Source organism: Sorex araneus, chromosome X, assembly GCF_027595985.1.
Source record: "Sorex araneus isolate mSorAra2 chromosome X, mSorAra2.pri, whole genome shotgun sequence".
NCBI lineage: Eukaryota > Metazoa > Chordata > Mammalia > Eulipotyphla > Soricidae > Sorex > Sorex araneus.
The window spans coordinates 334,321,176-334,390,116 of NC_073313.1; the positions used below are offsets into that span (position 1 = coordinate 334,321,176).

At 50.9% G+C, this 68,941-nt stretch overlaps 1 protein-coding gene across 2 annotated transcripts; it reads right to left on the bottom strand.

Moving 5' to 3' along the window:
* Positions 1 to 32,015: 32,015 nt before the first annotated feature.
* Positions 32,016 to 49,929, bottom strand: LOC101538803 (cytochrome P450 26B1). Of its 2 annotated transcripts, none has more exons than XM_004609117.2 (6): positions 49,724 to 49,929; positions 45,914 to 46,138; positions 37,767 to 38,042; positions 37,448 to 37,603; positions 35,969 to 36,253; positions 32,016 to 35,574 (listed from the first exon to the last, which is right to left on the bottom strand). In XM_004609117.2, the coding sequence occupies exons 1-6, from the start codon at positions 49,925 to 49,927 to the stop codon at positions 35,182 to 35,184; spliced, it is 1,539 nt and encodes a 512-aa protein (XP_004609174.1). In that variant the 5' UTR covers positions 49,928 to 49,929; the 3' UTR covers positions 32,016 to 35,181. The 2 variants fall into 2 exon arrangements, with proteins under 2 accessions (XP_004609174.1, XP_054978588.1); XM_055122613.1 differs by lacking the exon at positions 49,724 to 49,929 and adding an exon at positions 47,264 to 47,288.
* Positions 49,930 to 68,941: the final 19,012 nt, after the last annotated feature.

Below are 68,941 nucleotides of genomic sequence, written 5' to 3' on the forward strand. Positions count from 1 at the left end.
CAGACATTGAAGGTGGAGGGTGATGGGAGGGAAACTGGGGACACTGGTACTGGGAAATATACACTGGTGGAGGGATGGGTGTTAGAACACTACACTGTTTGAAACCTAATCATGAACAGCTTCATAAAGGTCTATAACACTTATCACTGTATAACTGTATCACTGTGTATCACAGTCATCGATGTTGCTCATCAATTTGCTTGAGCGGGCACCAGAAACGTCTCCATTGTGAGACTTGTTACTGTTTTGGGCATATCAAATACATCATGGGTAGCTTGCCAAGCTCTGCCTTGTGGGCGAAATACCCTAGGTAGCTTGCTGGGCTCTCCAAGAGGGATGGAAGAATCGAACCCCGGGTTGGCCGTATGCAAGGCAAACCCCCTACCCACTGTGCTATCGATCAGTCCCTATAACACAGTAATCAATAAAAAATATTTTTTAAAAAATGACATTTATTATCTTCAACAATGTTTGATATCGCTCATCCTTAAAATTAAGTTTTAATGGATAGTAGTGGTTATTTCACTGTGTCTGACTTGTATTTCACTGAAAATTAGTGATACCCAGCATCCCATCATGTCTTTATTGGCTGAAGTACATTTTTTAGATGTACTTTGAGTTGGGTTGTTTGTCTTATTATTAAATTATAATGTTTTTCAAATGTTCCATATAAAAATTGATGACACATATTTAGACTATATATCTTTCATTCTGTCACTTGAATTTTTGACTTTTATGTGATTTTTGAAACAGATTTTTGTTGACAAAAGTTCATTTTTATCCATTTTCTTCTGAATATTTTATTTATTTGGGGATTTCCAGGACTACACTAGTAGTGCTCAGGGCTTACTTCTGGCTGTGTGCTCAGGAATCACTCCTGGAGGTACTCCAGGGACCATATGTAGTGGTAAGAGTTCAAACCAGGGTCAGCCATGAGTAAGGCAATAATTTAACCCCTGTACTATATCTCTTTGGTACCAGTTTTCTTCTTTTGTGGTTCATTTTTAATGTGTCCAAATTCACTGAACTGTAGCGCTGTCATCCCACTGGGGGCATGGTCAGCTTTGCTGGGCTCTCCAAGAGGAGTGAAGGAATCAACCCCAAGTCAGCCTCGTGCAAGGCAAACGCCCCACCCGCTGTGCTGTCACTCCAACCCATGTGTCCAAATATTCAGAAATATTTGCCTAAGTCAATGTTTCAAATATTTTCTGCTGCGCTTTTTCTAGGAACATTAATGGTTTGCATCAGACACTGAATACACGCATATAAAAAAATTTTTTTTAATTGGGGAAGAGAAATTTCCCAAGCAGTGTGCAAGCCTGGTGACCCACCTTGATGATACTCAGCCAACCAAGTATCATGTCCTGAACTGGAGGAGGGGCAGAAGGAATAAGAGCTCCTCCTCTGCAAGCAAATGGTCTCAGGCAGGAGGTTCAGTGTGAGGGCCCAAGGATGTAGCACTTATTTATAATGAAAAAAATTAATAAAAAGGAATTTATTAAATTCATTAAAGATAAAATGAGATGTTATTTTTGATGAGAGGTTAGTGATAAGAGGGCAGTGATGAGAGGTCGATGTCCCGATTTATTCTTTTAATATAGGGAACCAGTTGTTGCAGTACCTCGATTTGCTTTAAAGAACTATCTAGAAAATCATCTGAATTAATATATTCTTTGTGTAGAAAACTTCTTAATTTATACCAAAGAGTGGAGCCAGAGCAATGGCACCGTGGGTAAGGTGTTTGCCTTACACGCAACTGACCCATGTTCTATCCCTGGTGTCCTATTTGACCCCCAGAGCCCCACCAGGATCCCTGAGTGCAGAGCCAGTAAGACATGAGCATCACTGTGTGTGGCCACAAAAAATTTACACCAAAGAAGAGCAAAGTTATCCTAATTCTCATTATCTAGAACATATTATGCTAACCTGGTGTTTACAAGACCTCATTTCTGACAGCCCCTCCCCCAAACTCCCAACCCCCACCAAAATCAAGTCTTCTCATTGTTTTAGTTTTTATCAATCTAATAAGAGAAATTTATCCTTCTTTAACTTGAATTTATTTGTTTGGTATTAAGGTTTTCATGTCCACTGGTCATTGTATTTCTCTTTTGTATAACTCTGACTTCATGGTTTTTCCAAGTTTTTTTTCAGCTTGTCCATATTTTATTTATATTAAGAAATTATTTTTATATATAACATAAATATTTTTCTAGTTTATCTGTTTTGTACTCTTATAGTTATGATTAACTGATTACTGACTTTGTGCCAAAAATCCTGTGAGATACAGAAAAGTCATCACTGAAAAAAATAAGATACAAATAATTACCTGGAACCTCAAAGAATAGTGCAGGGCCTTAGAGCACCTGCTCTAATATGGCCATTAATGCAAATGCCCAGTGTCCCTCATGCACTGAGCAGATCCTAGCAGCTCTGCTATTTGAGCCTGGCAGTTAAGCTGACCATAATCCCCAGAGTCATAAGTGATAGGTAATGTGTAAACACCACAAAAAGAGGGTTAAAACTCTAGCAATGCAACTAAAAAATAAATAAAATAACAAAAAGCATGCTCCCCTAAAGTAACACTATTAAACACATTTCTTAATCCATAATCACATTCTTATGATAAAGAACCAGAGGGGCAGAGAGACGGTCAGGGATTTAGGTTCTTGTCCTATATGCAGTTGACCCAGGTTTGATATCCTGGAATGGTAAATGGTCCCCCAAGCACCTCTAGGAGTAACTTCTGAGCACTGAACCAGGAGTAAGCCCTGAGTACTGCCAGGTATGACTACATGCCCTGCTAAAAGCAGAAAAAGTCCATGGATGACTCAAACAGAAAAGATATGATTAGCGTGTGCAAGACCTTGAGTTCAATCCCTGGCCCCATGTGGCTCTCAGCACTGTCAGGTGTAGCCCTGATAACCCCCGAGCACCACCAGATGAGTATAGCTCTGTAGGCCCAATCACCACCAAAGCATCAGTCTCACAAGCAGGTCCAGAACTGCTGGGTATGGACTCAATAAACTGAGAAAGTATAACAATCAGGCAATAAATGACTTAGACCAATAGGCATATTTGAAGTCAATTCTTATATAACAAAAGAGAAAATTCGAGCTATTTTCTACTTCACCAGAATTTCTGGGTCAGGGAGCATGATCAGTGTTTGTGGTTGGTCACTGCAAACTTACCTGGGAAAAAGAGCGACCATCCTAAGAAAGGATGTGATGGGAAGACAGACCCCACGATACTTGTAAGTTGCACTGTCTGCCTCCATGATTATCAAAAGCCTTCTGCACTTTGATCTTCCGAGAGTTCCTGGGCATCCCACCTGGAGCAGGTGGTTAGAGGGGAGGACACTTACTGAACCATGGTGGGGACAGGGAAATGAGAGGAAATGATGTACTGTGAGTAACCAAGTTGGGAGAGAAATGTCTGGGATTCATAGTAGGCAGTTAAGGGAAGTGTTGAGTAGGAAGTTGAACACACAAGTCTGGGGTCCAAAAGGAAAGGTCCAGGGTTCACCAGAATAGGAAGCGTCCTTAAATCCATTGAATGAGATCACTAAGGGGGAAGAGTATGAAGAGAGAAGAGAAGAAATCTAAGGAATGGGCCTTGGGAACTCTCAACATTTTGTTCATGATAATGTCCTAGATATATTCCTAATTTCAAATATAGCTAAATACATTTTGGGTTTTACCTTTGATATGTTAAAAAGCGCTTCCTCAGACACGGATTATAAAACTATTCATCTTAGGGTCTTTTATGATTTAAGTTTTTATATTTAATTATTCCCAGACCTTCATTTCTTCATAACATTTCCTAATCAAAGGAGTCAGAGTCCCTTAGAGAAATAACTGCTTCCAAATCTGGGGCAGAGAAAGTACAATATGAGCCCAGAACATCTCGTTAAGCCAGAAAGCAAAGAAGTGCTTTAAAATGATGGGAACAGATCAATAGAGCACAAGACCCACTGGCAAAATCTAGGACAATTTGAAGATCAAAATAAATAATGACAGTAGAAGATAATGATCCACTAAACAACTTAAGAACCCCTAAGTCCGTATAGGCAGGTAAGAAAGAGAAAGGAATGGAGTGGGGAAAAGGAATAGAGGAAGGGATATGGGTGGACAAGAAATTTCCAACTTAAAAGAAATGCCAACTGTCATAGTAGGAATGATCAGGTTAGAAAATCATCACCAAACAGCAATTCTAGTTACAATGAAGCTCAGGCAAAACCATAACATATCACAAAGCCTCCACGTATCTCCCCAGATATATTTTATTAATCACAATGTGAAATATAATAACTTCATAGTGAAAAATCTATTCAACACTACTAAGCCAAGTGATTATTCAAAATCAACACTACCAATAATGAAACTAACAAAACTGCATCACTTGTCCCCAAAAGGGAAGCCTTGACAATGCCATGTCTGATGAAATATTCCTGCAGGAATACACACCCCAACAACACATGAGAAAATACCCATGCACACAAATAAATGAATATCCTTCCAAATTACCCACTCACCAGAGTCAAAACATACCAGGAGTATGAAAGATAAGAAAGGGCTCAGGAATCATTTCAGATTAAATTATACCAAACTGAAGATTTGGCAGCTAAAGACAGGGAAAGACCCTAAACTGGACCTTGAAGGAAGGAAGGGAGATGCATATAAAGGACAGTATGAGGAAATTAGCAAAAGACTAAGACTGATAATCGCTCTATATTAGCATTTTATCAATTTTAGATACTTTAAATGCACCACTGTATTAGGATTACATAAGAGATTAATAATCTTGTTCTTTGGAGAATCTCATTGAAGTATTTAAAGATAAAGGGTACATGTTGCCTGAAACTTCTAATTGCTGAATAAAATAGAGAAACTCGTTAGGTAATTATATACTCACATGCTTTCACAGATGGGAGAAAGTCACATTTTAATTTGTTTATATTAAGCAACTGGTAAATCTTTATGAAGGATGTAATGAAATTGATTGTACTATTCTTCCATCTTCTTCGAAAAAAATCAAAATCTTTCCAAAACAAAGTAAATAATTTACATAATGAAAAGCTGAGATTCATGTTTAGATGCCGCATTGTGAGGAAAGAATTTTTTTAGCTGGTCTATTAAATACATCCATAAATAATAATAAATTCTCATACACTTGGATCTCTTCCTGCCTTCCTGGTATGTCCTGTGAATCCATCTGTCTGTTTTTATGCTTCACAAGCCTGCTTAAACTGTTGAAATAGTTCATTATACTTGATATCTGGTAGCCAAGTCCATCACATGGTCATCTTCAACACTGTTCTCCCCATGGGTCCTCCACGGAAAAAAATCACAATTTTATTAAGGTTTAATTGGAGTGTATTTGCTAGTAGATTAATTGGGACTACTAAAAATGTATTATTGCTTCTTGTGTCCAAACCTCATTTTGAGTTTTCTGTAGTTTTTTTATGCACTTTACAAAAAACATTGCCTATTTTTTGTGAATTCCTATAAATTCTGTTGCTGCTGTAAACACAATATATTTTCATGATTAGTTCCTACAGCTTGCTCATTAACATAGGAAAAGTATTGATTTTTAGATCTATATTTTGTGAGTGCTGCCCTACAAAACTCATTAATTAGCTCTCTGACTTTTGTCAACTGATTATTTTGAAATGTCCAGATTACGAAAACCAGACCCTCTGAAAATAATGACAATATTTCTGTCTTGGGAATATTTATGATGCTTATTTTATCTTTTTGTTTAGTTCCTTTGCTTGAACTTCCATAGCATTAATAAGTAAGAGTGAAGGAACAGAAGCATCCTTATCTTGTTCCAGAGCTTAATTGGGATGTCACTAATATTTTCACAGTTAATTATGATGATATTGCTTTGGTTTTAAACAGATTATGTTTGTATATTAAAGGAACATCCTTCAATTTTTTTGTATTTTAGGTACAAAAAAATCACTAGGGATGAATCAATATCTTTTAGAGTTTTCTAAAGTTATCAATTACTGAGTTCTGATTATGTGCCCCACTCAGTTACAAGAAATTTTTTTGATTTAATCTATACATGATCCTGGTTTAGACATTATTTTCCAATTTGGAGATAGGGAAACAGCCCGAGGGCCCACAGTCAGGAAGTTAAAAGAGAAAAATGAAAGCAGAATTTGACTCGGGTTTTCTGACTTCAAAATCTAAACTCTTAATACAAAGATAATGTGGGGTTTTCACCCTGACCTATTAACATAACTCATTGCCTGAAGACTTCTAATATTGAATATCATTTGCGTTGTTGGCATCAGCTGTGCTTGTATATATCGTATCATTCTTTTGCACATATGGCTACATTCACTCTCCCAACATTTTGCATCTGTATTTGAGAAATTGAGCTGCAGTTTCTCTTTGGTCCATCTGGCTGGTTGGCTTTTGTTTGGGGGCAATTCTGGCATATGAAGACAACTTGGGAAATGGGCAAATCTTTCCCCCATGTGCTGCCTTTGCAAAAAGCAGGCAGACTGGCTGAAAAGTTTGACACAGCTCACCTCTGTCATAGCAATAGGTCCCATTATATTCCTTTTTTCTCTTTCTTTCTTTCTTTCTTTCTTTCTTTCTTTCTTTCTTTCTTTCTTTCTTTCTTTCTTCCTTCCTTCCTTCCTTCTTCCTTTCTTTCCTTCTTCCTTTCCTTTCTTTCTTTTTTTCTTTCCTTCCTTTCTTTCCTTCTGTCTTTCTTTCTTTCTCTCTTTCTTTCTCTCTTTGTTTCTTTCTTTCTTCCTTTCATTCTTTCATCTCTATTTCTTTTGTCTGTATTTCTTTCATCTGTCTTTCTTTCTTTCTCTCTTTCTTTCTCTCTCTTTCTTTCCTTCTTTCTGTCTGTATGTCTTTCTTCCTTCCTTTCTTTTTCTTCCTTCCTTCTTTTCTTTTTCTTTCTTTCCTTTCTCCCTTTCTTCCTTCCTCTTTTTTCACAACTTTTTTAGCTTTGTCTTAGATTATTTATATATTTTTCCGTCAAATTTGGTAATTTATATTGTCCCAGAGAATTCTCTACTTCATTTAGATTTTTGAATTTATTATTATAGGATTATAAAACCTCTTTCTATTTTTCATTTACTCTCTCTCATTTCTCATGCCCGCATGCTTGTATTTTTTTTTCTTGATTAGGCTTGCCAGTGGTCTCTCTAAATCATTGGTCTTTTGAAAGAGCCAGACTCCAGATTCATTTATCAATTTATGTTTCCCATTTTCTAATCCATTAATTTCTGAGGGTTTTCATTATGAACTTCTTATTTTCTTGGGTTGTTGGTGGTGGTCATAGTGGTTTGGTTTTCTCTTTTGGAGGGGGAATAGGGAAATAAATGTTTGGCTCATTTCCTTTTCTGTGTTGTCATCATTATCATTGTGTTCTGTGCAGCCCGTTACTGACATTCATCTTCCCTTTCAGACCCAAGAGTTACTTAAGAAAGTCATTTTTAATTTCCCAAGGGCTTCAGAGGTTTTGCTTCTTTTATTTCCTGCTCTTCCTTTAGTTTATAAAACTTCTTTTCCCTTGGGGCCAGGAAGGGGCTTGGGGAACACACCCAGCTTTGCTCAGGGCTTACTCCTGGTTCTGTGATCAGGGATCACTGGGGCTCTGGGGATTCCACGGGAGTCAGGACTGAACTGGGGTTGACCCTGTACAAGGCAAGTAGTGCCTTAGCCCCTGTGTTATCTCTCAGGCCACCCAAGCTTATTTCTCCTTTTCTTGAATTCAGCCCAGAGAAAATGATTGGTACAATTTGTACTGTCGAAGTATTATTGAAGTCTTTGTAAGCTGTTATAAGAAATACTTCATAAATGGTCTCAATGGTGACAGAGAAGAATATATATCGTTGTATGTAGTTTTCTCAGCTAACCCTTATGTGGTTGAAAGGATGAAAGACAATTGGACTTCAAGAACAAAAACAACCCCACAGATGCATCAGCCCCAGTTTTCTCAACATCACCCAGGGAGAAGAGGTCAACAGGCATGCATCAGAATACCCCACACATACACACGCTCACACCACAGCCCTGTTCTCCTGCACCATCTTGAGGCAGGACCCAACGATGGCCAGAAGCTCTTACTTGGGAAACTGAGGACAAGCAGGCAGTGGGTGGGATCTGAGAACATCTTTAAGAACATAATGGGTTGTGTTGGATTCCAATTTTTACAGGACAAAGAAAAGAGGTCAATGGGGCTGGAGAGATAGCACAGCGGGTAGGGCGTTTGCCTTGCACGTAGCCAACCCGGGTTCGATTCCCAGCATCCCATATGGTCCCCCGAGCACCGCCAGGAGTGATTCCTGAGTGCATGAGCCAGGAGTAATCCCTGTGCATCGCTGGGTGTGACCCAGAAACAAAAAAAAAAGAAAAAAAATGGAAAAGAGGTCAAGTGAGGCTTCAGAGTGTCACCAGACCCTACCAAGCAGCTCCTCTGCGGAAATTCCACCTGAAAGTAACATTAGCATTGGGAATGGGGGAGTTATTTCATGCTGGCACAGAAACACAGACAAGAAGACATCGACTCAATTGCTCTTCCTCACTTAGAAAGAAGACAAACAGAAACAGCTCAGAAACTTAAGTGCACGCATGTGGCCAATACAGAATTCTCCTACTTAGTCTCAGAGCAGCATAGCGGTCCTTTCCCCCAAAAGTTGCCCAGCTCCCTGGGACCAGACTCCTGCCCTCTCCTCGCCCACTATCTTCAACGGGAAGAGCATCTTGAATGCCTGCTGCGCAGAGGCCTCCCTTTCCAGACTGCCCTGGGCCCTTGTCAGCTGGCCGCACTCCAGCTCACTCCCCCATCATCCCTCCGAACTTTATTCAGTGAGAGATGTTTGTCCTCAAGCCTCAGGGTTAAAATGGAAATACTGCTTTTTTTTTTTTTGTCACATTCAGATAATAAAATTTACTCGAAGTCCTAAGCACAGATCCAATTCAGTCACTGAAAGAGTTCAGGCCTAAATTTTTTTACTGTCCAGGCCTGATTTTTTATTGTCCTTTGCAACCTCAGCCAAGGCCACTGCTCCGCCACCAGCCATGATGGTGGGAAAAAGATGCAGAACTGGGCAGGGAAGTAGGGGTGAAGGGCACTGGTCCATTTCTCCCTGTCATGCACAGGCATTTCTCTACCTTCCACAGACCAGGAACTGTGGAGACTGCCTCCTTCACGGCTGAGGTTCTTGTGAGAGGACAGAGGGAGAAGATGGAGGACAGCAGTGCTCACCTGACAGACTCTGCTACCAGAGGGGCTCCTTGGACCCCACCGGAACCTCTGGCTGCACTTGCTGTGAAGAGGAACTGCATTTGCTGATGTTTTCTCACTTTCATGCTGGCCTGAGCTGCAAGATCCCGAGCACTTTCAGGAGGTTCTTTGGGCAGGTTTTGTCTTGAAGTCAGGGGTGGGGTGGAGGGAGGCTTCCCCAGCAGTGCTTGGAACCAGTGTTGGGGAGGGGTGGCTGGGCATATTGCAAAATGGGACTCATGCCAATACCTTGCCCAGGTGAGCCATACTTAATGGTTAAGTGCTTTTGCCCTGGACCACACCTGGAAGTGCTCCAGGGGCTTAGTGCCACCAGGAACAACACTCAGGGCCTCACACAGGTCAAGCATGTGCTCCCTACCCTTGGAGCTATGGCTTCAGCACTGGACAGGAATTCTAATAGTTTGAGACAGTTTGCTCTCTTCTCATTCCGTATGATTCAGTCTAGTCCACAAGCGAAGGGTCCCTAACCCCACTCCCAGATTCTCCTTCCAGGGTCTGCGCTGGGACCCAGGGTGCTTTCTTTAGTTTATGTTAGTTTGGGGTGTTTTTTTTTTAATTCTTCTGGTGATTTCAATGAGAAGTCAAGAAGGAGAAGCCATGGAGCTGGAGAGATAGTACTGCAGGTAGGGTGCTTGCCTTCACATACAGTTGACCTGGTTTTGATGCCCATCACCCCATCTGGCCCCCCAAGCCCGACATGACCCCTGAGCTCAGATCTAGGAGTAAGCCTGGGCACAGAAGGGTTGGATTCCAAAACAAGAACAATCCATAGACAACTTTTCATTACAGTTCAGAGCAAAAGTGGGTGCAAGATTCAGAGGTTTTGCCAAGTGGCCCAATTTCCCCCATTATCAACTTCTTGCACAATCAGTTTTCTCACAATCACCCCCAAGTTCAAGATTTACAGACTTTGAAGTTCACACTTGCCATTGCACACTCTGTGGGTTGACAAATGCATAACAACATCTATTCATTGTGTAGCTATATACTGAATATTTCACTCTCTCCAAATCCTCTGTGCTTCACCTGTTCACCACTGTCTATTGTCCCATGCCCCTGAAACCACTGAAAACTTTGATTTCTTACTTCTCAGTACAAATTTTAAAATCCTGATAAGGCATCTTCCTAAATAAGATGGCACCATTTCCCGCCTGCTCTGATTTGGAATCAATAATCATTATGAGAGCCTCTGCTACACAGTCAGGGGGTGGTTAGCAGCATTCCTAGCGTGTCTACCCACTAGCTGATGGCAGTTATTCACACTCCACAAGCCTAAATGTTGTGACAATCAAAAAAAACTCCCCAGGCATCGTCAACTGTCCTGAAAGGGATCAAATCACGCTTCTGTCAAGAAGAACTAATCTTGGTTAAAGAAAGTTAGATGATGGAAGGCATCACCCTCCCCAACCTAAAACTTTACTACAAAGCGGTAGCAATTAAAACAGCATGGTACTGGAACAAAGGCAGAGCTGCAGACCAATGGAACAGGGTGGAATATCCCTACAAACAACCCCAAATGTATGATCATCTAATCTTTGATAAGGGAGCAAGAAATGTGAAGTGGAGCAAAGAAAGCCTCTTTAACAAATGGTGCTGGCACAACTGGACAACCACACGCAAAAGAATGGACTTAAACCTCAACCTGACACCATGCACAAAAGTCAGGTCAAAATGGATTAAAGACCTCAATATCAGACCAGAAACCATAAGGTATATTGAAGACAAAGTCAGCAAAACCCTCCATGATATTGAAGATAAAGGTATCTTCAAAGATGACATGCAAATGGCCAATCAAGTGGAAACAGAGATAAACAAATGGGACTACATTAAACTAAAAAGTTTGCACCGCAAAAGATACAGTGACCAGAATAAAAAGACAATCTACAGAATGGGAAAGGATATTTACCCAATACCCATCAGATAAGGGGTTGATATCAAGGGTATATAAAGCACTGGTTGAACTCTACAAGAAGAAAACATCCAGCCCCATCAGAAAATGGGGCAAAGAAATGAACAGAAACTTTCCCAAGGAAGAGATACGAATGGCCAAAAGGCACATGAAAAAGTGCTCTACATCACTAATCATAAGGGAGATGCATATCAAAACAACCATGAGATACCACCTCACACCACAGAGACTAGCACACATCCAACAGAACAAAAGCAACCACTGTTGGACAGGATGTGGGGAGAAAGGGACCCTTCTACACTGCTGGTGGGAATGCCAACTGGTTCAGCCCTTTTGGAAAACAATATGGACAATTCTCAAAAAATTAGAAATTGAGCTCCCATTTGACCCAGCAATACCACTGCTGGGAATATCTCCCACAGAAGCAAAAAAGTATAATCAAAACAACATCTGCACTTATATGTTCATAACAGCACTATTTACAATAGCCAGAATCTGGAAAAAACCCAAGTGCCCTAGAACAGATGACTGGTTGAAGAAACTTTGGTACATCTACACAATGGAATACTATGCAGCTGTTAGAAAAAATGAGGTCATGAACTTTGCATATAAGTGGATCAGCATGGAAAGTATCATACTAAGTGAAATGAGTCAGAAAGAGAGAGACAGACATAGAAAGATTGCACTCATCTGTGGAATATAGAATAACAGAGTAGGAGACTAACACCCAAGAATAGTAGAAATAAGTACCAGGAGCTTGACTCCATGACTTGGAAGCTGGCCTCACATTCTGGGGAGAGGGAAGCTCAGATAGAGAAGGGAACACCAAGTAAAATGTGGTTGAAGGCCACACGGGGGAAGGGTGATGCGTGCTGAATGTAGACTAGAGACTGAACATAATGGACACTCAATACCCCTATTGCAAACCACAACACCTGATTAGAGAGAGAGAACAAAAGGGAATACCCTGCCACAGTGGCAGGGTGGGGTGGGGGGAGATGGAATTGGGGGATGGGAGGGATGCTGGGTTTATTGGTGGTGGAGAATGGGCACTGGTGAAGGGATGGGTTCTCGAACATTGTATGAGGGAAACATGAGCACAAAAATGTATAAATCTGTAACTGTACCCTCACGGTGATTCACTAATTAAAAAATAAATAAATTTTTTTTTAAAAAAAGAAAGTTTGGTACATCTACACAATGAAATACTATGCAGCTGTTATGAGAGATGAAGTCATGAAATTTGCTTATAAGTGGATAGACATAAAGAGTACCAAGCTATGTGAAATGAGTCAGAAACAGAGGGACAGATATGGAAGGACCACACTCATTTGTGAAGTATAAAATTACATAAAACGAGACCGACACCCAAGGACAGTAGATAGAAGGGTCAGTAAGATTGTTCCACAGTTGGAAGCCTGCCTCATGAGCGGGTGGGGAGAGGACAGCTGGAATAGAGAAGGGATCACTAAGAAAATGATGGTTGGAGGAATCGGTCGGGATGGGAAATGTGTGCCGAAAGTAGATAAAGGACCAAACATGATAACCTCTCAGTATCTGCATACCAAACCATAATGCCCAAAAGCAAAGAGAGAGTATGGGGAATATTGTCTGCCATAGAGGCAGTGGGAGGGTGGGAAAGGAGTCTGGCATGGAGGCACTGGGGATACTGGTGGTGAGGAATGTGCACTAGTGGAGGGATGGGTGTTTGATCATTATTTTTTAATGTGATTGTAACTCAGACATGAAAGCTTGTAACTATATCTCAGGGTGAATCAATAAAATTTTAAAAAAATAACAACCAATCTTTAGCAATCCAAACAATTTGCAGAAGCCTACCATTGTTTAATATTCAAAATTTCATTCATTTATGAATTATACCATGTGTATAATTTTTCCAAGCAAAATTCTGTTACTAGGGATGCAAAGATGAACAAACCAAATGTGGATGTAATCCTATAATATCCAATCTGGATAATTGTGTGAGCAAAACACATAAATACAGCAGGAGAAGGCAATAGTAGTGGCCTGGGGCCAGCAAGGAAACTCGGATTAGGAAGAAGATGGAAGCTCTCTTGGAGGAGGTAACTTTTAGGGCCAGGAAGTTGAGTGGGCTGAAGACAGAAGCCAGGTGGATCCGTGCTGAAACAGAGCTGTGCAAAGGCCCTGAGGTGAAAGGATGATTTAATCCCTGAGCAAAATCCTAGTTTGCTCCTAGAAAGAAATTTGTGTGTCCCTTATCCTACAATGAACTCTGAAAGGAACAAGTGAGGCCCTCTTCATGTGAGGCCTCAGGGAATCCACTTTTCTCATTTTCTGTTCTAATTCTGTTAGTCAAGTTCCCAATATCTTTTTTTTTTTTTGGTTTCCTCAGTCTGTTAAATACAGTGAGTCACACATCTAAAATCCTCATTAATTTGTAAACTTCTGTTTTCAGCAGTAATTGCTTTCTGTCTTTTCATGAAATATTATTTGATTCATAAGTTTATATTGTTTCTTTACTGATGCTTGTCATTTAGGTCAAGGTAAAATAATGGTTTTTTCCCCTTGAGTCCCACCTCTTATACTTCTTAAGAGCTAATTATAGTTTCTTAGAGTTTATATATTCGGGTATAATTTCCCATTCCTTTGTTTTCTCACTTCTCATAGCATTGTGTCTAGACAGAATATATTTTGATATTTTCTACACAATCTTAAAGTTTTTTACCTTTAATAACAATATTCATAATTCCTCCTTGTGAAACATATGTTTGACATTGCCTGAGAATATTGTTTTGTGCTTCATTATGTTTCCTGGGTTTTAGTTTCCTGCATTTTGATTGGTTTATTCATTTTTCTTGACCTTTTTTTGTAATTTCCTCAAACTTATGGACCTGTAGAACAAAACAAAATGTTTCAATTTTTAAAAAATAGGTATTTGTTCTAAAATTTTAATATTATAATTACAATAAAGTAATCAGAAATTCAGGGCAGTTAAATTTCTGTCTCTGCTCTTCCTTAATTTCTTTCTTGAGAATGATCATATATTTGGGATCTACATTACTTTTCCTTCAAGAATTATTTTGACATATGTATCGGGTTTCACAACCATCTTCCAAACAATGATTTAGACATTAGTTATTCTTTACTGGCTTAGTTACTCATGGTTGTTCCTTTTGTATCTCTCTTCCATTCTTAGGTTCTTTATTTTGACTCATTTCTCGCTTGATTGGTGGACCTTTTGGGGCATTGTTTTTTCAGTCAGAGTCCATTAGTCCTTACATGTCTGAGAATGTCTTTCTCTTGACCCATATATGAATGACATTGTAGCTATGTACAGAATTCAATTCCAGTGCTGTTCCTCAAGGCCTAGCAGACATTGCTTCATTGTCTTCCAGAGGATAGAGTTACATAAGTGAAGTCTCAAACAAACCCATTTTTTTCTTCTCTCTCATAATCTGTTTCTTTCCTGCTTAGACACTGAAAATGATTTTTCTTTTCCTTTGAAACTTAAGAATCTGACTCTTGACCATGATGACTCATTTTCCTTCACATCAGGAAAAAAAAATTACTTCTACTAGTTCATTGATTATTGACATAGTATATATTACAGGAAATAATTCAATAAAAACTTTAAGTAGAAATTTTTAATTAGAAAATTAAAATTTCTATTAGTGGTTGGCTCATAAATATATATTCACTCAATAAGCATGTTGACTGAATAACAATAAAGGAATGAATAAATCTTCTATCTCCTGTTCCATTTTTTTTTACATCTTCCTATTATAAATGTTGTGTCACCCGTATTCTCTATGATCTTACATTTTCCCACATCCTTTTATTTGTTTTTTAATTACTGTGAAAGCTACATCCAGCGATACTGTAAGTGGGGCCTTGATACCAGGCATCTAGCCCTTTGCACATCCAAGGCGTGTGCTCTACCACTTGAGCCAGTGCTTGGTCCTTACATCTCTTTAGCCTTCCTTCTAACATCTCATACAAATTTTCAAAATAATTTTTTAACTTTATCTGGTTTGATGCTACTTGTGCCTTATGTCTGTTTATAAGTTGTATAACAGTGATCTTTCATTTAAGAGCAAGTTTGGCCACTGAGATTATTCTGTTCTCATAGGCAATGAAAACTATAGAAACTGGGTGGTGATTTTTTTATGAGTAATGTTCTATTTCATTTCACTTTGTTTTATTTTCTCTTGTTTCTTCCAAGAACCCAATCCCAAAGGGGGATATTATCTCCAGGTCTCTGGGGATGTCACCACAGAAGCTAGATGTCTTCTCCCAGATGCCTCAGCAAAAGCCCACTTGAGACCTCCTGGGTGTCTCTTCTGGGTGACCCATTGCAGCAACCCTGTGAGATCAGTGGACTCTGACCATGACGGATGGGATGGTGTGTGGCTTGTCCTACAAGGCATTGCAGCTCTTTCCTCGTGGCCCGGGACCTTTCACTGGAGAGAAGCCCACCATTATACCAGCAACCCTGAAGCAAGGTCCCCAAAGGGAGGAAATAAAGGCTCCTGGTAATTACCAAAGACAACTTCCCAGAACTAGAGAGATAGGTAAGACATCTGCCTTGCACACAGCCAAGCTGGGTTTGATTTCCAACACCACATATGGACTCCTGAGCTCCACCAAGAGTGATTCCTGGGTACAGAGCCAGGAATAAGCCCTGAGTACTGCTGGGTGTCACACACACACACACACACACACACACACACACACACACACACAACCCTGAAGCAAAGTAAAACAAAGACAACTTCCCAACACTGTTAGCATGCTATTTAGGAATCGATCTTCCTAGCCTGTCAGACCTTTCGAAGTCTCAGGGAGCCTTTCACTCCCAGGGAGCTGGAGCAATAGTACAGTGGGTCGGGCATTTGATTTGCACAAGGCCGACCCAGGCTTGATCTCCAACAGCCCTTAATGTCCTCAGAGATTTCCAGGAATGATCCCTGAGCTCAGAGCCAGGAGTAAACCCTGAGCACCACTGGGGGTGGCCCAACTAAAGAAACAAAGGGTCACTCTCAGAAGGGTCTCTAATTAGCCATGCCTGACACCTTCCTCCGAAATTGCTGAGGTGCAGAAAAGGCAAGAGATCACACAGATTTTATTTATCCACTGAGTTTTAGTGAGCTCACAACAGTTAATGGATCCAGTTCCCTTCTTGTGAACTCCTGGTTCTTTTCAATAAATGTTATTTTCCTCCATTGGCCTGGTATTTTGATTTGAGTTTGGTTTTGCTAGGGACTGTGTAGGTCTCTATACACCTCTCTCACTTGTAGGAGAGAGATGAAAAAGGCTGAGCTGGGCTGGAGCTTTATTTTTCTCATCCTGAGGTCTATTTGTTGAGGAGCACAAAGGTTTCTATGGTATAGCAAGCCTCTGCCTGCTCCCACTCATTACAGTTAGCAAGCTCCCCAGCCTTCCTTTTTGTCATAAATGACAGCCGTGGGCCACATTGTTGGTGTTGCTTACTTGCCTCTGTCTCTCTGGCACCTATATCAAGTCTCCCCACTTCCCTAGGGGTTACCACCCTCACCCAGTGATTACTAGTTATGGGGCATTCGAGAGCCAAATACCCCCACTCCTGCCATGAATCCCACTGATCTCCATCAAATTAATTCTCCAATCCACAATATACATACACCATTCTCTATCATATAATTAAGAAAATAAACAGGAATGAAGAACCATATGGGAAGAACAAATTTAGGAAATGGTCTGCCATGGGTTTGTAAAGTGGAACATTCACAGTCAAGAGCTCTCCAGCTTGCCAAGGACCCTGGAACTTGGTTGAAGACACATGAGAACGTGCACAGCAGCATTTGGGAGAGAAAGCTGAAAATAATCAAGTGTCCATCCACCATCAGGTGAATGAATTAGAGGCATGATATAAGTGGAAAGAAGAAACTGCTACTCAATTCCAATTGATTGTGTGGGATTTCAAATTTTATGCTGAGAGGAATCAGGACAATAGTACATTGTGTAGGGCACTTTCCTTGCTGTGGTCAACTGGGTTTTATCCCCAAAACCCCATATGGTCCCAGAAGCCCTGCTAGGAGTGATCCCTGAACACAGAGCCAGGACAAACAAAACCAAAAAAAATTAATACCATGGAGTCAAAGAGACAAGTGAAAGAAGAAGGACTCCATTTGCTGTTCTTGATGGTGGCCATCAGGAGCTATTCTGTGATTGAGAGTTTCCCCCCAAAGTGAGAAACAGTGAGACACTCAAAACTGAAAAGGATGCCTCTAAATGAACTCTCCTGGGCTGGTGCCTGACCCGGAAGAGTTCATTTTCTCCTGCTGACTGGGAGTTCCAGGGTATTTGTCTTGTTATTCTTTAACTTGTCCCCTACTTCTTCCCTACTGCTCAATACGGAGAAAAAATCTTTCACCAGTAACCAGGTGAAGGAATCAAACAAGTTCATGACTCAGGTACTTACCAGCAAGCGTTTCAATTCCCCAACTCCCTTTTTTCTCCATTCTCAGGGGCCCATCCCTTCCAAGCCGGGGTCCTCCCAACCCAGGAGGTCTGGGTTCACTGATCTCTGCCAGACCCCCAGGTTCAAGAAGCTAGATTGGCACCGGATTAATACCTCTTAGACCAAGGTCATGTCCTCCCAGGCTCGAACATGAGACAATGAATTCCTTCTCTGCATAACTAGTTAGAGTTGGTGGGGTTTCTACCGCTTGCAATGAAAGGAATCCTGAATAACATCTAGGGTTGGTTTGTTGAGTGATTCTCAAAAAGCATGAGACCCATTCCAACTGTGGAAGGAGGGCTGAGAATCTCCAGATCCTTTGAGTGGTTCATGTGCAGGGGACTCATTTACTGACTCAGGACTCGGGCCTGAGGACCCAGTGGGCAGACAGTGACCTGAGAAACAGAGCCCTGGAGTTCATGAGGAGTTCTGGTCTTGAGGCGCTTGCCAACACGGGCCATTCAGTGTTCCTCCAGGGCCTCCGCGGCGTCATCTGTCAAGTGGAAAGTTCAGGCCAAATGAAGCTCCCATCCATCTTGCCGTCACGCCTGCTACTTGCTAAGCGTTCAGAGCACAAAGGTCACTCAGATGTGGTCTGGAGCCTGTGGTCCCCTTGAGAAAACAGAGAGATGCAGTCCACGGTCAGGGATCAGTAGTGGGGACGCCGACCGGCTGGAGGAGTGAGAGTCCCCACGCTCCCCAACCATGAATGTTTGCTTTGTGGGAAAGCTTCGGGCTGTTGGAACAACTGGCGTCCAGCAGCTGTGGCTGCAGCAGCCCGTGGACAGGAACGCGGACTGCTCTGCACCAACCAATCCTTTTCATCTGGCCACTGACCGGGCATTGGTGAGCTGGTCAGTCCAGAAGCTGGTGGTTTAGGGCTGGGCCAGGGAAGAGGGTGGGAGCGTCAGAGTCGAAACTCCGATTTATTCAAAACAGGTTCTCCATGGACTGGCCTCCTTGTGAGGACACTGGCTTCCTGCAGGGCACCCCTAAAACTGACATCAGTGCTCAGAGAACCTGGTTCCAGAGCAGGAGAGCTACGTGGTCAGGTGGAGGTGGACAGGTACCTGTGACCAGGTCCCTTAGAACCCCCATGACAACAAACCCCTCTTTCTGAAGTCCCTCTGGCATCCCTGTGTTGGACCCCTATGGAGCAAATAACAAGGGCCCACATGCGGCTTTTGGCCCCAGGGCTGGACTTTCCCTACAATCAGCTGCCCCAGAAGACCCTGCAGTGGGTGTGGCCCATCCCTCCTCCTAGCCTGCTGGACACACAGCACGCAGTCCTCTGCCCTGCACTGGAATTCCCCTTGCCCTGCGGTTCTGCAGCACTCACCTGCTCCCTCTCCCATAGAGTCCCCAAAGCTCTCACCTTCCAGAACCAGAGTCTCTCAGGTGTGGGGGGCAAGGGAAGGTGGGGTGGGGAAGGGGGCAGGACTGCCTGCAGGGCTGCCTGCCTGTAATCCAACCAACGCTTCAGCCTTGCGGAAGGGGCCCAGGAGACGCTCCCTCCACCCACCACTCATTTGAGAAGCTCCTCTCTCACCTGAGGCTCTCCCTGTGTCCCTACCATTGCCTCACAGAGCAGACACACATGTGTGTCCCCTGCTGCAATCACCACCTTCCTTGAGATGGTCGTATGAACCATGACAGACGACTCATCTTTCATTGGGCGGCCAGAGGCCAGCAACCCTGTCTCTCCCTCAGTCCGGAGGACACCATCAAGGACCAAGGCCAGGCAGGGTTCCTGGCTTCAGGGGGACGGAGCTTGGGTGGGCTGGGGGCTCCCAGTGGCACACCATCAGTGCCTGGAACAAGAGCACCTCTGAACTGGGCTGCTCTGAGAGCCAACAGATGCTGTTTTCTGACCCTCATAAATGAAAGTCTGTCCTAAAACAGGCCACTGTGTGGCACTTGGCGCTCTGCTCCCCTAGCTGGGTCTGTCATCTTCAGTCCCGCACACTGACCCAACAAGTCCACCATGTGACACCCATAGCCCTGTGACCCTGGCCTCAGCCTCACAAGGACACCTGTCCTCGACATGTCTAAAGCAGGGGTGCAGTCAGTCCCTCCATTCCTGGGTATCAGAGTATTAAAGGATTCCCGTTCCATTTCAGGAATGAAACTCTCTCTGTCCACACAGACGTCTGGGCTTGCTCTCTGCCCCACTGTCTCACCAGATGAAACGACCAAACCCCCTCCCCAGACTCCTTCCAGGGGTCTGTGTCTCTCACACGGGAAAGCGTGCAATGTTCTCTACAGAGTGAAACACAGAAACTAGAGTACGGGCCTTGGTCGGGTTTGGGGAATGCCCGGAGTGAACCCCGACACAAGGAAGAACAAGAGCAGCATTTGCCCTCCTGCGGCACGGTGGAGGGAGGAGGTCTACCGAGCTCCAGAGGGCCAGGAGAGAGGAGGGAAGAAACTCGTTCTCACTGTCAGAGGCTGTGCCAAGCACATGCTCTGTTCTGTCAAGGTCCAGAGAATTCCCGCCCCCGGGTTCGACAGTCTGGGTAGGCCTCTTAGCAAGGAGAATCACATCCAGGACAGAAGCCCTTGCTGCAGGACGACCCCCCAGAAGAGAGGTTCCCGCCAGCTTCCCAGCCCTCAGCCCTCAGCGTGTCGTGACAGGGATGCGAAGGCGGCAGGGAAACCAGTCAGCAGCTCTGTGAGTCAGGTCCTTGGCAGACGGCCCCCGGCCCCAGGGCCTCTCTGACTCAGCTGACTGACAGACAGCCCACGAACAGACAGGAGGCAGTGAAAGTGCTCAGAAAGGGCAGCATCCCGAGCAGACGCGGCACCCAGCTTCCCCAGAAACCCTCAGACGCCCAGCCCCATGAGACCCGCCTTGCTCCCTCTTCTCACTGGCCTCCTCAGTATGTCCAAGGCTGCTCATATGAATGACCCCTGCAGGATGCAGAAGGCTCCCTTTCCTGTGACACAGGGACAAAAGTGGGGGGAGGGGTGGGCCAGGGCCTCCCTACTCAACCCCAGGGCAGAAGTCACAGGAGTCCTTCAGAGGACAGGGCCCTGCACAGAAGGGTGGGGCCGCTGAGGAAAGCTCACTTCCTGGCCTTCAACCCGTCCGCACCCTGTCGTGGGCCCCACCCTCAGCCACTTCTGTCCCAGAGCTGCTTGCTGCCGGCTTGGGGCCAGCCCTGACCCCCGGTCATTTTCTTAAGCCTGTGTGTGTGTGTGTGTATGCCTCATCGACGGCCCCCACCCTGCTTGGCCCCTCAGGACACACCTTATGCTCATCTGCCCTGGGAGCCCACACATGTCCGGACGCTTCCTTATGCTCACGTCACTCCTGAGGTACAGCTCCAGCCCACTGCGGCCTGGGAGCCCCCCAGGCTCACCCCCAGCTCCTCAAGCCCAGAGAAAGGGCGGCTTAGGGCAGATCTTTGTCCACCACCTGATCCCAAGGGGTGTGTGTGGGGGGGAGGCAAGGGGACAGACTCTATCCCTTAGAGAGCCTCTTTTCTGCCATGCTGGAGGACAGAGGGAAGGAGACCACACCTGTGGCTTCTGTTCAGGTGCCCCAGGTCTGTGAAGTAGCCCTCCTCCCTCACCCACTCAACCGCAGGGGCCTGTGCAGGAGGCAGCAGAGGACCAGGCCTTCCCTCGAGCTGCACAGGGGCCTTCCCCTGCTCCTTCTTGGGGCTGGAGAGACCTCTGAGACAAACAGACAAGAAACAGCCTCCGTGTGAGGACCGGGATGCTCTCACTGGGGGAAGCAGGACGTCTTGCTTAGCTCTCAGGCTCCTTCTCCGTACCAAGCCTTTGCGGGGCCTGGAAGGCAGCAAAGATGAGTAAATCATGTCTTCTCCTCTCGCTGGCCTAAATGCAGATCACCAACTCCTGACCTTGAAGGAGCCTTGAAGTGTTATGAACTGAAGATGCCTGCAGCCAACCCCACACCTGGAGTTTGCAGTCCAGTCCCCAAGTGCAGGCTGTGTTGGACTTGGGGCTGGAACGAGGTCTACCTTCGTGAGCCCTCCCTGCCTGCAGCCAAGCTCGGTCCCAACTCCACTCCCTGTGCACTGCAGAGCTGGCCAGGGCACAGAAGAACTGTAGCTCTGGTCTCAGCTAACTGGAGATGGGAGATGACAATAGCTCCCCTGGGAGAGTTCGGGGAGGCCTGTAGGATGCACCAGCTCCCTCTTACTCCCCTGCAGGAAGAGGCCTCCCAAGATGCCTGGTACACCCCATAGCTCCTGACCCAGGCACCAACAAGTAGTGTGAAGTGACTTCAGAGCATCCTGGTTCCAGGCTCAGCTTCTCACTGACCTGGCATTTTTTGCAGGGAACGAATGTCATATTCTTAAGTCATGGTAAATTTTCTGTGTATGTGAACTACAACAGACAAACGGAAACACATTAAAATAAAAGTAGACATAGAATGCATCCAACCTAATTGTGAAAATAAATGCGGAACATAAGTGCATGCAATCATCTGTCAGCTGAACACAGTGGTAATGGGGTCACCTCTCTTCAAACAGGTGATGCTGTGAGTCGTGAGGTGAGATGCCCACACAGCAGCTTCAGGCTTCTCCGTGGGGTGCAAGGCTCAGAGAATATGGCATTGGTGGTCGAATTCCCCTCCCTTCTTTCTAGACCCCATAGCCCCCACGCCTGACAACCACCACTCCAGTGGGCCCAGCTCCACAGCCCCTGAATCATACACGGCATATGCAACCTCTCCACAGCACCTCCAAATTTCACACTGGTCTCAGCATAGCAGAGGTACAACGAAACACATAGGGATAACACAGGAAAACCCAACAAGCTCAGTGAGCAAAAATAATCACCTCTGGATGCTGGAGAGGTGCCTGGGCAATACCCAGCCCTAGGATTATGGAGAGTGTGGGGAGAGCTGGGAATGATGTTTGGCAGGAATGGAGGGGGTGGGGAAGGGTGTTGGGTCAACCCAAGGCTTATCTTCCACACAAAGATGTCCCAAAGGGAAAAGAAAGGGGAGGGGTACATGCTGCCTGTCACACAAGGTCTCCTGAACCCCCAACATGGTCTCTGTGAGGCTATCATGGTCACTGTGAGGCCCCTGCCTGTGACCTCAGCACTTTCCAGCAGGAAATTTCAGGTGAAACTGGAGGATGGGGGCAGGAGGCCCAACCACAGAGTCTGCCGCCCATAAAGATGCTGCGAGAAAAGGAGGCAGAGCTTGCATCTTCCGCCCAGCCCAGTGCCTGGAGGTTGGGTTGGAAGGAGCAGGACTGAGTGTCCAAGGTCAAGGCAAGGCTCTGTTTCCTGTTTTGGAGGCGGTGATGGGACTGTCAACCACACATGATCCCCCTTCATTCTCGTGATGTTTCTCTCACCAACGTGGGAGCTCCAGAGTGGGTGTTCAGGGCTGTCCCTCCAGTGGATCATAAGCAACATTCAGGGCCACCTAGAAATCCATTACCACTGTCCCCATTGGCCAAGGATAGCAGGGTTCCTGGAACGCAGGACTTGCACTGCTGAATTCAGGAACCTTCTGGGAAGGTGAGCACCTCACATAGCAGCCAGGTCTAAGTGGGTCTCAGCAGAGAGCAGGCCTCCTCCTTGTGCTTCTGGAGCCATCCCAGCAAGGAATACCTTCCTCCCTGTGCTGGTCTGCCCAGCACACTGTGGCACAGACTGGTGGGAAGGGGGGAGTAGAGGGGGGAGGAGCACAGGGACAGAGCCTTCAGAAAAGAAATGTGTAATGCCTTTGCGGCCCCGCGCGAGATCGACCCCAGAGGCAACTGAACCACTTTGGACACGAGCGGCGCCCCCAAAATGCCTCCAAACTGTGTGCTGGGAGCTTCTGGCCCAGGCGCTGCCGGCAGGGTATGCTCTTTTCTCTCTCAACTCTTTCTGTTTGAACGCAGCGAGGCTATAGCCGGTTTTTAGACTCTACAGGAAGTCCGGGATGGCCGATGGGCGGGACTCCCGGATCCGCCCTGTGCCGGCCGACATTTAAGCAGAGAGCCATGTGGGGACGCTCCTTTGCGGCCCCGCGCGAGATCGACCCCGGAGGCAACTGAACCACTTTGGACACGAGCGGCGCCCCCAAAATGCCTCCAAACTGTGTGCTGGGAGCTTCTGGCCCAGGCGCTGCCGGCAGGGTATGCTCTTTTCTCTCTCAACTCTTTCTGTTTGAACGCAGCGAGGCTATAGCCGGTTTTTAGACTCTACAGGAAGTCCGGGATAGCCGATGGGCGGGACTCCCGGATCCGCCCTGTGCCGGCCGACATTTAAGCAGAGAGCCATGTGGGGACGCTCCTTTGCGGCCCCGCGCGAGATCGACCCCAGAGGCAACTGAACCACTTTGGACACGAGCGGCGCCCCCAAAATGCCTCCAAACTGTGTGCTGGGAGCTTCTGGCCCAGGCGCTGCCGGCAGGGTATGCTCTTTTCTCTCTCAACTCTTTCTGTTTGAACGCAGCGAGGCTATAGCCGGTTTTTAGACTCTACAGGAAGTCCGGGATAGCCGATGGGCGGGACTCCCGGATCCGCCCTGTGCCGGCCGACATTTAAGCAGAGAGCCATGTGGGGACGCTCCTTTGCGGCCCCGCGCGAGATCGACCCCGGAGGCAACTGAACCACTTTGGACACGAGCGGCGCCCCCAAAATGCCTCCAAACTGTGTGCTGGGAGCTTCTGGCCCAGGCGCTGCCGGCAGGGTATGCTCTTTTCTCTCTCAACTCTTTCTGTTTGAACGCAGCGAGGCTATAGCCGGTTTTTAGACTCTACAGGAAGTCCGGGATAGCCGATGGGCGGGACTCCCGGATCCGCCCTGTGCCGGCCGACATTTAAGCAGAGAGCCATGTGGGGACGCTCCTTTGCGGCCCCGCGCGAGATCGACCCCGGAGGCAACTGAACCACTTTGGACACGAGCGGCGCCCCCAAAATGCCTCCAAACTGTGTGCTGGGAACTTCTGGCCCAGGCGTTGCCAGCGAGTGATGCAATTACCAAAAGAATCTTCCTTGGACTTCATATAGAAATCCAAAACCGCGCGGCTGCGATAGCAGCCGCGCGACCTAATATCTTTTGATTGTTTCATTGTCAGCAACGTGTAAATGTTCCTTTTTGGCAGGGCTTAACGTGGGGGGAAACTCCAAACAATAGTACTAAGTTTTTTGTTAAAGGGTAAAAGATTGTAGCGATAGAATTTTAGGCAGAATTTTCCCTGGACTTTAACGGGTCGGACTTTGGTGGGAAATCCTAACAAGAATAGTAAGTCTTTTGCTGAAATATTGAAGGCCACCAAAGTGGTAGCCATCTCTATAGACTGAACTAAGCCATATCCCCACGCCGGCTGAGAAGAAATATCCTTCTTTCGCGGGAAAAAACGCGGCGTGGCGTTAACCATAGTATGATGTCCATTAAGCTGACATGGACCTGGTGGCGTGGGAATGGGATGCAAGGGAATAAATTATTATGTACATGGAACAGCGGGACGCTGGTGGAACCTTGAGCCGGGGCCGATACCAGCGTATTACTTTTGGTTCCAGAAACTGCTTGCAGACATTGTACCAGACTATCAACTAAGCTAGAGCCCCACGCCGGCTGATGACGAGAAATAACCATCTCTTTTGGTTTGTTTCCCTTTGTCAGGCAGCGTGGTGATTACTAAACAGGCGTGATCTCGGTGGCGCGGGACGAGGGGGGAAAAAATAGAATAGTTATGTAACCAACAGCGGGACTTAATATCTCTACATTCTCAGCAATGGAGAGCCATCAAATGCTTCCTTGACAGTGGGACTGTCTTCTCTTTTTTGGGGGGAAGCCCTAGCAACAATAGTGAATTATGTGTTGAAACATGGACTGTAACCAAGATAAAGCGTAAACGAAGTGAAACTTATCACTTACAAGGGCGGGGACTGGGGGGGTGGGAGGGGGCGGGAGGTATAATGGGGTGGTTGGTGATGGAATATGGGCACGGGTGAAAGGAAGGGTGTTTGAGTACTGTATAACTGACATAATCATGAGAACTTTGTAACCCTCCACATGGTGATTCAATAAAATTTAAATTAAAAAAAAAAAAAAAAAAAAAAAAAAAAAAGAAATGTGTAATGGGACATACCATAAAGACATGCTCTGTGTCAATCTATGAGGCTACTACCCCAATACCAAAATCAGGTTCAGCAGAAACAAAGAACACTACCTGGAGGCAGAAATCCCTGACAAGATACCATCAAAGACAGCTCAGGTGTTCCATCTCTAGTACTACTATTTCTTGTGGCCCTGATGGGCCCCCTACCAGCAGGCCCCACCTGGCCAAGCCTTGCTGGGAGTGGCCCTGGGCTGGGGGAGGCCCCTATGCATGCATATACACAAACATGTATGCTGATAGATAACCCTCCACAAAGGATGCCCAAGACCACTTGACTTTCTTGCTAAATGATGCCATATATTTAAAGAAGAGTTAGCACCAATTCTCTTCCACTCTTTTCCCCAAAACACTGAAGAGGAGGGAATACCTCCAAACTCCCTGATTATCACTACTCTGACCAAAGTCAGACAGACACTAGGAGAACAAAGGCAGATTAGTCTCCCTGATGAATAACGAAGCAAAGAACTGCAACAAAATCCAAGCAAACAGAATTCACTGGCATATTGAAAAGGTTCTGTGGTCAATAATGAAATGAACCTAAAACTGTGTGACAAATGACCCCTTAATGCATAGAAAAGGCAACCCAGGGAATGGGAAGTAATGTTTGAAAATCACATAAGAGTTTGTTATCCAGAATACAAAAGAACCTACAACTCAACAATAAAAATATGATTTTAGAAAATGGACCCAGGTGGGGTCAGAGACATAGCCTGAAGGGCTGCTTTACACCTGCTAGTCTCCAGGTTCAATTCTTGGTGGCCCTGAGCACCAGCCCTGAGCACCCTTAGGTTTGGGCTAAGCAAAGAAAAGCAATGAAGAGAGAGTATTGCTGGCAGTGGTCCCAGGCCCCCTCAACACTATTTGAGAGGCACAAAAAATAAATTAATAAATGGGCAAAGAATAAGTTCTTCAGAGAAGATAGACAAATGCCAACAAGCACATGAAAAGAAACTATGAGACATCGTTGTTTGTTTATCCTTGGGCCATATTCAGAAGTGCTCAGGGCTTACTCCTGGCTCTACACCCGGGGGTCATTTATGGCAGGACTCAGGGTACCGGGACGAGTGCCAGGGATCCAACTAGGGTCAGCTGCATGCCAGGTCAGTCTTACCCTGTGTTCTAGCTGGGCCAATAAGCACACGAAAAGGTTATCCTTGGCACTGGTTTTTAGAGAAACACAAATTCAACCCCATTGATATGCTGCTTCACAGTTCCATACACTTCCACGCATAAATACCATATTGTTTTTTAGTTAAAAAGGAAAAGGAAACAAAATAGGTGTGAATGAGGGTGTAGGGAAATCAAGCCCCTAGGCACTACAGAGGCACTGGGGAAGCTGCTGTGGCAAGCAGTCTGGGGGTGCCTCCACAATTAAATATACACTTAGCATATGATGCAGTGCCTTCACTTCTTGGTACATGCCCAGAAGATTTGGAAACAGAGACTCAAAGAGATATTTGCATGCACAGATTCAGAGATTTTCATTACAGCTGAAAGGTGAAAGCAATGCAAATGTCCATCAACAGATAGATGGATAAACATAAAAATGTGGTATATGAATGGCATGGGATCTCATTCTGCCTTAAAAAAGAATTTCTGAACCAACCTACTACATGCTAGATCTAAGCTAACCACAGAAGAACAAATACTATACAATTCCACCTAGATGGGGTACCCAGAACTGTCAAATTCTTAGGAACAGAAGGAAATGGAATGGTTCTTTCCAGAAGCTTAGGGAGAGAAGGTGAATAGATAGTTATATTTAGTAGGATAGTTGGATTTAGTAGATACAAAGGGATGACAGTGACACAGTGAAAGAAGTTTTATTTTGGAAGATGAAAGAGTTAGAGTTGGGTATCTGTGATGGTGGCCATGCAACAATGTGCATAATTCCGGCCACTGGTGGTCAATTTTATGCGATATATTATTTCACCAAAGTTTGTATATATGTACTAGAATATGTACATATGTGTATGTACTAGAGGTTGGATAGTTCAGTGGAGAAGAGTCTTGTCTCATAGACTCCATTGGGCCCAGCCAAGAGTGATCCCAGAGCACAGAGCCAGGAGTAAGCCCTGAACACAGACAAGTATGGCTGTAAAACAGAAAAGAAAAAGAAATTAAAACTAGCAATGTATTTTTTTAATATTACAAATCATGACCAAGTGAAATTTATTCTTTAAAACCGAAGGCTGACTTAACATTCAAAAATAAATCAGTGAACTATACCAGTTCAAAGAACACAAACCATTTGATCATATCACTTCACAGAAAGTATTTTATAAAATCCAGCACTGATTTTTTGATTTGTAAAAGATCTCAGCAACTAAAGGATAAGAAGAGCTCTGTCCATCTTATAACGAGCCTCTCCAATCTTAAGAGCAAAAGACTCAATGCTTCTTCGCTGGGAATTGGAAATAGGGTAAGGATGGCCACTCTCCACACTCCTGATGGTAGGAGTCTGGAATGTCTGAGCGTTTGGTAGTGATGGGATAAGGCTGAATATCAGTTGTAGTGGTGCTTATGTGAGTCTATTGGCATAATAAAGTGGCAATATACTAGACATAGAGCCAGGAACATGACTTGGGATTGGAGCACATGATTTTCCTGCAGGAACCCTAAGTCTCATCCCCTGGACTACATAGCCACCCAGCACAGCAGGGAGCAACTTTTGCTGAGCACCTCTTTCTTGGAGTAGTATCCAAGGTCCTAAGGTATGGCCCAAGAAACAAACCAAACACACACACACACACACACACACACACCACACACACACACACACACACACACACACACACTACACCAATTTCTTGGTCTTGATATTATACAAAATTATGTAGGAAGCTATTTGGGAGGCAAACTGGTGAGAGAGCAAGTGACCTTCCTTTCACTATCTTTGCAACTTCAGTGAATCTGTTGCAGTTCCAAAGCAAACAATAGATAGCGCAGTCACACAGAACCCCTGTAGCAGGTCTGACAAGGAAGCAAATGAGGCTAGAGGCAGCCAGAGCCTCCCACTCCAGTGAGACAGGGTCTTCTTCCTGCACAAATCATAACTCTGGTCTCCCCCCACCTTACTAAGCTTTCCCCATCTCTCCCATGCCTTTTTGGTATACCTTATACTTCTGCTGGACATGGCCGACCTGGGTTCGATTCCTCCATCCCTCTTGGAGGACCCAGCAAGCTACTGAGAGTATCCCGCCAGCACGGCAGAGCCTGGCAAGCTACCCATGGTGTATTTGATATGCCAAAAACGGTAACAACAAGTCTCACAATGGAGACATTACTGGTGCTCGTTTGACAAATCAATGAACAACAGGATGACAGTGTTACAGTGCTATACTTTTGCCTGCCAACACGTCCTACCCACCTCTACCTTGGGCCATCAATCAAAGGTCTCCCCAGGCCCTTCCCTGGGGCATGTGACTCAAATGGGGTCAATCAGAATTCTTGCAGGGAGGGTGTTCTTGTTGCAATCCCCAGAGGGCACTGCTATTCTAGTGTTTGTCTCAAAAGAAATCTCCACCAGGTCACGAGGGAAAAAATGTGTGAAGGACTTGCCAGTATGTGCAATCCATACCAAGCAAGGCCAAAAGGGCTCGGAAAGGCGCAGGCAAGCCAGGAAGAAGGAGAAAGATGTGAGAAGGTGGACATTGCCCAGACACTGCCTCCTAGGACATCAGCACTCCCTGCCACGAAGCTCCAGGTGATCAGCAACCTGGCCTGATGGGCACCACAGCCAAGGAGCCCCACTATACCCCCAGACTGTCACCAGAGCAGAACTACGCTCCCATGGGAACAGTAGCAGGCTTGGCTACCCCCACCTTCTGTCTAGGATGAGAGTCAGGTGGAGGGGGCCGGGCTGTATGCAGTATGCCAGGGCTTCGACTGGGCGGGAGAGTGGTTCTCTGTGCAGGAAGAAGACAAGGCTGGAGGGGCTGGACTCAGCGTCTCCCAGGAGACCAGGGTCTCTGGTGGCAGAGGAGGCTCCGTGAAGGAAATCCGTCCACTCGTGGAGAGGCAGCTGAGCGGAGATGAGGAGCAGCCTCTGCACTGGCTCGGCTGTCCTGCGCCCAGAGCTGGAGCCCGGCTGGCTGGGCCCCGGGACTCCCAGGCAGGTCGGTTTGTTTTTCCTTTAGCCCCCAACACAGACACACACAGTCCCTCTCCCTCGCGCTCTCTTTCTCCTCCAAGTCACGTCAGAGTGGAGCCCGCTGGCTGGCCCAGAGCTGCCTCTGCCCTCACCTGGTTGCCTCACCCCGCTGGCCCCCCGGGCCCTGCTTTCCCAGCCCTGTTCCTGGCTCCCAGCCCCCAGCCACCCCGGGCAGGGCAGCCGGGCCCCGGCCCCAGCCAGGCTGTTTTGGAAAAGTGCTGGGAGGTGGCAGAATGTGCGGTCTGCGAGTTCCTCCAAACTGGCGCCCCGGTCCCTGGACAAACAGCGGCGTGTTTGCCTGTCCACAACGGCCTGTGTTCTCCTTCCAGGCCAGGAGATCCCGGGGGAGCAGTCGACCGTGGGGGGACGTCACTGACCCAGCGGGTTTGCAGAGGGGCTGGGAGGGTGGCAAGGACAGACTGGGTGATGACGAGGGACCCCGCCCCCGTGCGGGGCCGCCAGACTGTGGGCAGTGCAGTCCCACATGTCCTCCAGGGGAAAGGGGGCTCCCTCAGGAAAGCCAACTTTAGCAGCAAGTTTTCCTGCTGACAGCTGAGAGCAGGGGTGGGGTGGGGTGGGGTGGGGCTCCTCTTTTGCCTCTTACTGACCAGAGGCATCTGTCTGAAGAAGCCCCTCAGAGGTGCGGAGTCCTGGGGAACAGGCAGCCCTCGTTCCAGAACTCGGGCCACGCTCTGCCTCCGTGTGGTCCCAGAAAGTCCCTCTACCCCCCCCCCCACACACACACGCTGGCAGATCTTGTGGAACGGAGGGGCCCCTCCTCCCTGCACCCCCACTCTCCCCACACCACTAAGCAGGTGGGTTGGGACTAGGCGGCATGGAGCGCAGAGCGGGGGAGGGGCAGATCACCCAGAAAGAGGACCCAGGGCAGAGCCTGGTTCTGCAGCTTCCCGAGTAGTGCGCACCCCTGGCAACCCTCTTCTGGGTGGTCAGACTGAGCGGCCAGCGGGGAGCAGCTCAGTGTCCCAGGGAGTGTCTGGGCCAGCGGCCGGGCTGGGCCGAGCCGAGGTTGGGGTTCACCGACTCTGGTAGAAACAGGACAGCCACCACAGGACCTTTCCCTGGGCAGCTCCCCAGGGTTTCCCCTCCCCAGGCAGAGGGGAGAAAGGGCCGGAAGGGTTCTTCCCCTTGTCTGCCTTGGCTGGCCCCCAGGGTTCTGAGCACAGTTTGGGGGGCCTCTCAGTGCCCTCTCTCCACCCAGTAGCCTCAGCCCTCCCGTCCTGGGAACTGGCCTGGACATTTCCCTAACACTGGCGTTCAGGCTCCTTGCCGCCTCCCTCCCAGGCTCAATACAGTCAGACTTTGGAGCTGCTGGTCAGAGTCAGCTAGGAGGGAGGACGGGATTTCAGGCCTCAGGAGCTCAGGGCATCTGCTCTCTGAGCAACGTCTGCAGGCACCCAGCAGGTCTTTGCCTCGTTCCTATCACCATGGAACCTGCCTCACCCGCATTACATTAATGAAGGAATCCGTTGGCTCCTGTGACACTCAAGAAACTAACTGGCTTTGAGAAGCACCCCAAGCGGCCCGGGGTGCAGTCAGGAAGACGGGTTTTTTTTTTAGCTTTTTTTGGGGGTCACACCTGGTGATGCACAGGGGTTACTCCTGGCTCTGCACTCAGGAATCACCCCTGGCGGTGCTGAGGGGACCATATGGGATGCTGGGATTCGAACCTGGGTCAGGCAAACACCCTACCCGCTGTGCTATTCCTCCAGCCACGTCAGGAAGACGGGTTCTTGTCAGCATTCTGGACACGAGAAAAGATGCACTCTGAAGACGGGCCCTCAGGACTCCGGGTGACCATGCCCAGTCACTCAGTCACACAGCCGAAGGGCGGGGGGGCTGGCTCCCAGCTGCCTCATGAGCCAAGGTGGTGGCCATCATTGAGGTACATCAACCCCCAGTCCCCAGGGGAACCTGCTCCCAGGGGCACCAGCCCAAGGAAAGGCAAACAGATGTTTCAGGACAGACTTCTCCACAGAAGTGACAGAGAAGTGAGTGAGCTTTGCCGAAGGCCAGGTGGCAGCCAACCGGGCCTTTCAGGGCGGTGGGAAGGCAGAGATGAGCCACAGGAGGTGAGTCCCCACGGTTTATTATGGAAGTCTATAAAAGAGCCACATCGAGTATTTCCATAATCACAAAATGCACAACATTCATTTTTTAATATGCAACATGGAATATTATATACAGATTAAAACCACATGACAGCAAAAACACTCACACGGCACCAGTTTTCATATCAAAACCAAACACATAAGTGCTTTCTCAATATTAAAACAACTGTGATAAAAACATATTAATATTTTGAACCATGTTTACAATAGAGAAAAATTCATATTTTACTAAATAACAAATATTTAACAGCAAAAACTTTATACTAAATATCTATTTTGAATTATAACAAAAATAGTACTTATAATAGTTTATAAAGACAGACACACAAAATTATAACATTTATTGAAAAAAAAAGTTTGTGTATAAAATAATATTAGAGCGATCCGGGCAGGGTCGGGATGGCGCCCGGAACACAATCACCAGCGCCCAACATCGAAAGTGCTTCAATCTGCAAGCCCATGGCAGGAAGAGTTTTGCAGGGAAGGGGGCAAGGGTTGGTTTTGTTTGTTTTGTTTTAATGTCAAGTGACAATAGTTAGGAATGATGTGTGAGAAAGTGTCACCCAGCTAAAACTATTTCTATAAAACCTACACACAGACACGGGCACACGGAAGGACCGAGACTAAAGACACAGCCCGTTTCCCCATTGGAACCCTTGAGAGCCATCAAGAGCGTTCTTCAGTTCTCTTCTTGTTGCCTTTGAGACCCAGCAAGGCAAATGCTACTTCCTTTCTCCTTTGCAGGAACAAACACCCCCTACTCGCCCTAACCCCCCCATCCCACCATTTTAGCCTTCTCTGTCCCCTCCCAGGTTGGTCACCCCAAGGGAAGGTCTCTGAAGGCCTTCCAAAGCCTTCAGGGTCGCTGCTCACCAGAGCCAGACCTGGCTGGGGAGTGGTGCTTCCTGTCTGAAGGGGCACTTCCTGCAGCATCTATAAAATGGTCAGCTAGGAATCACTGGTGCAGGGCATGCCAGGGTCAGCTTGAAGGAGAAGGACCCCTCCAAACTCTGGACCCTTAAATTCTGGGGTCTCTGGGACCTTTGGTGAATCTTCACACCGCCTTGCCTGTTTTTCAGAAAGGAGGGCAAAGAAGAGGGAGGGACAGATCTTACTACATTTTTTTTCTTTAAGGCCTGCTTTTGCCAATAAAGTCTGCCAGCAGCACTGCGTTGTAACAGTGAAAAATGGAGGGACCACGTGAATCCCCCCTGAATGGGGGATTCTAGATTGATCTGTCATGTCCACACCACACCAGTGAAGGTGGGTGTGTATGGGAGCAAGAGTGGGGTCCAGCCAGCCTCCTGCTCACAGGGGTTGCCAAACGGTGAGGCAGTCATGGGTGGACGTCCTGCACTCTTCTTGATTCTCTGGCAAAGAGAACTCACTGAGTATCTGTGTTCTATGGTGTCAGGGACCAAACCCAGAGCCTCACCTTTTCGAGGCACAAACTTGACTGCTAAACTACTGTCCCTATTCCAGGGAGCCATCTCCATATCATCAAAACCCAAAAGAGAAACAGAAAGCAGCAGAAAAACCTAAGCAACAGACAAAATGGCTGAGAGACTCACCAAGGGCCTCCAAACCACCCCCAGAAGATACCCCAAATTGCTGACTTAAAATGCTAGTGGCAGGAGTTTCTTCTCTTGCCCCCCCAGTCACCCCACACACACACCCCCCAAATCCCTTCTGACAAATCCATTCTTTCCTCTTCCTCTTCCTCCTCTTCTGTCTCCTCCTCCTCCTCTTCCTCCTCTTCCTCCTCCGTTCTCCCAGCCTCCCCTACAGCGGCCTCAGACCTGAGGCTCTGAGGCAGCTTGAGGGGAGTCGCCTCCTGCGCTCACCTCCCCTTGCTTTCATCTTGTTCCCACACCCCTGAGCTGGGCTCCACAGTGGCAGAGAGGTGAGAAGGGACACCGAAGATGCCTTTCCAAGGCTCTAAGGACAAAACGTGAGGGTTAAGGAAGGGATGACAGAGGCTCGTGAGAAGGAAGAACCCGTATCCTGCCTCCTGCTTCCTTTCCTGCACGGGGGGAGCCTGGGCTGAACTGTGGCCAGGCAGGAGACTGTGGGAGCTTCCTCACTTTTGTGGCACCTGGGGGTTTTTGACAGAGCAGGGAGGAAGGCATAGGGCTGTGTCCAGTCCCCATCCAGACCACGGGTGGCAGAGGTGTTGGGGTGGGAAAGGAGGGCAGGGAGGCTAAGCTCCGTGGCTGAACCTACAGGAGGTCTGGAGCCTGGGGGAGCTGCTCAATTCTAGATCAGGGAACAGAGGCGCTGGTGGAAATCCCTCCACCCCGACCAATGATGGGTGGGGACACAGACACTTGCCGCAGTCCATAGCAATGCCAAGGTTGGGTTTTATCAGTGAATAAATATGGGAGAGGGGTGCAGGGGGCAGTCTATGAGCCAGGGCCTTGGGTATGTAACAGGGTGGGCTCAAGGCCACCTGGCTGGCAGGGGGGGTGTCAGTGCGCATGCCCAGGGCCACTGGGAGGATGCTGGGAAGATGGGGCCTGGGGCTCCTTTGCCCCAAGGTCAGAGGAGAGAAAAAGTAGCAGCAACAGATCATTTCAAAGGTCCAAACTGGCAAAGGGTGGACCCCTCCCCGCTGAAGGACCCAGGGAGGGGTGCCCACCGCCATCTGAGTGGAGGCAGGGGGGACAGGGGTACTGAAAAGAACACCATAAGGGGCATCTTCTTTCCTCCCTCCCCCAAGTCGACCATGTGACCTCACACTAGAAGGATCCAAGAGGAATGAACACAGGGGGACCAGTCTGGGACATCACAAGCAAAGGCTGCAGCACGGGACGGGCCACGGACATGTAACACTGAAATTGGCATGCAGAGCCCCTGGCCAGGCCCGGTCCCAGGGGCTAAGTTGTGGGGGGGATGGGGGGGGCAAGGGAGCAAGAAGAAACTGGAGAGAAGCAGGGGCCAGGAGTTGGGCCCCTATTTCCTGGAAGGAAGTGGCCCTTTTGGCTTTGGGTAGGGTTCATCAGGGAGGGGGGGAAATGGGAGGGTCGAGCTGGGGTGGGGCTGTTCCCCCTTCCCCCGCTCCAGCCCCCTCCCACACACAGGTTTCTGCCCTTCCATCCGCTCCCACCCCCCAGCCTGGCTGGGCAGTTTAGACAGTGGCGCTCAGCATGGCCTCCGTCTCTGGCAGGATCTTGTTCTGGTTGGAGTCCAGGCCAAAGAACTTGACGCTGAGGCCGCCCACGGGGTGCACCACGGGGACCAGGGTGATGCGGGGGAAGGTCCGCGTGGCCAGTTCGAAGCGGCTGGTGCTGGCCAGCTCCACCGCCAGCACCTTCAGGAAGAGCTTGGCCAGGTGCTTGCCCAGGCAGGTCCGGACGCCGCCGCCGAACGGCAGGTAGTGGAAACGGCCATCCTTGTCCTCGCTGCGAGCCTGTCCGAAGCGGTCGGGGTCGAACACGTTCACGTCTTTGAAGACGGGCGCAGTGTCATGGGTGTCCCGGATGCTGTACATGACGCTCCAGCCTTTGGGGATCTGGAAACCCTGGAGACAAGCATGGGATGAGGGCAGGGATGGTGAGCCCCGAAGAGGAGGTGTGGGGGCGGGGGGGGGGGGGGAGGGGGAACCCAGGACTTCCTGTGTTCCAGCCCCCCGCCCCCACCCAGATGTTCCCAAAGCCACATTCCTTAGGCTCCCTGGACCTGGCCAACCCCACTCCTCAGGTTAGGCCTCAGTCCACCAGTGTCTGCATGCTGCTTCCCAGATGCACCCCTCCACTGGGCCCCCCCTGCCCCCCCACACCTGGCAGAAAACTCCCTGAAAGCAAACAAACACTGCCCCCGCCCCTCAGCCCGGCTGAAAGACGATCCTCCCCCACCCCCCAACTGCGGCTGCGCCCCTCCCCCACGCAGGGCCAGGCCCCAGGACCCCTCCTCACGTCGAGCTCGAAGGTCTGCAGCACGGTGCGGTAGCCGCCAGAGATGGGCGTGAAGAGCCGCATCACTTCCTTGATGACGCAGTCCAGGTAGTGCAGGCCGCTGAGCGTGTCCAGGCGCAGGGTGCCCTCACAGGGGCAGCCGCCGCTGCGCAGGATGCCCTTGGCCCGCAGCTCCTCCCGCAGCTTCTCCAGCACGGCGGGATGCTTCAGCAGCTGCATGATGAGGGAGGTGCTGGCGCTGGCCGTGGTGGCGTAGGCGGCGAAGATCAACTCCAGGGTCCCGTCCTGCAGCGGCACAGGGGGGAGGGGCGCTGCTGGGGTCCCAAGTCCAGCTGGGCCCAGGGGGAGGGAGGCAGGGGAGAGGGATGGGGGGAGGGGGTGGCAGCCCCACTCTGTCGTGTTCCCCCTGCCCCCAGGGGCATCTTCTTGGGCCCTGCCTGCTTCCTCTGAGCCTCACGTTGCTGGGACACTGCGGCCACGGTAGACACAGGTCCCCGAGCAAGAGACACCCCTGGACAGTGTGGAAAGCTCTCAGAGTAAGTCACACCATGCTTCACTCTGCGTGTCATCCCAGCTGGCCTGGCCTAGTCTCCGCCATGACCATGGCGGGACACACACTCAGGCCAGTGGGCACTGTGGGGTGAGGCGGGTGCTAAGTCCCTGCCCTGCAGCTCCCAGCATCAGCTGCTTCCTCCAGTTCCCAAAGCTAGGTGGTGGGGCCAGAGGATTGGCTGACCGTGGGACTCACATGGGCCACACTCACAAGGACCCCCAGTCCTCTGGGAGCCAGACACCAGGGCCAAGAGCACCTACAGAGAAGCCCCCAGGTGTCGCCTCACTCCTCCATCTGCTCACAAGGACTCTGGGTCCAGAGAGGCTGTGGGGGCCTGGGACCCCTTACATGCTATGGAGGTGACCGAGAGAGTCATTTGGGCTCCTTCATGGCTAAGCAGGGTAAAGAGCCAGAGGTGGAATCCAGAGAGCGGGGAGAGTGCGGTGGGGAGACTGTGGCTGGGGCCGGGGCCCCTTCCTCCATCAGAGCGGTAGAGCGGCCATCAGCCGGGCAGGCAAAAGGCTGCCACTGGGCTCCCTGTGCATGTCCCAGGCAGCAGCCTCAGACAGTGTCAAGTGGCACCTTTTAGATAAGGCAGGTGGGATGGGGGATTTGGTTGGGGGGGGGAAGGAGGCCAGAAGTTAGCTCCAGGCTTCCTTCGCTCCCCCAAGGGCTGACCAGCCCTGAGCAAAGTGCCTGGTCTCCCAGGCCTGTGTTTGCTGAGGCCACTGTGCAGCTAATGAGACTGTGAAATGCACTGAAATAGTGACTAGGGGCTCAGCAGGGTGGCCCACAGGTACCACGGACACCTGGTGTGTCCATGTGTGTGGGCAGTGGCGGGGCAGCCCCGACCCTGTGCAGGGGGTGCTTCTTGTCCTCCCTACAGGTGGACAGCAGGGATCCGGGCAGCGAGGGGCTGGCCTCACCTTGAGCTCCTGCATGGTCATCTCCTTCCCGTGCTCCTTGCTGCTCTCGATGAGGATGTCCAAGGCGTCCGAGTAATCCTTGCCCTGGGAACACTGCAGCTTCTCACGGATCGCCTTTTCCAGGCCCTTCTGCAGGATCTGCCGGGCCTGGATCCCCTGCAGAGAAAGGGGGCGAACAGTCGCCTCGGGACCAGGACAGGCCCCTCGAACTGGCCCTGCAAAGGCTCTGGCTATGCGGCCAGGGATAGGCTCAGCCTCCCCCACCCCTCGCCTGGCCCAAGGGTGGACTCTGGGGTGCGCCCAGGCCCCAGGGGCTCACCCGACGGTAGCCGCTGAAGGGCAGGTCCACAGGCAGGGAGAAGACGTTCTCCACGAACTGCTGATAGACCTCGAAGAGGTGGCCCAGGTCTTCCTCGGGGATGCTGAAGCCCAGCAGCACGCGGATGGCCATGCGGAAGGTGAGTTTCTGCGCTTCCTGGTACACATTGATGGGCTCGGGGTGGCTGCCCCAGGCCCGCAGTGTGTCCTGGATCACCAGTTGGATCTTGGGAAGGTAACTCTCCAGGGCCTCGTGGCTGAAGATCTTGGAGAAAACCTGGAGGCCAGAGAAGGGGAGACAAGTTGTCAGGGTGGCGGGGGGGGGGGGGGCCCGGGCGGTCCGTGGAGCTGCCACCCATGCAGGGAGAGACCGCTGCTGGCCTGTGCAGATCCCTGGCTGTGAGGGTGAGCCCCTGTGTCTTCTCCAAGACAGGGCTCCCTCCATGGCAGCCCCCCCCTCCTCCGAAGCCCGGCCACCCCACGGGCTGTGGTGCAGGGGCAGGCAAGCGCGAAGGCACGCTTCGGAAGCACTCCCGTTCCGCCCGGACCTTCCTCATCACTCATGGGGCGCCCGAGCTGTCAGCTCCTCTCCTGACCCACGGAAAAGCACGCGCCCCAAACAGCGGCAACCCCTCCTGGGACTCTGCAGACCAGCTGCCAGCGGGTGTGTGGGAGGCGCTGGGGGGCTTCCCAGCTGTGGGGGTGGGGAGCCCGCGGGAGAGGGGGGCTAAGGGGGGGCTGGGGAAGAGGCCTTCACTCCATGGTGGAAGGGTGCATCCCAGAGATTCTCAGGGGCCTGGCCAGGGAGCTGCCAGGAGAGTCTGGACCCGGGGGGAGAGGCAGGAAGCAGGAGGGGGCTCATCCACAGCACTGATGAAGGGCTGCAGGCAGGGCTTCCTGAGATGCCCCCAAAGTGCTCTCCCCACACTGGGAAATCCTAGGGCGCGTGCTCAGAGCTGTGCCACCCACAGGGCTCCGGTGTGGCAGGGCTGGGGCAGGCGTCCCACTCCCAAAGATCACAAAGGCAAAAGAGTGTCCTCCCTTCCCTGGTGAGCAGCCACCAAGACTGCCTCCTCGACTTCCCACTTTCCAGCCCCTCCATCCCTCCCCCCACCCCCGTGCTCTCCTTCTCCACCTCCCCACACCTCGGCCACACACGGGTTGCTGCCCACTTGCGCTCAAGAGGGGTGATGGTCTTGATTAGAATAGCAACTCCCCCCCGCCCCCATCCTCACCCCCCCCCCCGCCCCGGTAATCCAGAGCAGCAGGAGGGGTGCCCCTGACCAGTCAAGGGACAGGTCAGGGAGGAGAGGCAGACGGGCAGAGCAGAGGGAAGAGACAAATGCTCCTCATGATGCCCCCCAACCCCTGCAATCCCCACATCCACACCCTCCCTCCCCGCCTGCCCCCCAAACACAAGCACCGCACAAACTGTAAATGTGAGAATTTCCCCTGCAGTCAGCTCGAGGAGGAAAAGGTAACATTTTCCTGGCCTAAGCCCTGCATGGCTAATGGGAGGGCTGGTTTGCAGAAATAACAGTGCTGGCCCTTCAGTGGCCCAGCCAGGCCTTCACAATAGCACTTTCATTCTGAAATTCCCGGTGGGCAGAGGGAGGGAGGTAAGGAGGCCGGTGAGGGGCCCAGAAGCCAACACTGTTTGGAGCTGCTCCTGCATCTAGGGGACAGTAGAAAGGTACAAGGACGACGACAACGGGGGACAGGCACTGGCAGCCTAGCCTGGAGGGCTCATTCGCACCTTGTACAGCTGCAGGGAGCTGGGGAGCGTCCAGGGGGCCTGGGAAGGTGCAGAGGCCCACCCCACAGCCCTCTGGAGGGAGGTTTCAGAGGGTTTCCCTCCTCGTCCTGGCTCCAGGTTCAGCTTTTGGTCAGGCAGCGGCGGGGAGTGGAGCTTTGTCCCCAGAACCCAGCCCAGCCCACCAAAGGGTCCTTAGAAAACAGCAGAGTGTGCCAGAGGTGAGCAGGAAGCCACGCACGGGGGCCAAGCGGACCCTGGGGGGAGGCAGAGAGACAAGCCCGAGGCTGCCTGGCCTCTGCGAGGAGACTGAGGTGGGGGTGGCAGGGACAGGTCAGGCCAGGCTGAAGGGGGCTTTCACAGCTGGCATCCTGGAGACCTGACTGAGACGGTGGACACCTGGAGGGATCCTAGAGAAGAGGCTAGCCTCGCCGCCCCACCCCACCCCCCAGCCCCTGACCCAGTCAGAGTCAGCCAGAATGTAAAATGCAGTGAGGGATGGGGGTTGGGGGGACGGAGAGGGTACTAACTCCAGGTCATCCACACTCAAATATGATCCTGGCCAAGTCACTCATGCTAGGTGACCCGTGGGGTTCATTCAGGGGCAGAGCACCAGAACGCCATTGTCCGTAGGTACCTAAGTAGATGCTCTGCCCCGGGAGAAACGGGAGTCGCATGTTAAGTGCCTGCCAGTCGGCACTCTACACCGTACACGGGTTACAGAGGCCCGGGGGGGGGGGGGGAGGGGGGGAAGGGGGAGGCCACTGGCCCGACCAGACCAGATCTAGCACCAGCAGCCAGGCCCTGCCCTGCCCCAAAGGTTACATTCCCTGCGCCCTCTAGCGATGGCCAGCTGAATTGCTCTGTCTGCAGCCTTGAGGGGCCAAGAAGGGCAAGGAGGATTGGGGTGCTGGAGCACGGAGACGCCCCCCCCATGGAGAAAGGCAGGCGCTGAGTGATGCCAGAGGCCCGCCATAGCTCAGGACCTGTAAGAACCCAGGTTGAAACTTGTGAAAAGAGACTTTACAGCCAAGATCAGATCTCTTGTCCTGAATGGCAGGAGGTCCACTGGAATGTGGAGGGGTCCTTTCCCCCTGGCTGAGGCATAGTCCTCCTCAGAGCCCCCATCGGGAGAGGAAATGCCCAGCAGAGAGCTCTGGGCCCTGGGGAGTTTGCTCAGAGGTCACCTCGTTAAAAAAAAAAAAAATAGAGGTCACCCCGTTCAGGCCCATGCCTTAAGCTCAGCTGCTCCCCTGGCATCGAGGGGCCCCCAGGCGCCTGGAAAACTCCAGGGCCTCATCCCTGGGTCTGTGCCTGGGGTTACCAACACAGGCACTTCCTGAAGCTGGGGCAGCCCAGAAAAAAAAGAAAAAACACCTACCACAAAAGCCAGGAGGAGGCAGAGGTGCTGGCCAGGATGGGCGGGGTCAGGACTTGGGCACAGGGAAGGTGCCCGGGGGAGCGGCTCAGTGTGAAGTGGGAAAGGGCTCCTGGCCCCCAGAGCCAACTGCCCTGACCACAGCCGTAAGAGGAGCCAGGCTGCTTTGTTTCCCTGTGGGGCTTCCCTTGGAATCTCCGAAAGTGATCCAAGAATTCAGGACAGAGGTGATTGGGAACCCAGTGCCGAAGAGGCTGTTTTCACCCCGCCTGGGTGCCAGGGAGCGTCAGGGCAGAGGCTCCGGGGAGCCCCGGTAATTCCCGGCACAGAGAGGGGAGCCCCAGTAATTCCTGGCACAGAGGAGGGGAGCCCACCCTGGAGGATTGCTCCAAAACCCTTCCCCCTGCCCAGTCCCCATCTCTCACTGGCTCAATGTTCTTCCACTCCCAGGACCCAAGGGGAACAGGCCGGCTGAATTGCTCCTTCTGCATGCAGCCTTCTGGCTCAGAATTTCCAATAACTGTCCCGACACCTGCTGCCTCCTGCCCCTCACCCAGTACCCCTGGGAGGGGAGCAGCAGACACCCCCCACCCTCGGGCTCTGTGTGCTAACCCGCTCCACAGATAGCCTCTTCCTCCTCCTCCTCCTTCTCCTCTTCCTCCTCCTTCTCCTCTTCTTCCTTCTCCTCTGCTGGTGGCTACAAGTGGACAGACAGATGAACGGGCAGATAGACAAGATAGACGCACCGCCAGGGTGCAGGAGGAGCTGCAGAGGGAACCCACTCTCCGGCCAGTGACTCAGCTGGGGAGGAATGGACGCAGCTGCCCACGAGGGAGGGGCGTGGGCAGGCCTCCCTGCCAGACCACGGGAGCCACAGAATGCAGAGGAAAGAATAACAGAGGGTGGCAGTGGGGAGGAGGGGGAATTGTCCGCCCAGGGCTGATGCCAAGGTGTGGGTCCCACCTCTCCAGGCAGGGCTGCTACTGCTCAGGGCCTCCTGTCTCTGGTAAGAAGGGCTGACCAGCAACCCCACCCTCACCCCCCACCCCACCTTCCCACAACATTCCCCCCCTCCCCACTGTGGCTTGGGACTCCCAAACTGTGGGAACACCGCATCTGCCCCGCCCCCATGGACTCCTGGTCTGTTCTTCCCTTCCCCAGACTGGACTGTTGCAAGCTCAGCCCTGGCTCACAGAGGTGGGGTGGGGCGGGGGGGGGGCACGGGGGCCACAAGGACTTCTGAGGCCCAAATCTGAAAGGTTTTGCCCAGGCTCTGCCTCCCACCAAACCAATGCCCCTTAGAAAGCTAGGTCCAGAGGAAGCCCCCCCAAAGTCATGCTCCAGGAAATACTGACCCCTGAGCCGCCCCCCATCTCACTCCACCTCCCACAACTACACTCTGCACTGGAGCCCTGGGGTAGAAGGTCAGGGTGGCGTTGGGGTGAGGGTCCTGAAGTTACTGGAGGACCTGAGAAGGGGGTCTGCCTCCGAAGCCCAGGACAAATCTAAAGGTCAACCCTGCTGTTTGGGCACCTCTGGTCTTCTCCGAGGCTGTCTGGGTCTCTGCAGGTGCACCCCCACCCTGACCCTTCAGCCATGGGAGCCAGCACTGGACATAGCAATGGAGCAGAGTGGACTCGGGGCTGGCACAGAACCCAACCAAGCTTCCCTACTCCTCCCCAAGGACAGGACTCTGTCCCAAGGCTGAGAGCACGTGCAGACACATTAGCTTCAGAGGCGTGGAGCTGTCCCAGCCTGGAAGGACACACAGAGAGGAGGGGGCGAGGGGGGAGGCGGCCCCCACGCCCAACCCACCCCTCAGCTGCATAGCACAAGGGCGTGCAGAGGGAGGCGGTCACTCACAAGCACCCTGGCAGCTGGCCGTGGACTCCTCCCCCGCGGACCTTCAGAGAGATCCATTTCCCCCACCCCCTTGGCCCCCCTGTACCCACCAGCGGGTGCTACAGTAGCTGTTGGATGAAGGCCTTCTGCTGGCAAACACCCAGTGCCCGGGCCTGGCTGCACCTGGCTGCACCTCACCACCTTCCCACCCAATGCACTAAAGATCTTTTGCCCCTGGTGGAACGCAGTGGGCGTGACTCTGCTGCCCAGGCCTGAGGGTCCACCAAGAGGTGGGATAAGCCAGGCTGGGCTCTAGACCTTTCTCCTCTGTGCCTCTGGTTGCCACCCCTAACCTTTCCTCCGTATCTCATCCACCCTTCTAGAAGAATATCTCCATCTCCCCCATACACCTGCTGCCATGGGGATGCCCCTCTCCCCACCAGCTTCAGTCAAGGGACCAGGGGCCCAAGGAGGAGTGGGGGCAGCAAGAAGGAGGAACAGTGTCTGCAGTGTGGCTCTCAGGGAAACAGGCCTGGCTCTTAGTGAGGACTGTCAGACCAGGTGCCTCTACCCCTTCGGGCTCTGGACCACATGAGGTGCTGCGAAGAACTCTGCAGAGCCCAGTGGCTGAGGACATCTGGACATCTGGGAAGAGTGATGATGCTCCCAGCTCCCCACCAGACCCATCCCAGCACCCCTGCTCCTTCCCTTCCTCATCAGGCCAGGCTGCCCTCCCCCCCCACCCCACGGTCCACTCTCCAGCCATGTCCCCATGCAGTGGTGAGGTAAGACAGTGAGTGGCTAGCTGGCTGGGGTGAGCCCCCCGAGTGTCACCCCCACCCTGCACTGAGCACTGGGTCCTGCACACTGGCCATTCTCACCAGTCCCGACTCGGCCCCTGAGTAATCTTTCCTGCTCCCTCTAGCTAGACTTACTTCTTGAAGTAAGACCCAAGTGTCCCCACCTCCACCTCCGTACCCAACCCAAGGCCTTCTGAGTTCAGAAGAACCCGTGTATGAAACATCCATGCTGACCCCAGCACTGCAATTTGTGTTACTGAAACCACATCCAGGTGTGAGCCACGGGTGGTGCACGCCTGCATGGACGTGTTGAGCTGAGGAGGGGACAGTAAGCACACACGCAGCAGGACCCCCAGAGGCCTGGGACCTGCAGTAGGTGCCCAAATCTCTGTCAGGCAAAAGGTCTGACAGCCAAGAATCAGAGCACCGATTCTGTCCACTTCTTCATCCACTTCCAAGGAGCCAGAAGGCAGGAATGTCCTAACTCAGGCCAGCAATGTCCAGTCATGGTCCTTGGGTCCTGCCTCCACCCTGGTCCCACTCCACCCCTTCTTTCTCGACAGGTCCTGGAGCAGCAGTTCTCACCTGGTCAAGTCCCTCTGTAGGGGCCTTTCCAAGGCCTCCCCCACATCCGCCACCTGGACACACAAGGTGAGACAGGCAATACCTCTGCAGAGAGGCCAAGCCCTCTTCTTCCTCCCTGCATCTCTCCCCTCTGTGTCCTGCCAACTTCCGGCAGTTTCAGGTGGTCCAGGGCTCTGCATGGAAGCAGCTCTTTCCCTGGGCTGCCTCCTCTTGTCCTGCCTGGCCCTTTCTTTGCTTTCAGGCTTGCACCAAACCTCTACACCACTCCAAGCCTGGAATCCCCTGAAAGAAACAGTGACTGCTCTTTGCACAAAGCCTTTGTGGCCATCAAAAATGCAGAAGCAGCCCCCTTTCTGCCTTCAGCGGTCTCCAGCTTTCTACTCACTTTGTGGGGAGTCACAAAGAGGAAGAAAAGAAGGAAGTGCTCAAGGCTTTTGAAAAGCCCCAGGCAAGGCCAGCGCCTCCACCAGCAGCGCTCCTTAGAACCCCCTTTCATCTGCTCTCCCCACTCCTCCTGCCCCCAGTGTCAGCTGCTTCTAGCGCCCGAGAGCAGGCGGGAGAGATGACTTGGGGAACCCCTTTCCAAAGTCTAGAAGCAGTCTGCTTAAATGGGGGAGGCGAGGCACTGCAGACCTGAGCTTTCCCTTGATCTTCGCCTCCTTTTGTCTCTGTGGAGAATTCCTGTTCGGAGGCCTCAAGTACCTCGCGATGAATAGCCCGCGCTCTCCCAGCCCACCTCACACACAAGCCTTCTGGGCGAGGGGGCTGCCTCGCCAAGGGGGCCCCCTCCTCCCCACTCCTGGGGCTCCAGCACTCCTCCTGGCCACCTCAGACGGTCTCTTCCTTCGGGGTTTCCAAACTGGGTGAGTCCCGTGACCCAATGGAAAAAAAAAGGAAGGGAGGTCGTGGAGCCCCCATTCCACCCCATCCCCGCCCCCAGTCTGGCCGCTCGAAGCCCGCAGCCGGCGCCCCGCCCGCCGGCGGCTCAGCTTTCGGGTTACTGCAGTTCAAACTGCACGTGCCGCCCGCGCCCGGAGCGGCGGCGGCGCGGCGCAGCCCCGAGAGGGGGTGGGGAGCTCGCTCCGTGCGCACTGGCTCGCTTCCTCCGCGCCTTGTCCAGGCGCTCGGGAAATCCACAGGATAAACACCCACTTTCTTTTCCTCTTTATTGGGGGGGGCGGGGGGAGCGGGTAGGGTTGATCTCCCGCCTGCGCCTCATCTGTTCTCCCCACCCCGCGCCCTTCCCCCCACCTCCAGACCCGGGAGCGCAGCGGCCCAAATTTCACCTCCTCTCTCCCGGGCCTTGCCAGCTACCGCCGCTCGCCAGGTGCCCCCAGACTCGCACCCCTGACCCCCGCGCTTTCCCGCGAGGCTTTCCACGCAGCCTTTGATCAGAAGGCTCCTTTTGATTTGAGAGCGATCCTGGAGGAAAAAGGGGCGCGCCGGACGCACTGTCCACCCTCTTTTTATTTCCAGTTTTGTGGGCTTCACGTGGACCGACATTGGACGGCATTGCCCCAGTTCCCCCACATTTGTTCAAGCTCTGCCCCAGTCGCTCACTGAGCCGGGGGTGCTAGGATGGCTCAGTGGGCCCGCTGAGAGGGCCGACTCCCAGGAGGCCTACGCAGGCTATCCGGATTGGCCACTGCGGAAACCGCGGGATCCCCCAATGTGGTGCGCAAAGAGAGGCGGGAAGTCGAGTGGGGACTTCCTCCAGGGGCACGGAGAACAGCATCCCCGATGGGAAGTCGCGGGGGAACAGTCTCCGAGCCAAGTGGGGGGGCTCTTACCTTGCGCTTGTTGCGGTGGATGTCGCCAATGGAGTTGGCCACCGTGTTGGGGCCCAACAGCATGCGCGTGCTGCGCGGCCACTCGGTGCTCACGAGGTGGTGCTCCCCCATGAGGATCTTGCGCACGTTCTCCGCTCCCGTCACGCGGATCAGGGGCCGCCCCAGCAAGTGCGTCTTGAACACGTTGCCATACTTCTCCCTCCGCGAGGACTGGAAGCCAGAGCCCTGCGGGAGCCACACCGGAGACCTCTCTCAGGGCGCACGTCTCCAGACGGGGTGCCCCACGGTGGTGGGGGGGGGGGCGAGGAGAAGGCCTGCGGGGGCGAGGGGTGCAGGACCCGGGGCGTAGGCCCACGCCCCTCCCCCACCCTCGCGCGCTCACACTCGCACGCACGCTCACACACACACGCACGTAGGTTTTATTTTTCATAGCATGCACGAGCACGGGGAAGTAGGGCCTAGGGGATAATAAATAATGCAAGGGAGGCGGAGGCCCAGGGGCACCCTGCGGGAGACTGTTTTGTAGTAATGACTTTCGGGAGGGAAAGGTATCCCGGACGGCGGGACCTGAAGCTAGACCCGCCCCCACCCCTCCCCGCCTCCCACTCGCCTCGAGCTCCCGAGCCTCTCGGAATAAATATTTCCAGGCTCCGGGCCACGGGCTGGCGAGACCCCGCGGGGTGGCCGCGAGCCAAAGATTATTTATAGCGGTGAGCGGTCGGTGCCCGAAGGCAGTCCCTGCAGCCGGGGGTGGGGGTTTCCTCCCATCTCGGGGGTGGGCCGCCAAAGGAACCCCGCGGCCCGGCCAGGGCTCTGCAGGGCAGGGTCACGGGCTGACAGCCGCGATTTTCCTCCTGCCGTCGGTCCTAGAAATAACTGACAAGGACTTTGGTCGCCGCTCTGCAGTTTGGAGCGGCGGCGCGGAGGAGGGCGCTTCCCGCGAGCCGGGTCGGGTCGGGCCGGGCCGGGCCGGGCCGCCCCGGCAGGTAACCGGATCCCTGGCGACGGCGGCGGCGGGAGCCGGAGCGGGCTAGGCCGGGGCCTGGGCCTGGCGCTCCGAGTGGCGGGGCTGCGCCCGCCCCGCGCGCGGGTACCGGAAACCGAGGGGACCTCCAAGGGGCGGGGGCAGAGGCGTCCCGCTCACCTTTGACGTAGGCGCTCGCCACCCCAACCCACATTAACCCTTCGGCTGCCGGAGCGGCGGCGAGGGAGAAGGGGAGGGGCGCCACCTGTCAGGCGGTGCGGGTCGGGCCCGCCTTACAGAGGTGGCGCGGCGGGCTCGGGTCCCACCCATCCCTTCCCCCCCCCCCCACCCCCACGGTGACCATCCAGCTTGCTCCCCCTCCTCACTTCCCTTTCTTCCATGGAAAAGTATTCTCCGGCTCGAAGTGTCTACACCCCGGCACTGCCGAAAAGTGACTCTGCAGAACCCAGAGCCCTAATTACTTTTCCACATGCGTCTCTGTCCGCGGCGCGCGACAGGGTGCGAACCTGGAGCGCCCGCGCTGCTCCAGAAGGGGGGGCTGGGCGGAGGGGGACGCCGTCCCGCGGCCCGGCCGGTGCAGCCCCCCCAGAACTCCCCTACCCCGCCGCCCTTCTAGACGGCGTCTAGCCCTTTAAGAGAAATAGAGGCGAGGGTGGAGGTGCGACAAAGCGGAGGGGGGCTGAGTAGCGGGGTTCCCTCCCTCCGTCTGCTCGAACCGTCTCCCTCGCTCCGTCTGACTCTCCGACTCTCCGCTACTTCTTTTCCTCTGTTTTTCTTTTCTTTCGACACAAAAGTTGGGCTGTGAATTTTCCGAGGTGGCCGCCGCCTCTCTCCTGCCGTCCCCCCCCCTACGCCTCTGATCTGCCTAACTATAATTAAAGTGCGTTTTTTTGTGGCATTAATAAAGAGTTATTTGTCCGCCGTTTCCACGGTCTTCACAAAGAGGACTTTCATAGGGGCGGCCGCTCGGGCCGCGAGTCCAATTTATACAAAAATGTTGTATTTTTAGCCCTGGGCTCTGTTTAGATGGCGCACAGTGGAAACGGAGAGCCCTTGGAGGTCCCCCCGTAAAATCTGATAAATGACTCCGAAAAAATAAAGCTGGGATTCAGAGGGCTCCCATTAACCCCTTCAGCTCTCCTCCACACGCACCCCCTTGATTTCCCTTCCCCGAGGAGTGTAAATCCCGGAGGCCCGCAGATATGGGAGGTGCAAGCTTACGGGTTAGACGCAGAGTCCTTAGGGCTCTTGTGGGATTTGGAGGAAAAGGTCAGGGGGATATTTGAGGGGGGGGCAGAGAAAGGTCAGGAAGAAGGAGTGGTGTCAGGCCGCGAATTCCGCAGACTGGCTCTAACAAGACAGGAGCCCGATGCCCATGCGACTTATTTTATTTCCTAAATTCTCGGCCAAGCGCCTAGAACACCGCTGCAGTTAACCCTTGAAATGGGACGGCATAATAGACACTATGGAGGTTTCTTCGCGGGGGGGAGTCCTATTGGTTGACTTGAGCCCCACCTGATCACACCAACCAACCCCAAAGAGCCAGGCTGGACCCCAACTCGCTAGGACCGTGGGGCAGCGGAGCCGCATGTCCACTTCAGAGCCCCCAGCTCCGCTGACACTTGGGGCGCGGGTCGGGGCGGGTGCGCGCGCTGATTGCACGCGTCGGTTCATTCCAAGCCAAGCTTCTGCACTTCTCAACTCGCCCGCCGGTCTCCACGTCACCTCCCGGGCCCCGGGTGTCTGTTTCAGGACATTATCTATCCTCCTCTTAACTGCCATCAGCATCCGCACAACGAACACGCGTGCACGCGTACACATGTACCCACAGCACACTTCCCGCGTCTAATCCAGGGACGCACCCCTCACTCCACCCCCACCAAGGATACACTTGGGGTGTATCAATTGAAAAAGCGATCGTCTAGCACTTGATGAGGTGAATTTCAAGTTAATCTCCCCAATACTTACCTGGGTTAAAATCCAGGACGCGCCCACCCCCATCTTCACCGCGTGGGCTTGTGCAGAGTCTAACAACACAAACGCACCCTCCCTTGTGGATCACTCACTCACTCACTCACTCACACACACACACACACACACACACACACACACACACATCCCTCCCGGGTCTCTGCCTCGCTAGCCTGTCCCCACCCAATAAGTCAATAGACCCTTTTCCCCGAAAGCCAAGAATCCTCTGGTCTCAGGCTGCGCGTTTTCCTTGAGTTAACCTTTTGCCTCCCCTAACTCAAACACACACACTTTCTCTCGGACCTTGGACCGGGTGGTACCTGAAGCAGACTCCGACCCGCCAGGAACACAATCCGTGGCTTAAAGGGGTGAGGGGTGGGGGCGGACGGAGATTATGGTTGCCCCTGGCCCCTACCTCTCCCCGACTGTTTTGGGGCCCCGGGGATACCTCTAAAAGCCCGGCTGGCCGTCGGCGACTCGGGGGCTGGAGCGCAAAGTGGGCGGCGAAAGTGACTCTAGGACCGCTGTTCCGTCGCAGCGCGGGAAGCGCTCCCCTTCCCCCCGACGCTCCAAGCACCCTCCTGGGTCGCCCCAGACTGGGAAATGCCCATCTTGAGCACCCTCTCGGGTCGGGGTCCTGTCTTACCAGCCCCCAGAACCTCGCGCGCCGGGCGCCGGTGGCTCGGAACCGTGCCGCCGGCGGGCAGGGTAAGCCCGGGAGGAGGGAAGGGGCGGGGCGGGGACCTGTGCCTTCAGGATCCCCGCGCCCCTCTGCCGGACCGCGGCTCCGATGGCCTGCCGCTCGGGGCTCGCTGGCCGGGGAGAGCACTGAGCACCTAGAAGTGCACCCTTACCTGCAGCAGCCAGTGGCCGGTCTCTCCGATGAGCGGGAAGCCCATGGAGCCCTTGGGGATGGGCAGCTTGCAGCTCTTGTCACGGGTAGCAGCCCAGCGCAGCTGCCACAGCTGCTGCGACACGGCCAGCAGCAGCGTCACCGACACCAGGCACGCGGCGAGGGTGGCCAGCGCCGACACCAGCTCCAAGCCCTCAAAAAGCATGTTGGCGGCCGCTCGGGGGATTGGCTGTGCCGGCCGCGGCGGGGGAGGGAGGGCCGGACAAGAAGGGACGGGAGCGGAGGGGGAGGGGATCTGCGGCCGAGGGTCCTGGCACCTCCAGCCGAAACAGAGAAGGAGGATGGGACGAGGGAAGGGGAGTGGGAGGCTGCGAGGGAGCGGAGAGAGGGAGGGGGGCTGCCTAAAAGAAGAGAGAGGAGACACGAGGCGCCCCCGACTCGGAGTGCAACTTTGTTTGTTTGTTTGTTTGTTTGTTTCCTTATAGCGGGCTTAGGGGCTGCTCAGTGGGGTGATGGGATGAAGCCCTGAATCAGCTGGTGGATTAGCCTCCCCGCAACCATCACACTCGGAAAACTTTGGAAAACTTTATCCAGCGGGAGCCTCCCCCCGCCCCCGTAAGCCCCTTCTTCTGCTCGAGGGTTCAAAAATAAAAAAAGAAGAAGAAAAGGAAAAAGACGGGGATGGACTGAGAGCTAGCGGAGAAAGTGCGGTCGATTTGTCAAGTTTCGCTCTCAAATTCCTAGGTGAAAAAAGGAAAAGAAAAAAAAATCCTGAATCCCCAAATTCCAACAAACCCAGAAACTTTGGGGACGAGGGAGAAGGCGCTCGGGCGTGAGGCGAGCGGCGAGGCAGGAGCCCAGAGTCCCTGGGCTGCCCGGGGCGGCGAGCCCGAGCCGCTCAGACGCCGCTGCACCCCCAGAGGCGGGCGCTGCGGGAGAGGCGCGGCGCGCGCGGCGGCGGCCGGAGCGCGGGTGAGCAGCGGGCGGAGCGCGGCCGGGACAGCGCGTAGCCGGCCACAGAGCCCCGGGCGGGCGCTGGGGCGGCGGCAGCGGCGGGCCGGCGGGAGGGGTGAGGCAGGGTGGGGATGGGGGAGGAGGTGAAAACCCGAGCTGGGCTATTGTATCAATTAAAGAAAAGGCAGTCCGTCCCGGGACGCGGTCTCTCGGCTCTGGAGTTGCTGCTGGGGGAAAGAAAGGGGGAGTGGGTGGCGGGGTTGGGGGAGAAAGGAAGGCAAAAAAAAGGGGGGGGGAATTGCAAGAGGGGGGGTAAGCAGAAGGCAGGATTTCAGGGCTGGTGGTTTTAAAAGCTTCTCTCAATGTGAATTGGAGTCCGAAGCCAGGCGATGCGTGTGTTTATATAGAGGCGGGAAGGCTGCGCCGTGGGCGCCCCGCCAGCCCCCCTCCCCCCGCGCGCGTACAAAGCGGGAGGCGTGGTGAGAGGCCGGCGGCCGGAGAGCGTGTGAGAGCCCCGGCCGCCCGCCCCGCCCCGGCCGCCCGCCCGCCGCCCGCCGGGGACCCACTTGTAGCCGCCGAAGGATCAAACTCAGTTCACCTCTCGCCTCCTCTTCCTTCTCGCCGGCGTCTCGCTGAGCCAGGCACCTACAGACGGACGAGATGAGACACACGCGCACAGACACACGCGCGCGCACACACACACACGATCGCTCACGCACACACACGGTGCGCACTCGCAGGGTGCCCGCTCGGCGGCCGCTCCTTCCTACCCTCGCCCCCCGCCTCCCTCCACCCGGGGATCCCCGGCCCCCTCCTCGCGTCCCCAGAGGTCCCCGCGTAGGCCATCGCCCCCTCAGCCTTGTGGACTCTGTCCCTCGATGGAGGGGCGCCAGAAGCCCCCTGGTTGGGCGCTCAGAGTCCCAAGCTCCTATTCCGCCGAACCCCGCTATCCACTACCTCCCGGGACCCCCACCCCACCCTTCCCTTTCACCACCCCACCCACTCCGAATCAGGACCCCCGTTCCCCACCAGGACATCCCCAAACCTCGAATGCCAAGGTCTCCACCCTCCTCCACAGGTCTCTTACCCTACACGACCCCGACGTTCCCCTCTGCCAGTCCGCGTTCCGGGCTGCTGGCGCTGCAGCCCCTTCTCTCGGACAGCTCGAGACCCCCTAACTTAACAGTACCCGTCTGTCTCCCGCAACGTCGGAGGAAGCCCCATGCCGGTCCCGAGGAAGAGTGGAGCGTCCCGCACCGAGAACAAATGCGGCGGCCCGGCACCGGGAGGCGGGAGGAGTCGGGTACAAACGTTCATTGATACAAATGAGTAAATAAACACGCCGGGCGAGCGCGGCCACCTTCTCGGAGCCGGCCGCAGAGGGCCCCGGCGCGCGTGCCTGCGCCAAGGGGTGCGTGTGGCCCCGGGCCGCACCTGCGTGTGTGTGTGTGTGTATGTGTGTGTGTGTGTGTGTGTGTGTGTGCGTGCGCGCGCGCGCGCGGGTCCCCCGCTCCGGCAGACGCCTGTGGAGCGAGCTGTGTGGTGTGTCTGCGGAGTTGTCTGCGCTCTCCCGAGCTCTTGGTCTGACCGTGCTCCATGCCTCCGTCTGTCACCTGGCCTCTCCTCCCGCGTGCCTGCGAGCCTCCGAGCGCCGCGCGCCCGCCCCGGACACTGCTTGCTGCTACCTGGTGCCTGGCTCGCTCCCGGCCGTGCGTCTGGTGGCCGGACCCAGCCCCCTTTCTCGGTCTCCGTCGCTCCCTTTCTCACTCCCAGAGTCCCAGACTGGCTCACCCTCCGCTCAGGATGGTGTGCGTGTAAAAGAAACTAAACTTCACCCTGCTAACGCCTCCCCGGGCCCAGCACGAGTTCCGTCTGGGTGTTCACTGGAGGAGAGAACGCGTGTGCGCGTCCTAGGTGCGGGCAGAGGGGCCAAGCCTGCGGGTGTGAGCGCCTCCGAGGCGGCTGTGGCGGGCGGAGATTTACGAACTGGTCCGTCGCTTCGAGCGCTGGGTCATCTCCGCGCTCACTCTCTGCCCTGGAACCCCACCTGGTGGGCAGCTACAGTACTACAGATTCAAGGGGAAGCGATTCACGCTTCCCCCTTCCTTGTTCATCTCTGTTCTTGGCGGGGGTGGGATGGCGTCGGGCGAGCGGGGAGTGGTGGGGGGGAGCGACGAGGGTAGGGAGGGGAGATGCGTCTTCGAAAGACTGTACGCAGGCTCCCAAAGGAACCCCCTTTCGGCCTCTCCCCGGCAACTTGTAACCCAGACGCTCATAAAGAGCCTGCAGAAACTACTTACGACCATCCTATAAATCGTTAGAGCTGGGGGCGCTCAGGCCGCTGGGAAGTTTTCAGACTGTCCGCTCTGACTTGGTCACTTTAGAGTACCACACCCCAGTCCCTAATCTTGTAGGAAGCTGGACAAGAGTTGGCCCTGGGAAGACTGTTTTTGAAGAACCCTAAGAATCTATCCTGATCCCCCAAACCCAGCCCTGACTCGAGGCAGTGAGATGGACAGGACCCTGGAAACACACATCTGTCTCTGGAGCATGGGCATGGCAGGATAGAGGTCCAGTGCCAGCACAAAGCCAGACAGCCACCCCTCACTTAGAAAAAGAGGTCCCGCCTCCCTTCCCCAGCTGGAAGGGTTTGCTCTGGGGGAGTCACAGCCCCTCCTCTCCCTCCTGGGGATGTTTTCCTGCACTTGCATCCTCTCCTCCTCTTGGGGGTACAGAGTGGAAGTTGGGAGGGGGCATGGGGGGTCATTTTGAATCTCCACTGCCCAGCCACAAGGTGGGTTCTGGGGAATGTCCCCAGGAACGCGGGGTCCCATTGCCCTGAACTTTGTAATTAAACCATCTCTCCACTGAAAACCCTCAAGGACACTCAGGAGGCTGGGAAGGAAAGTGGAAGAACTCCACTTCTCTAAGACTTGGAGAGGGTGCGGGAAAGCAGGCAGTGGGGCAGAAGGCGGGTGCACAAAGAGGTGGACAAGCACAGAGAAAGCCAGTCTGGCAGAGCACCTCTGCAGGCTCCTTCTACTCCTCTCACTCATTTGTTTGTTTTGGGGGGGCCACATCTGGTGGTGCTCAGGGCTTCCTTCTGGCTCAGTGCTCAGGGATTAGCTCTGGAGGATCCCAGAGGGACCATATGGGATGCTGGAGATCAAACCCAGGTCGACCCCGCACAAGGCAAATGCCCCACCCACTGTACTACTCACTCTGGATCCAGACCTCAGTCTGATTCCACCCCAAGCCTACCTCTAACTGACTTTAATTCACAGATGGACCTGGTCCCTCATCTCAGACAACCCCAGTTCTATCAAGCATATCCCCTGGCCAGGGGAGAGTGGCTGACCTCTTGTGGAGCACCCTAAAGGAGGGGGACCCGGCTCAGCCAACGGGGGTGGGCTCTCATCTCGGTCTGAAGCTCTCTTTTGCCCTAGTCTATTCCTTGGTGAGTGTCCCTCTGGTCCCCTCCCACCCCCACCCCCACCCTGCCTGCCCTGCTGTGTCTAATATCACAGGACCATTGAACCCCCCTACCAGCCCCCCAAACATAAACCTTTGCTGTCTGCAATGCGCTGAAGCCTTGCTTGCTCTTCAGTCACTTTGAAATTAGGACAGACTGGGGGGTTTGGGAGATCGGGGTCCAGGTGGCGTGCTGCCGGAATGAACTTGGCAGTGCTGGGGAGAGGGGCCGGGAGGATATGGGGGCAGGCCCTTCACAGACAATGAGGCAAAGCACAACCTCTACACCCGATTTCTTCCCAGGCTCCAAAAAAAAAAAAATCTGTCCACAGGCAAAGCTGCTTCCTGCTCCCCAGGAGCCCGGGGTGCTCTGTGCTGTGAATGACTGAGCTTCCAGCTCCATCTCTGCAGGGCCTTCCCGCTCCCTCTTTCTCTGCACAGCAACCGAAGAGAAGAGCGAGCAGCGCTGGCTGCTCTGTTCGCTATTCAGGTTACTTGCTCCTTTCTGTGCTGAGGAGAAAACTGAGGCCCTTGGCCCCCCCTCCTTGGGGCTTTGTCCTAACACCAGCAAGCCCACAACCCTGGGAGCAGGAAGCTGGTCCGCCCCACATGGTGGCTGCCCGCTTTGTTCTCTGCAGAGCTTCTCACCATTACAGCTGACAGCAGAGTCCTCCATGTTCCACTCTCAGAATGCGTCGATTTTTGCATCATTGGGGCCCTGAATTTTTTTTTTTTGTAATTGGCACTTTTTTTTTAAGTGACACTCAAAACTCTGTTTCCTGTGACCAGAGCCAAAAAGGAGAGGTGAAGACAGCCCAAGATAAAAGGGGTGGGGGCAGGAGGTTGCAGGTGGAGGTGGGAGGGAGCAGGCAGCAACTCAGGGGTCTGGCCCCATTATACTGAGGTCACCCCACTTGAGCCCCCACCTCCTCATTTTGGCTGCTCTCCGCTCTGCCCCGTTGGCTGGCTTGGAGAGGCCATTAGACAGAAGCTCAGAAGCTCTCAGCACCTTCCTTCTGCCCCAAAATTTCATGGGGAAATGGATTTCTGTTTCCCCCAGAGGCTCTGAGGTGGGGAGCCCCTTCCTTGGACATCAAACCTCCACGACAGGACTTTCTTTAGCGCCAGCCCATCCCAGTACCTCTGGGGCCCTGGATCCCAGCTCCCGACCTCAGTCTCGGAGGATGATCATTAGGCCGGGGTGCCTGCCTCCTTCTCCTCTGTGCACAACAGCTTTGCAAGGCTGCCAGCACCCCTCTGGTGCCCAGTCCTCAAGGACAGAGTAGAGGACATGTCCCCACTCCGCCCTGGCTCTCCGAAGGGCTGGGGCCCCCACTGGCCAGGCTACTTGGGGATGGCAAATGAGCCCAGTTCACTTGGAAGTCACTGCCGTGGCTTTTCTAGAACCTCCGAAGGCTGACCTTCCCGCCCCCTCCCAAAACCTGCTGGCTGAGGCGAACATTTATTTACGGAACCCCCGAGTCCCCCCAGCCGCCCTCTTGATTCTCTGCAATCCTCTTCCTCTCGCACTGCTCTGGACTCTATGGATTTTTGCCAGCACCGTACCTCCCCGTCTTCAGGGATCTGCTTGCTCATCCTTGAATCTTCAGGGATGGTTTTTGTTTGGGGGGTTTGTTTTTAAGTTTTGTTTTACAAATTATACCTCCTGTCTGAGTGTGGATCTGTGGCAGCGTCAGCCCGCAGCACAGCCTGGTTCCTCACCGCACCCCACCACCCCCCTCGGATGACCAGTTAGGACGGTAGCCCCCACCCCCGCCCCCTTGTAGTCCTAGCAAGAGGGTGCCTTCGGAAAGCTGCTTTCTTCTCTGCCTGATGGCTGAACAAGCCTCACTGTAAGCCTCTCAGGTCCCTCAGCATCATGAACGGTTCTTAAAGAATCAGGGAAGGATCTCTCCATCTGTCTCTACCCCGTCCTGCGGCTCTCGCCCGCCCCTGCCCACACCCCGCCCAGAAGAAAGACTCACAGGAGGCACTTGCCTATGGAGAACACGGGGTGGGCACAGACCGCAGCTGACAGCCGTGCGAGTCGGCACTGCCTGGGACAGAGTGGCGTGGCAGTGAGGCCCGGCCCAGCAGTGCCCAGAGCTGGCTGTGACTGGCAGGGACACCGCTGCAGTGATGGCGTTCCCTGAGGCCTGGGAAGCCCAGAGCCCTTTATAGCCTGGGACCTGCCCTGGCACCGCCCACTGGGCGGTTGCAGCTGGGCCTGCAACTAGGGGAGTCGCTAGGAGCTGGGAGGGCATCTGCCCTGGGACCCCGGGCCCAGGCCCCCACACACAAGAATCTGGGATCCAACCTCCTCCCATTCCAGGCAACTCTAGGTCCTGGTATGTGGATGAGTCTCTGTACGTGAGTGCTCGTGGGCGTGTGTGTGTGTGTGTGTGTGTGTGTGTGTGTGTGTGTGTGTGTGTGTGAGTGTGCGCGTGCGCTCGGGCTTAAACGTCTGCTCAAAGCCCTCAGATCTCTTTCCCTCATCCTCTTTCTCTGGCAGTAACAGTTTTTGAAAGGATGGGGAGAGCAGTGTGCTTCTGCTCAGTTTATCAAATTACAGTCAGTGACAAAGGACTCAAGTGCGTTTTCTTGAAGGCTTGACAACTGGGATCCAGAGGAAGAAAGGCATGACATAGCCGGCGCTATTGTGGGAGATGGAGCACCGCAGGCACAGAGCGGAGGGGACGTGCTTGGGTGGCTCTGAGCGAATTTGCTGCTTCCCCCTCAACCCCCACCTCAACCCCCAGCCCCAACCTCCACTGCAACCCCCCCCCCCCCCCGCCAACGGGATCCTTGGTTGATTTTTTCAAAGGAACCCCATTCATTTCACAGGGGCTGAGCCAGACAGACTAAAGCACGGCTTCCTAGCTCCAGGGTGCCCCTGTCCAGCTTCCCAGCCCCCTGTGCCAGGGCCACCTTTGCAATGAGCCGGCCTCTGCAGCTTCTGGGGCTGGGGTGCTGTGGTGGGGGAGGGGCTTCACTCTGTGCATCAGAGTTCTGGGTTGAATCTGAATTTCCAAGACAGGAGATGTAGAGATTTGCCCGTTGAGACCCTGAATCAAAGCCTTTGGGGTCACTGACTGATTGTTCTGGTGGTTTTCAGTGTTTTGAGCTCAGGCCACTGATGGAAGTAAAGGTCAGCCCAGGGAGGGACACTAGCCCTGAGCTGGATTGTGGAGCTGGGACCTAAACTCATCTCCAGGGCCTAAGCCCAGCAGTGGACTGGAGCTTACTCCCAGCCAAGAACAGAAGGCACTGCCCAGGGCAAATCCAAGGAAACTCTTGCCTGAGGCCATGGCCCCTTCAGACTCTCTGAAAAGTTGAGTTGAGACCAGCTGAGACTACCCAGAAGCTCACTTGTCTCTTGCCCACTTGCCTCTTGCTCCTGTACCCTTCACACCTTTAAGCTAATCTGGGTCTGGACTTCTCTCCCAAGCCTTGGTGGGATGGTCTGTCCATGGGGAGAGAATCTTTTTTTTTTTTTTTGGCTTTTTGGGTTACACTCGGCAATGCTCAGGGGTTACTCCTGGCTTTGCACTTAGGAATCACTCCTGGTGGTGCTCAGGGGATCATATGGGATGCTGGGAACCCAAGGCGGGTAGGCCGCATGCAAGGCAAACACCCTACCGGCTGTGCTACCGCTCCAGCCCCAAGGAGAGATTCTTAGGCAGACACCCAGGACATGTCTGTTGGTCAGGGAGCCAGAGAGATAGTACAGTGTGTAGGATGTTTGCTTTGCACACATCCCCGGCATCCCATATAGTCCCCCAAGTACAGCCAGGATTAATTCCTGAGCACAGAGCCAGGATTAACCCCTGAACATCACTGGGTATGACTCAAAAACAAAATTGAAAAAAAAAATGTCACAGATCTGCTGGCCAGGGCCACCTGGGCACAGGTTTGTGATTTTCCTGGGCTCCTGGACTCTGTAAGACATTAGCATCCCCCAGCACATCTCTCCACCAGCATCCCACCATACCTCTGCTCCTCTCCAAACCAAGAGTTAAGCCCACTGTTGCAGTCAGATCCCCCACAAAATACCCCTTTCCCTGGAAAACTGTCAGGAGCCCCTGCAACTCTCCGCTGGTCCTCTGGGTTCGCTCCCTGACTCTCTGCTGCTGTCCCATACACATTCATGTTTCATCCATGCAAACAGGGCAGAGCACTGCGGGGCTAAGAACATACACTCAGGAATCACTTTGATTCTAACCCCCAAATTTGCTGGGCCCCTTCAGAGATTTTCACTTACTCTCCCTTTCCTGTGTGCATCTCAGTGTTTCCCCTGTCAAGTGTGGGTTAGAAGGCACACTGAAGAGATGCCCAGGAGAGACCCCTCAGGAAGCTGCGGGCCTCATGTAGTACTAATAACAGCCATGACAGTAGTAATAGTAGTAATGAAATAGCACAGTGGACCGGGTTGCCATGTCTCAGTCGCAGAACAGAAACGTCACATGGGTGAGGCCCTGGGTTTCATCCTTGATAGCACACACACACATACACACACACACACACACACACACACACACACACACACTGGTAGCTAACATGACTCACACTGCTAGCCTGTAAAAGTACTTTGCCTATATTATTTAAACCTCACAGCAGTTCTAGGAGGTAGGCACCATATTATCTCCACTTTTTCAGAGGAAGTGTCTGAAGCACACGTTGGTTCTGCTACTGTCCAACCGACTCCTGGCACACTTGGGGATCTCACTCATCTAGAAATTGAACATCTAGAACTGAAGCCCAGGGAACTTAGTCTGAGTGGCTGGCATAGTAATGACTAAACCAAAACGAGTATGAGGACAGTAAAGTAGATTTTAGAAGCATTTGCAGTTAGAAGCAGAAGGTGGATCAATCTGGCAATTAATTAGGTGTGGGGATCATGGTTTCAGGTTGGGTAACTGGGTTCCTGGTGGTGGTATTTACCAAGAGAAAAGTGAGGTTTGGGAACCAAGGGGATGAATTTGATTCTCCCTTTGTAGCTTTAGGGCGATTAAAGGCACTGCATGTGGAATTGTCCAGTGCAGGTCAGCTGGGGGCACAGAAGTGAGAGAGATTTGGGTTAGAAAGAGTTGAATACTTTTTTCTTGGGGTACTAGTTGAGGATAAGGTAATAATAGACAGTCCTGACTGGAAGGAAAGGAACCAACGTTAGAGTCTCAGGAACTCAATATTTGAGGCAAAGGTAGAAGAAGGGGGCTCTGGGAAAGAGGGAAATCTTCGTCCCAAGCATACATCCGTGGGGACTTCACTGAGACGAATGATATTTTTGTTTTGTTCCCCCTCAACCCCCAAATCTTGTGGTTATCACAGAATTGCTTTAGCACATCTCTTCCCACCCACTGTCAGGACAAACACACACATACACACATACACATGAATGCATATATACATGCACACACCTATAGCTTCATGTTCTCTGAACTCTCATCGGTAGGATTCTTTCTTCAGCAGCCCCTTTAGGAGTTAATTCTTCATCTTATAATTGAACGTGAAACCAATTGCACATACTAGGGCACTGAGTGCCAGTTCTGGCAGGGACTTTGCTCCTTAGATGATGGACTACAAGGGAAGCCAGTTGGAGGACTGCACTGGGCCACAGGGCCTCAGGAAGGGTCTTCAGGAAAACAAAAGCCACTTGGCTGGCTTCTCCATTAGCACCCGTTTCCCTGAGGAGCTTCGGAGGGAGTGGGCACACAGGACTCCCCCCCACCCTCCATGTCTGGGAGATGGATGGGCCTGATTTTTTTCCACAATTCCATGACATAAATCTGATTTGGCCCCTCATCTGTCTAGGTCAGTCCGCGTGGAGGAGTGTGGTCGTGATGAATGAAGGGCCTGGCTAATGTGACGGGGTGGCAGCAACTTGGGGCGGGGCTCTGCGTTGATGGATGGTCCTCATGAGGGCAGATTATATTAGACACCCCTAATGCAATCAGCAGGGCCATTATGATACCAATTTGTTGCTCTTCCTCACCAGGGCGGGGCTGTGAAGCTGGAAGATTGAACAGGGTGTCAGGAATTTGGAGACACCTGGGGGATTTCTGAGGGGACAAGATTTCCCTGTTGGGGCGATTACGAGGGAAATAATATGGAGCCAAAGAAAAGTACAAGCTGGACAGGGAAGAAAGCAGCCCAGAGAGAAGAGGTGACTTGTTCAGGATTCAGTCTGAGAGCAGTGGGAAGAGTTGAGCTTAGCCTTGGAATCTGCTCCCCGCAGAGGAACCAGCGATGTGAGGAGGGCAAGGAGAGGGGACATCCTGGGGCTCTGTATGGTGGGAGACTCTCTAGAGTCACACTCAAGACTCTATAAATAAGACTGTTTTGGGGCTGGAGCGATAGCACAGTGGGAAGGGCATTTGCCTTGCATGTGCAATCGACCTGGGTTCGATTCCCGGCATCCCATATGGTCCCCCAAGCACTGCCAAGAGTAATTCCTGAGTGCATGATCCAAGAGTAACCCCTGTGTATCGCCAGGTGTGACCCAAAAAGCAAAAAAAAAAAACCCCAAAACCAAAAAACTATTTGAAGCTACCCTATGTCCCCACCTTACTTCTGATCTTTGTCTTTCTCCTGGAAAGTTTGAGTAGTCTTCTGTGGCTTTCAATTGCCTTTGAAGCAGGAAGTAGGCAACACTCCGCTTCCAGCCTTCCTCCAGTCTCTGATCCCAGGGTCCCTCCAACTCGGCTAGCCTCTTTCCTTGGCAAAAACATTATCCCCTCATGTTTCATACTTTTAGGTCTTTTCTTTGCACCTGGGGGCAAGACATGGACCATGGTGATGCATGTTCCCAGATGATTCTGTCAGTCAGGACTTTCTTCCCCCCTGGGCCCGAAGCCCAGCGCTCAATCCCCTGGCCCCACCTCCAGGCCCACTCTCCGTTGTGCTGGTATAGGTCCTGGGCATGTGGAGCTACAGAGCTACATCTATTGTGATGGAAAGTGTGGGCTTTTGCTGGTCAAAGAGATAACCCAGGGATTAAAGCACTTGCCTGGCACACAGCAACCCCATTTCCATCCCCAATATCACATATTGTCCTAGGAGCATTGCCAGGAGTGTGACCCCTGAGCACAGAACCTGGCAGTAAGTCCTGCGTCCCAACATGTGTGGCACCTTCCCCACCCCACACACCCATAATGTAGTTTTGAAGAGTATTTTAAATATACAATAATCTTATTCTGGAGATCTCATTTGTTTCAGTTCTTTTTTAATAGCTTCTGAGATCTATTCATAGGGTTACAGGTTCTTTTAGTTTCTACTTTTTTTTTTTGCTTTTTGGGTTACCCCTGGTGATGCACAGGGGTTACTCCTGGCTCTGCACTCAGGAATTACGCCTGGTGGTGCTCAGGGGACCATATGGGATGCTGGGAATCGAACCCGGGTCAGCAGCGTGCAAGGCAAACACCCAACCCGCTGTGCTATCACTCCAGCCCCTAGTTTCTACTTTTTAACTGTTGCAAAATACACATTTGTCACATTTCCGGAAAGTCATGGTGCTCAGACTTTTTTCTTTTCTTCTTTTTCTTTTGTTTGGGGTGGGGGGCACATCCAGTGATGCTCAGGGGTTACTCCTGTCTCAGAGATCAGTCCTGGCAGTGCTTGGGACCATTTGAGATGACAGGGTCGACCTCAGTGGCAGGGTGCAAGGCAAGCACCCTGCCCACTGTAACTCTTGTTCTAGTGCCAAGTGGTATTTAGATTTTCCGAGTCCCTAGTACTACAGTGCTCTATGCAGTGACTCATTTTCTGTGGGTTTTCATTTTCGCTCACCAGGAGTGAGCTATTATAGAACCTCAGAGATGTGCTCTTATGACAAGCTCGGAGGGTGAGTCCAGATAGACGATTGGACCACACACAGGAGCAGCTTAAAGGTGCCAGGTGCCCCCATAAGCAACAGCACTTGCTTTTCCACTATCTAAGAGGTATGCAGTGGTCTGGACCTACACACACACACACACACACACACACACACACCATCTAGCCTTGTTCTGAATTTCCTTCCTTTTTATATTTCCTTCAATATCCCTCTTTCCCTGATAAATACCTCCTTTTCCTTGAAAATCTTATTTAAAGATACTCCTTATAGAGTTTTTGGGCTTTTTCATTTCTTTCGTGGTGTTCCACATTTTCCTATACCTATTGTCCTAGAGCTGGTCACATCACGATAATCCTTCCTCTCTACCTCATTGATTTATCACCCCCACACCTTGGTGATAAATGGTTTGGTTTTCTTTGGGCCATGCAGGGTGGAGGAAAAGGAGAAAGAAAAGTAAGAAGGTAAGTTTTACTAGTAGAAGTTTAGAAATCAGGCAATTCATTATATAATACTTTCTCTTGATGGATTAAAACAATATCAAGTACAGAAACTATTTCTCTTCTATGTACTCAAATTTTTTTCTGAGAAATATATTTTCTCCTCTCAGATTTTCTGGAATGTTGCTCACTTCTGTCTAGTAATTTTATTTTCACTATTCCTATACATTTTTCCTTTCTTCCTACAATTAAGTAAAAAAACTCTTAATTTCCCTGAATGCCAATGAACTTGGGACTAACACCTCATAAGGATGGAAACAGAGAAGTATGGTTGTTAGAATCAAAAGTATTTCAGAGGGCTAGTGTACATGTCTTGAATGTGGGAGTCCTGAGTTGAAGCTTGGCCCTACATGGTCCCCTGGGTTGGGAGTGACCCCAACTATTGGAAGTGACCTCTGAGAATTAATAGGGAGTAGCCTCACAGCAGTGCTGGATGTGGCCCCGGAGCAAAAATTAATGTCTAGTGAAAATAATAATTTAAAGAGATTGGGGAACTCAATTTTTCTGAGCTTCTTGTTTACATTAGAGCTAGGTTAGTTGTGAAAATTACATTAACCATGCCCAGACTCTTTCCTTCTTCAGTCTTCTAAAAGATATTTTCATCATGTCTAAAATTTAATTTCTTGCTTTGCAGCTAACAGAAAAGAGGAAATATTGCAGTTTGCTGCAATTTGAATAGAACGGAAAGGCATCATATTAAAGGACACAACTCAGAGGAGTAAGAGAAATTTGAATGATCTCACTCATCTGTGGGGCAAAACAAGAGAAGTGACAATATAGAACGACAGCAAACCCTTAGCCCTGGATTATAAACATGAGATTACTAAGCAGTATGAGGAAGGGGAAGAAAGATGAGGTGGACTAGAAGAGACATAAGGACAGTAGTACTCTCGTCTCTTTGTCCATCGATTTGCTTGGGTGGGCACCAGTAACGTCTCCATGGTGAGACTTGTTACTGTTTGTGGCATATCGAATATGCCACGGGTAGCTTCCCAGGCTCTGCCGTGCAGACGAGATGCTCTCGGTAGCTTGCCGGGCTCTCTGAGAGAGATGGAGGAATTGAACCCTGGTCGACCACGTGCAAGGCAAACATCCTACCTGCTGTGCTATCGCTCCAGTCCAAGGACAGTAGAGGAGAGGGTATTGGGCACGCTGGTGGTGACTCTACACCAACACCAGAAACTTTAACTTTATTGTAACCATGTGAACTTATTTACAACCATCACAATAAATAAAACAAACTTGCTACAAACAACAACAACAACAACCCTGAATTCCTCATCTCTCAATTCTTCCCTCTTCTGAAATCCTTTGTTTTCAGAAACCTGGTCATTTTCCCAATAAATCCAAGGAACATTAGCTTGACACCTGCCACCTTGTGGCTTTTTAATAGGACAAAGGTCTATTGATTCATTTTCCACGTTGGTTTTTTCCTGTACCTCTCATCTCTCCTCATTTCCATTGCCCTTACCTTAAAGGAATCTTCAGGCTAGGTAAGAGTTTGTATAGAAACAATATGCACAAAAAGTCTGCTGCTCTTTCCTTAGATTTCTTTTCTCCCTGATTCTGCCCATTTATGCTCATCCAACAGCTTATGAGAATCACAAGCTCCAGTGACCAGAACGGTAGCTACCTCCTCCTGTCTCAAGTGAAGTTAAATTTTACAATAAATGCCAAGAAACAGACAATTCGATACAAAAGAAAAAGAGAGGAAAGATACAATTTTTTCAAAGATACTCCTCCTGTACATGGAAAAATATCTTTAGGCGGGGCTGGAGAGATATTACAGTGGGTAAGGGGCTTGCCTTGAACATAGCTGACCGGGATTTGATCCCTAGCATACAGTTTGGTCTCTCAAGCTTACCAGGAGTGATTTCTGAGCACAGAGCCAGGAGTAATCTTTGAGCACTGTCAGGTGTGCCTCCAAAACAAAAAAACAAAACAAACATTTTTGGTTTTTTTGGTTGTTTATTTGCTTTTTTGCCTATACCTCATACAAATGGAATTGGGATTGACCCCATGAAGGCAATCATCCTAACCCCTGTATATTCCCTCCAGCCCTCAAAATAAAAGCCTTTAAAAGAGCTATAGAACAGACAAGTCTTTGTCGCAAATGTTGATAAAAAAATTCTTAAATCAAATATACTATATAAAACCTAGAAGTTCACAAAAATAACAAGATACCACGACAAAATTGGAATGAGGCTATTCATAGAGCAAAAGTTGTTTTAACGTTAGGACTTTATTATACTAATAGGTAAAGAGAAAAGACTGATCATTCCAATCTACTGGGAAGAAGCATGTTATAAAATTCAGTCCTCACTTATTATGAAAGCATACAATAAACTAGGAATAGAAGTGAATTTCCTCAACTTGGTAAGTCTTCAGCAAAACTCACCATTAACTAAACATGAGAAGGAATTTGTTCAAGCAAGGAAAAGGACAAATGCTTTACTTTACCAAATCAACATTATCTCTCATAACCAATACAAAAAATCATAAATGCAGGGAGAAATCAAGACTATATAGAGTATAAGGCTATAGATAATATAACTCATTCCTGAACAGCTTTCTTAACTTCATTCATGATTATTGATCTCTTTGGACTTTGCCTCTTTTCCTAAGTCAGTTTTGATAGGACATATTTTTCTAAAAGTATCAACTATCCTTATCTCTAGACTTCTATAAAAGTATACAAAGTATCTTTAATAGTATTAAAGTTAAATATTTAAAAAATTTTCTCTTACATGGTATTGATATTTCCTAACTCCTAAATATAGAATAAAGGAAGCATTTATACTAATAATCTAATTTATCCTTGATTAAATTTTCTTAGTGATTTGTTGCTATATCCTCCTTCCAATAAACAGCTCCTTGATTTAGAAAAAAATAGGTAATTGTTATTAACTATAGATTTTAGGCTGACTAAAATAGAAAATCCCAAAGAATCAACTTAAGTCCAATTAGATCTAACAAAAGCATACAGTCAGTTGCTCAGATATATGACAGATATATAATCAATTGCTTTCTTATATTTTGGCATTAATAAATTTAATATCTAATTTATAACATGTAATGACTAATATGAATATTCATGTAAATTTATGTGAATATTGTGAATAATGTGAATTCATGAATAATACATGACTTATGGGGAGAAAACATAAAACTTTATGAAAGACATAAAAGAAGACCTAGAGACTTACCATGTTGAGATGTCAGTGTCTCCAAAAATGAATAAATTCAATGTAAGCCAAATCAAAATCCCCGTAAGATTTAAAAAGTGAAACTTCACAAATTAATTTTAAAGTTCATCTGTGTGAATAAATGTTTAAGAAGAGCCAAGACATTTTTTGACAAAAAGATCAGTTACAGGAGACATTTTCTATCAAATATTAAAGCATATTTTAAGATTACAAACCACAAGTTTCACAGTTCTATAAAGTGCATAAGGTGCTGATGTGGTCTTAAAATTGGTTCACAAATGTGCACAGTAACAAAAAATACAGTAGGGAAAATTGGGTGAGGTCATCTAAGAATTCTAAATAAATCTAAAATTATTATTATTATTTTTTTTATTTTTAATTTTAATTTTATTTATTTTTTTGCTTTTTGGGTCACACCCGGCGATGCATAGGGGTTACTCCTGGCTCATACACTCAGGAATTACTCCTGGCGGTGCTCTGGGGACCATATGGGATGCTAGGAATTGAACCCAGGTCAGCTGCGTGCAAGGCAAACGTTCTACCCTCTGTGCTATCTCTCCAGCCCCCATAAATCTAAAATTATTATAAAACAATGTGTACCAATAAGTGAAAGATTCAGAAGAAACATTTGTTTGTGTGTAATAGATATATAGTTAGTATCAGTAGTTCGTGAGCCAAGACTTTTGTGTAGATCCCATATCTGGAAAAACACTCATTTCCATGTCTAAAGGATCCGGGATCCCTTGATCACATGTCTCTATCCCATCTCCACTTATCTTTTCATTCATCCACATAGTCTGCCCGTTAAAAGACTTTACTAAGGATTATTCATTATGCCAGAACTCTGCTAGACCAAGGGAAAACTGAGAACTCTCCTGGAGCCCTACAGGGCATGAGCTATGCTTCAGCTCACCCAGACATGAAAATCTCATTGCCATTGGTCAATATTGTTTTTGAGGTTCCCAGGTGTTCCTTTCTGGTCAATACCAAGAATACATAACTTTAGGGAAGTAAATTTGTAAATACAATAAAGATGGAAAGCAAGGTGTTTTTTCTTTGTGTGTGGGGGGAGGGGGAATGGGCTCTGCATACTGAGGCCTTTATCTTTTTCTTCTTTCTGATGTGTGTCTATAGAAGAGAGAACATACTGAGGATGTTTCAACAAAAAGACTGACCACGTCTGGATCTCTGTTGCACAGTTTTTTTTAATTTTTGCTTTTTGGGTCACACCCAGCAATGCACAGGGGTCACTCATGTCTCATGCACTCAGGAATCACCCCTGGCGGTGCTCAGGAAACCATATGGGATGCTGGGATTTGAACCCAGGTCGGCTGCGTGCAAGGCAAACGCCCTACCCGCTGTGCTATCACTCCAGCCCCAATTGTTGCAGTTTTTGATCCTGTACTGCAAATGCTTGAACTTTCAGAATTCTCCTTTGTCAGAAAACCAAACCTCTCATACAACTTCCCCCACCCCAAGGCCCTTACTGAACTAATAGTTCATTTATAATTACTTTTAACTAAAGTATTTCTAACTGATGAGGATGTCAATGAGAAACTTCTGATAATTACTACAGATGGCAATAAAGTATGAAACATCCTGCAGAAATTGGCAATTATGATTGGTATCATTTCTCTACACTATAGTTTGATCATCTTATAGAAGGTGTAGGAAAAAGAGCACTGTCCTGCATTCACTTCACTGTCATCCCCTTGGTCTCGATTTGTTCGAGCGGGCACCATTAACATCTCTCATTGAGAGACTTATTGTTACTGTTCTTGGCATATCCAATATGCACGGGTAGCTTGACAGGCTCTGCCGCTCCGGCTAGATACCCTCGGTAGCTTGCTGGGCTCTCCGAGAGGGGCGGAGGAATCCAACACGGGTCAGCCGCGTGAAAGGTGAATGCCCAAACGCTGTGCTATCGCTCCAGCCCCATTGTCCTGCATTAGTGAAGATATATATGGAAAGCTTCTTTCGAAAAACAATTGACATCATCAAAATTAATCATGCATATTCATTACCTAGTAAATTCCTAGAGTTTTTAAGACTTTCTTTCTTTCTTTTTTTTGCCTTTTGGGTCACACCCGGTGATGCTCAGGGGTTACTCCTGGCTCATGCACTCAGGAATTACTCCTGGCAGTGCTCAGGGGACCATATGGGATGCTGGGAATTGAACCCGAGTTGGCCACGTGCAAGGCAAACACCCTGCTCGCTGTGCTATCGACCCAGCCCCAAGTTTTTTAGACTTTCCAGAAGTGGAATTATGAGGAATAGAAGTATTTATACTTATACAAACCAACCAACCAGCCCAAAGGTCTCTGTTCTTCATTGGTTTATAATAATTGTTAAATAAATGGAAGTTAAATAATGAGCAAATAGTTATACTAAGTTATAGGAACACATGAAATATTAAACAGTCATTGAAAAGATTGAGACCATTATATAGAATATAAATACAGTTGGAAAAGCAGGTCAGCACTTTACCACACTTAATTTAGATATAAGAAATTATACTTTCGTTAAGCAGAAAACTTACTATGCCCCAATCACTAACAGTTTTGTAATTGTTTATCTCATGATGACTCAATTAAAAAAATTAAAAATAAAACAAAATAAAATTCAAACAACAAAAAAATGGAAGAAAACTTACTATATACCCTCTGGAGAACCTCAGTCCCTCCCCCATTGCCTCCTATTCCTCCCCCTCCCCCCACTCAGTTACTCTACAGAATTTGCTTTTACCTCTTCTCATGCATGTGTTTATTTTTTGGGTCACATATGGTTATGCTTAAGGCTTACTCCTGACTCTGTGCTCAAGAATCACCATTAGAGAACTCAAGGGACCATATGAGGTACTGGGGATTGAACTTAAATGAACTGTGTGGAAAGTAAGTGTCCTACTGCTGGACTAACTCTCCGGCCCCATCTCAATTTTTAACATCAAATTGCATTACACTATGATAATTTTTCAACTTTCTTTTTAACAACTTTTGAAGATTTGTTCTTTTACACACATAGCTATAATTCATTTTAACTGACATACAGTATTCTGTTAGATTGCTGTATCATAATTTACCTATTCTCCCATTGATAGGCATTTGTGTTACTTCTCATTTTTCATCATTATAAACAATGCCAGTATGAAAAAATTAAACATGTTTTGTTATGCATGTATGAATACATTTCTGCAAGTAATATTTAGTGGAATTAGTGGATATTAAGATATGCACATCTTTAACTTTACCAGACATAAGCTT

Coding starts and splice junctions, on each gene's coding strand:
- LOC101538803 (XM_004609117.2), bottom strand. CDS start 49,927: ATGCTTTTTGAGGGCTTGGAGCTGGTGTCGGCGCTGGCCACCCTCGCC. Junction 37,604..37,766: donor CCTTCAGCGGCTACCGTCGG/GTGAGCCCCTGG, acceptor CTTTCTCTGCAG/GGGATCCAGGCCCGGCAGAT. Junction 36,254..37,447: donor TGACCATGCAGGAGCTCAAG/GTGAGGCCAGCC, acceptor GTGCCGCTGCAG/GACGGGACCCTGGAGTTGAT.